General features: G+C 43.6%; 4 protein-coding genes and 2 pseudogenes across 4 annotated transcripts; 2 read left to right on the top strand and 4 right to left on the bottom strand.

The window, feature by feature from the left end:
• The first annotated feature begins 1,989 nt into the window (after positions 1–1,989).
• Positions 1,990–2,919, top strand: LOC138808821 (olfactory receptor 7A40-like). Its single transcript, XM_069995029.1, has one exon. It carries the CDS (start codon positions 1,990–1,992, stop codon positions 2,917–2,919), a length of 930 nt encoding a protein of 309 aa, XP_069851130.1.
• Positions 2,920–9,603: 6,684 nt separating this feature from the next.
• On the bottom strand, positions 9,604–10,421 carry LOC138808807 (olfactory receptor 7A10-like; annotated as a pseudogene).
• An 8,401-nt stretch (positions 10,422–18,822) lies between these two features.
• LOC138808771 (olfactory receptor 7A5-like) lies at positions 18,823–19,740 on the bottom strand. The gene has a single exon (XM_069994958.1). The coding sequence runs from the start codon at positions 19,738–19,740 to the stop codon at positions 18,823–18,825; it is 918 nt and encodes a 305-aa protein (XP_069851059.1).
• Positions 19,741–31,520: 11,780 nt separating this feature from the next.
• Positions 31,521–47,827, bottom strand: LOC138808806 (vomeronasal type-2 receptor 116-like). Its single transcript, XM_069995018.1, has 7 exons — positions 47,784–47,827; positions 47,389–47,538; positions 45,210–45,498; positions 42,771–43,583; positions 34,866–35,093; positions 33,701–33,824; positions 31,521–32,446 (listed from the first exon to the last, which is right to left on the bottom strand). The coding sequence occupies exons 1-7, from the start codon at positions 47,825–47,827 to the stop codon at positions 31,521–31,523; spliced, it is 2,574 nt and encodes an 857-aa protein (XP_069851119.1).
• A 9,617-nt stretch (positions 47,828–57,444) lies between these two features.
• Positions 57,445–70,946, top strand: LOC138808805 (vomeronasal type-2 receptor 116-like). Its single transcript, XM_069995017.1, has 7 exons — positions 57,445–57,488; positions 57,735–57,884; positions 59,788–60,076; positions 64,398–65,210; positions 66,142–66,369; positions 67,413–67,536; positions 70,018–70,946. The coding sequence occupies exons 1-7, from the start codon at positions 57,445–57,447 to the stop codon at positions 70,944–70,946; spliced, it is 2,577 nt and encodes an 858-aa protein (XP_069851118.1).
• Positions 69,330–69,736, bottom strand: LOC138808802 (cytochrome c-like; annotated as a pseudogene).
• Positions 70,947–71,926: the final 980 nt, after the last annotated feature.

The following is a 71,926-nucleotide window of genomic DNA, read 5'->3' as shown; positions in this document are numbered from 1 at the left end:
GGTTTCCAGACTGGTTCAATTTTTATTGGCACAAGGTAATTGTACAAAAGGGTTTCACTGCGATATTTACATGCACACATATAATAAACCTTGATCAAACCTTGCCTACACTACTCTTAGTTTTTAACCCTTCACTTTTCCTCATCCATTCTTTTTCATAGTTTGTAGTGACTTTTGTTATGCTATTCCCAGATAAGGGAGTGATAATTTGCTTTGATAACATTTACCTCCTGCCAGACCTACTCCTTGTTATCTCCTCTGGGAAGAGGGGATATTGGAAGATCTATCAGTCCTTCCCTTCAGCAGTGCCCATTTAACATCCACGTATCACGATGATGCTGGTGGTGGTGAGGATGGTGGTAATGGTTGATATAGATTCCATCTATGAACAAAATCACACAATATTTTGCCTTTGAGCTCAGGATGCATTTCAATTCTTTTTTTTTTTTTGGGGGGGGGGGTCCGGTCGTGGGCCTGAACTCTGGGCCTGGGCGCTGTCCCTCAGCTCTTCAGCTCAAGGCTAGCGCTCTACCACTTGAGCCACAGCGCCACTTCTGGCCTTTTTCTTTTTGCTTATGTGGTGCTGAGGAATCAAACTCAGGGCCTCAGGCATGCAAGGCAAGCACTCTACCGCTGAGCCACCTTCCCAGCCCCTCAATTCATTTTTTTCCTTACCTATTTTCACATTGCCTGAGTCAGAGATACCAGTAGTTCAGGAGTAAAGTTGCAAAGGTGAGCAAAAGGCAAGATCATTTTTCCAACCTTAACTAGATTCCCCTTGTGTAGTAAACTCTAGTGATACTTTACTGTCCCAGTACCTTTGCCTTTGAGATCTGGACTCATTTTTCTGAATTACAAAAAATTATCTTTAGTTGTACAACCTTTTAAAGGTAAAGTACTTCAGTTTTAATTCACCATATCCATATATGAGTCAATGCATCTTTGTTGTTGTTGTTGCTTGTGGGACCTGAACTCTGGGCCTGGGCGCTGTCCCTCAGCTCTTCAGCTCAAGGCTAGCGCTCTACCACTTGAGCCACAGCACCTCTTCTGGCTTTTTCTGGTTGTGTGGTGCTGAGGAATCAAACCCTGGGTCTCAGGCATGCGAGGCGAGCGCTCTACCCCTGGGCCACCTTCCCAGCCCAAGTCAATGCATCTTGATCCATAACACCCTTCCCGCGTTGTCTCTCATCATTCCCAACCTTGGGAACTAACAATAACAACAATGAAAGGGAACAATGTCTGGTCAGGGAGTGTCCGTTTGTCTTTCTGACATAGTTGAATAAGGCCCTCTCCATTATTCTGTGGGGCCGGCTCTCCTTACTCTGTACCTCGGCCAATGGCCTTGTCATGTGACTGATTGTGACTATCAAAAAGAAGCACTTTCCTCAGGGCCTTTGCACTGGCTGTTCCTGCTGCCAGGCTCACACTGCTGCAGATGACTTTGTGAGTCCCTCAAGGGGGGGGTTCCCCTGGTCACCGTCAGGTTGTTTTTGTCTGAACTCGCACCCCACACGGACATTCCCCATGTCTTGTATCCTCCCCATCTCCTTCCTCCCACCTGATAAGCTGTGACAGTCTCGCAGTTCTATAATTCTGTGTTAGTCCACATGTATTTTTAGTTTGTGCGCTTTCATTCTTACTCATTAGGTGTCAGGGACATTTGAGTGTGAGTTCTGATAAATCATGTTCCGGACGGTGCCAGTGTGTTCCACAGACGCCGTCAATTCATATCTTTGATATAGGTCCTGTTGAGGAAGGGCTGAGCGTTGATACTGAAGATCCAAACCAGCAATCGTCAGGGAGCAGATTCATTCACAAAACAGCCACCTGCTTCTTACTGTGGAATCCATGAAAGCGCTTGTTTCAGGTGAGGTTTGTGCTGACTTTGTTCTGTTTTCTCTGCCTCTGGTTCCTCCTGTCCCCATCTCTGTCTCTCTGTCTCTGTCTGTCTGTGTCTGTGTGTCTGTCTGTTTCAGGTATATAAACTACATGGAGCTGAAGAATCATACATATATCTCGGAATTTCTTCTTCTGGGAGTCTCACAGGACGCCAGATGGCAGCCCATCCTCTTTGGCCTCTTCCTGGCCATGTATCTAATCACAGTGCTCGGCAATCTGCTCATCATCCTGGCAGCCATCTCCGACCCCCGTCTGCACACGCCCATGTACTTCTTCCTCTCCAACCTGTCCCTGGTGGACGTCTGCTTCACCTCCACCACCGTCCCCAAGATGCTGGTGAACATCCAGACCCACAGCCAGGCGATAACGTATGAAGGCTGCATCATGCAGATATACTTTTTCATACTCTTTGGGGTTTTGGACAATTTCCTCCTGACCGTGATGGCCTATGACCGCTTCGTGGCCATCTGTCACCCCTTACACTACACGGTTGTCATGAATCCCCGGCTCTGTGGATTGCTACTCTTGGGGTCCTGGATCACGAGTGCCCTGAATTCCTTGTTACAGAGCTTGATGGTATTGAGGCTCTCCTTCTGTACAGACTTGGAAATCCCCCACTTCTTCTGTGAGCTTAATCAAGTGGTCCAGCTGGCCTGTTCAGACACCATGCCCAATAACCTGGTCATGTTCTTTGCAGCAGGGTTCTTGTTCTGTGGGCCCCTGGCGGGCATCCTCTACTCTTACTGTAAGATTGGATCCTCCATCCGGAAAATCTCTTCCGTGCAGGGGAAGTACAAAGCCTTTTCCACCTGTGCGTCTCACCTCTCCGTGGTGTCTCTATTCTACGGCACGTGCTTAGGGGTGTATTTCAGTTCTTCAGCCACGCAGAACTCACACTCGAGTGCCACGGCCTCGGTGATGTACAGCGTGGTCACCCCCATGCTGAACCCCTTCATCTACAGCCTGAGGAACAAGGACCTCATGGGGGCTCTGAGGAAGCTCTTCAGAGGAAATCCATGAGAGCAAGTTTTCATGGCATGCCTGTGTTCATGGGCTCTACAGCATTGAATCAAACATTGAATACTCCTCCCCTCCTCCCCACTTCCCTCCTCCTCCCCCTCCCTCTCTCCCTCCCTCTCTCACTCCCTTTTCTCCCTTCCTTCCTCCCTTCTTTCCTTCCCTCCCTCCCTCTCTCCCCCTTCCTTCCTCCCTCCCTCCCTCCCTTCCTTCCTTCCTTCCTTCCTTCCTTCCTTCCTTCCTTCCTTCCTCCCTTCTCTCCCTCCTTCCCTCCCTGCCTTCTTCCCTCCTTCCCTCCCTGCCTTCTTCCTTTCTTCCCTCCCTCCCTTCCCCTCTCCCCATCCCTCCTTCTCTCCCTTTCTTTCTCCTTCCCTCCCTTTCTTTTTCAAAAAGCTACTCACTATAAAGCATAGAACTCACCCTGGTTGGACTCCAACTTGTGATCCTGCCTGCCTCAGCCCCCAGAGAGCTAGGATTACGGGCATATGCCACTACAACTGGGTCAACTACAATTCTTTAAGCATTCCATGAAGTAGAACTTGATTTTCCTCTTCATCCTCTGGAGGGTGGATTCCTTCCAACTGGTTTAATTTAAGCAACTTCATTACTCTGTTTTCTTGTCCTTTTCTTGTGTGTTTTATGGCATATTTATTGCAAGCCCATTCCACATTCCTATTTATATCATGTTGTGATGAGTTATGCCACAATTTTCAGTTTTCCATTCATATCCTCTTTCTATATTGCTATTAAAGTTTTACTCCATTATTACAGAATGCACCAAGCCAGTAGATTTACAGTTGGTCAAGGGAGTTTGCTACACTCACAAACGCACTATTTCCTTTTTTTTTTGGTTGGTCGTGGGGCTTGAACTCTGGTCCTGGGTGCTGTCCCTCAGCTCTTCAGATCAAGGCTAGTGCTCTGTTACTTGAGCCACAGCACCACTTCCAGTTTTCTGAGTGGTTCATTGGAGATAAGAATCTCACGGACTTTCCTGCCCGGGCTGGCTTTGAATTGTGATCATCAGATTTCAGTCTCCTGAGTAGCTAGGATGACAGGTGTGACCCACCAATGCCCGGCTCTTTTTGAATTTTTAAAACTCCTTTGTAATTATTACTATATCTTTTGGCATAGAATAGGCAGGAACTATTACTATCAAATCTATATTAATTCTAGAGAGTTAATTCATGCATATTTACATGAATCTATTGACTTTATATGCTCTTAAAGTCAATGGGAATTTTGTATATACAAAAACTCTTGGTGGGCGCTGGTGGCTCATGCCTGTCATCCTTAGCTACTCAAGGAGGTTGAGATCTGAAGATCACAGTTCAAAGCCAGCCTGGGCAGGAAAGTCTGTGAGACTCTTATCTCCAATTCTACCAGAAAACTGGAAGTGGTGCTGTGACTCAAGTTGTTGAGCAGTAGCTTTTAGCTGAAGAGCTGAGGGACAGTGCCCAAGCCAGAGTTCAAGCCCCACAAATGACCAAAAAAATTCCCATCATACATTGAAGTTTCATTTTGGTGGTAGTCCTGGGGCTTGAACTCAGGGTCTGGGTTTGAACTCTGTCCCTACAATTTTGTTCAGACTACTACTTGAGCCACAGCTCCCCTTTAGGTTTTTGGTGGTTAATTAGGGATAAGAATCATACAGACTTTCCTGCCAATGCTACACTCAAACAATGATTCAGATCTCAGCCTCCTGAATAGCTGGGATACCAGGCATGAGCCACAGGTGCCTGGCTAATATCTCCCTTTTTAGTGACAAAAGTCACAAATATTAATGCTTATGTATTTACCCTATCATGTTCCTTTTGTTGTTATGGTCTGAACAGTCATCAAAGCTCATGTGCAAAGAGTGGCCCACAGAACCCCCTGTATCTTGCATAATAATACCCCTGGGAATGAGGACCTGTGCTTCAGAGGCTCAGAGTATCCTCTGTAAACATACCTTTTAGTCTCTCTTGTTTGCCAAGAATGGAAACTCAACCATGGTTACTTCTTACATTTATCTGAAATAAATGTGAACACCAGATAATAATGAAACACGATTCCAACCTCAGAACAGAGAGCAAATACAAGCATCAGCCAAACCCAGTGCAGTGGCTCATGCCTGTAATCCTAGCTGCTTAGGAAGCTGAGATCTGGAAGATTATGGTTCAATGCAGAGTTTGTAAGATCAGCATATTTGCATGCTCCTGTCCTACAGCAGGGCCCGTGGGATTCTCTTCGGTCACCTCATTCCGCTATCTCACACAGTCCTCTTCAAGCGATGGTATAAAGACTATTTCCCAGTGCTGGCCACCGTGGTTCATACCTGTAATCCAGGATGCTGAACTGTGAGGATCATGGTTTGACATCAAGCAAGGCAGGAAAGCCTGTGAGGCTTTGATTGCCAACGAACCACCAGAAAGCCAGAAGTGGAGCTGTGGCTCAAGTGGTAGAGTGCCAGCCTTGAGAAAATAAAGTTCAGGGACAGTATCTAGGCCATGAGTTTGAGTCCAGGACCAGCAAAGCGGGGGAGAGGGAAAGCCTACCTACCAGATCTCACGTCACCAGAGCTCCATTACTTCCCAAAAGTGTAACCTAAGCAGATAGGCACAGACACACGGGCCATTGGGTGACTCTCAAACCACAGTCAAAGCAGAGCAGTAACTGGCAGTAACCATCACGGTTTACTGAAACATGTGCACCTCTGGCTTTCAGAAATCATCAGGGGTTGGTGTTTTCTCATATTCATTTCTTTTCCTAGAGTCCTTGGGCAGGGAATGTCATTGGTGTCAATGGACTCTCAGAGTCAATGCCGCAACTTGACTAGCGAGTACGGGTCTAGTCAAGAGATCTTAGAACATTCAGCACAGGAACACAGAACCCCAAGGGATAGGAGGAGCTGGTCGTGGACTGTGTTAGTTTGACACCAGGCCACTGACTTCCTCGAGAAAACAACTCTGCAATGCGGGCCCTGCAGAGCATTACATAATATGAATGAAAGCAAATAGTAGGATTTCCAACAAGTTTAAAAGCTACTGCACAGAAAAGGAATCTGCATGACAAAGAGAACAGGGCTGGGAAGGTGGCTCAGTGGTAGAGTGCTTGCCTCTCATGCATGAAGCCCTGGGTTTGATTCCTCAGCACCACATCCACAGAAAGGCTAGACCTGGTGCTGCGGCTCAAGTGGCAGAGTGCTAGCCTTGAGCAAAAGAAGCTCAAGGACAGTGCCCAGGCTCAGAGTTCAAACTCCAGGACTGGCAAAAAAAAAAAGTCATAACATAAGAGAATGGGAGAAAAACCATTTATCTATTGGACACAGATTTAATATTGAGAACACAAGAAGACCTAAAAAAATCCCACCCATAAGCAGCAAAAAATAAGTAATCTAATAATAATCTAATAAATGAGCAAATGAACTGAGTAGAAACTTCACCAAAGATTGTCAGTACAGATCAGAAACTGTTCAGTATTCCCTGTAGGGGAATAAAAATCAAACCAATATTGAGCTTCAGTATCACATTTGTCTGGATGTCTACCAGAAATGTTTAAAAAATGACTACTACTGGCTGGGAGGTAGAGTTATAGAAACATTGCTGTGGTCTCCATATGTATCAGCCTGACCACTATGGAAATCAATATGAAAATCAGTATTTCCAAAAATCTAAAATCAGACCTACCATATGACCCAGACAGATCAATCCTAAGTATGTATCCAAAGGTAATGAAATAAACACACACACACACACAAATATATCTGAAAATCAACAGTTAGTGCAGCCAGCTTCACAAGAATCCCACGTGGAGTAATCACATTGAATATATATGCAGTGAAGAATGAATGAAATCTTGTCATCTGAAGGAAAACGGACAAAGCTGGGGTAAAATGTTAAGAGAAATAAGCCTAACCTAGAAAGACAAGCCCCTCATGTTCCTCCTCCTATGCAGAAACTTAAAGATACAGAAACTGGAAGCAAGCAGGAATAGCTATGCTTCTATCTAAAAACATAAAATTCAGACCCTCGTTGGCAGAAGAGATGAAGCAATGACTTTCCAATAAAAAATCCCATAAAAAGCTATGATGATGTCTTCTATATACTGTGTAGATCTATCATGTTGTTTGGATTTGTTGTGAATACTTGTCTGTTCTTTCTCTATAACGCCTAGGCTATCTTCTATCCCAGAGATATGCTCTTCTGCATGGTCTAGCCTACTATCCAGATGTTCTACTTTGGTTTTTTAAAATTTCCCTTCCTTCTAATTGGTCAGTTTTAATGGCTTCAATTTCTTTGTTGAAGCTTTGTTTTAGATCTTGTATGGATTTCTTTGCCTCCTTGGTTTGGTTTTCAGTGTTCACTCTCAAATCCCTTAGTTGAGTGGCTATGCTTTCCCTGGACTCCTTTTCCTTTTTTTGGAATTGGTTCAGCTTTCTGTTTGTGGATTTTATTGATCTTTGGTTAGATGCTCACGCATAGCCTTATTTAGGCCTCCAAGTTTTTCATTCAGCATGTTTACCAGTGGTGTGGGTAAAGCATTTTGAGAGGATTCCTCTGGATTTTTTTTTTAAATTAACTGCTCTGTTGCCTGTTTGTCCAGGGTGGGAGTTGAAATTCCTTGACATTTTTCTTGTGTTTCTGTGGCTTGTTCTGCCCATTTGGGAATGAAAGTAAATCCAGTTCCTCACTAGAACACGAGTACCAACCCAGATCCCTGCACAGATTTTGGAGGTTTACAATTAACGATGGGTGTTTTCACTCTATCTCACCTTTTTGGGAGTGAATAGACAATTACACACCAGAAAACAATTCTAAGACAAGTACCTACCCAGAGCCCTGTAGTAGCACAGACTTTGGAAGTTTACAATCAATGATGGGTGTTCTCACTCTATCTCACCTTTTTGGGAGTGAGAGTATATCCAATTACACACCAGAACACAATTCTAAGACAAGTATCTACCCAGAGCCCTGTAGTCCCACTCCTGGGCATTTATCCAAATGATCTTAAACTAGGCCACATTAAGGCTACCAGCACAACTATGTTCACTGAAGCATTATTATTATTATTATTTATTTTTTTTGCCAGTCATGGGGCCTGAACTCTGGGCCTGGGTGCTGTCCCTCAGCTCTTCAGCTCAAGGTGAGCACTCTACCACTTGAGCCACAGCACCACTTCTGGCTTTTTTTGCTTATGTGATGCTGATGAATCAAACCCAGGGCCTCATACATGTGAAGCAAGTACTCTACCACTGACCCACCTTCCCAGCCCCATTGCAGCATTATTTACCATAGCTAAGATATGAAATCAACCCAGATGCCCCTCAGTAGATGAATGGATCAAAAAAATGTGGTATATATACACAATGGAATTCTATGCTTCTATCAAAAAGAATGACACTGTCCCATTTGTTAGGAAATTGAAAGACCTGGAAAAAATCACATTAAGTGAAGTAAGCCAGACCTGAAGAAACATAGGCTCTATGGTGTCCCTCATTTGCAATAATTAGTATAAGCCTAGGTTAGTCCTGACAGAATCATAATAGCTCAAGAACTATGAACATATGAGCCTACAAAATCATGCTAATTGAAATGAACTCTAAGACATGGAAACAACAGGTGTTTTTTTTAGTTGTCAACCTTAATGTCACCAATGCATGGTATCTAGTTCTGTCTTCTTTATTTCATTTTTCTTTTTCCATTGGTATATCCCTGGCAATCTCTGTCTTTGATTCTGGTACTCTCCATCTTGTGTATCTTACTCATGTGAATGTAACCCCTCTGTACAGCACCTTCCAAGTAAAATAAAATTTAAAAAGATACAGAAAGAAAAAAAGCTATGATGATTGCAAATATGTATCAACATTTGGTTTATCCAATTTCAAAAGAGATATAAATGGATAAAAAGCTCCACATGAAAGTAATCATGAAATATTTCAACACCAATCCTCATCAGTGAATTGAAACAGACAAAAGCACCTGGGCAGGAAAGGCTGTGAGACTCTTATCTCCAATAAACCACCAGAAAACCAGAAGTGGCGCTGTGGCTCAAGTGGTAGAGCGCTTGCCGTGAGCTGAAGAGCTGAGGGACAGCAACCAGGCCCAGAGTTCAAGACCCAGGACCAACCAAAAAAAAAAAAAGAATAAGATTGTTGATTGACAAAAGAAACTTCAGAAAATAAACAAATACTTAAAGATTAAAAGTACATTTTTTTGAATGGTCAGTGGGCCATTGGAAATTAATCAGGAAGGACTTGAGCGCTGGTGGCTCACACCTGTAATTTGAGCTACTCAGGAGGCTGAGATCTGAGAATGTCGGCTCACAGCCAATTATCCAGCCAAAAAGCAGGAAGTGGATGTGGCTCAAATGGCAGAGCATTAGCCTTGAGTAAAGAAAGCTCAGGGACAGTACCTAGGTCCTGTTTTCAAGCACCAGAACTGGCACACAGATAAACACACACACACACACACACACACACACACACACACACACACACACAATTTTGTACAATCAATACACACTAAGAAAAAAGACAGGGAAAATACCTTAGGGCAGAGTAGGATGTGAATGAATCCACACATTAGTTTGGTGGAAAAGCGAGTTAGTTAAATAACATCAAGAAGAGAGTGTGAAAGGAGTAGGCATCACAGGAAGCACACAGGACTCATAGCCAGTCCTGTTTCCACAGCGTGCCCCGAAGAACCAAAGTTACTCGCTCCAAAGATTCCAGCCCGGCCTGCCATCACGGGCTCTGCTGGAATCATAACCCACCCGCACTTTAACCATCTCCTTCCCCAGAGCGCTCTCCATACCTTGGTTCCTCAGGCTGCAGATGAAGGGGCTCAGCATGGGGGTGACCACGCTGTACATCACCGAGGCCGTGGCATCGAGTGTGAGTTGTGTGTGACAGCAGAGCGGAGGTCCACCCCTGTGCACGTACCATCAAACAGGGAGAGCAGGGAGAGGAGAGACGCACAGGTGGAGAAGGCCTGGTACCTCCCCCGAGCGGAGGCCATGGCCCGGATGGAAGACATGATCTTAGCATAAGAATACAGGATGCTGGCCGGGGGACCGATGGCCAGCAGCACCGCTGCCAAATAGATGACGACGTCGTTAAGGAAAGTGTCAGAACAGGTGTGGTGGACCACGTGGTTAAGTTCACAGAAAAAGTGGGGCATCTCCAGGTGTGCACAGAAAGACAGCCGTAAGTCAGCAGGAAGTCATCTAACCCTGCAAAGAGCAACAAGATGTACATCTGGGCCATGTAGCTGATGGCCCGGCTGTGCGTCTGGAGGCTGAGAAGCATCTTGGGGACGGTGGTGGAGGTGATGCAGACGTCCACCAGGGACAGGTTGGAGAGGAAGAAGTACATGGGCGTGTGCAGACGGGGGTGGGGGGTGGGAGGTAGAGATGATGGCCAGGATGATGAGCAGATTCCCGAGCACAGTGATCAGATACATGGACAACAGCCCATAGCTAAGGGTCTGGGTCCTCAGACAGTCCCAGAAGAAGGAATTCAGAAGCATGTACTATAGGGTGGGAGTAACATCCGGGAAAGAGGGATGTCCCCTCACTAAGTTTAAAACACATATGTGAGCCAGGCCATGATGCCTGTAATCCCAGCTACTCAGAAGGCTGAGATCTGAGCATCATGGTTCAAAGCCAGGAGGGTGAGACTCTCATCTCCAATGAACTACCAAGAAGCCAGAAGCAGAGCCATGGCTGAAATAATGGAGTGCTAGTCTTGAGCATAATATTTTCGCTCAGGGTCAGCACCCAGGCCCAGAGTTCAAGCCCCAGAACTGGCAAAAAAACCCCACCAGAAATAAAAAATATATATTTAATTTAAAAAGTGCTGTTTCCACAGAGCATAATGACAAGCATGGAAGATCAAAATACTTAACTGATTCAGGGATTCCTGGGAAGATGGAAATACAGATATGTTGGTTCTGGAGGTCTTCAAACTCTGGGTTTATCTCCTTATATGAGTAGTAAGGCTGTACATGGAAGTTTTCGGGAAGAGAAAGGAGAGATCTCTGTAATGGTGTTGGGGCATCTCCCAGACACACCTTGGGCCACAAAAGGAGCAAAATTCCTAAACCCAAATCCATAAGAGAAATAAACTGAGCACCAAGTAGAGCATCTTAACAGAAGAAACAGCAAAAGGCTTCCATAAATAATATTAAAGCATGATTTCTATGAAGGGTTAAGGTCTTGAGGCAGTGGCCACTTGTTGCTTGTTTAAGATCAGCAAATTCTGTCTAGCAGAGCAACACGTGGTGGTGATCCAAACACCTGGCTGGTTGTGTGCCTTTATAAGCCCTGCAAATGTTTAGCTCGGGGCTCTCCTCCTAGGCTCTGCTGTGTCGGAGTGTAGGACGAGGCCCGAGCTGCAGCCAGTCTAAATAAAACCTTAAGACAGCTGTAAAGTCTGACTCTCGGTGGTCTTCTTGGTGGGGGTCCTGCGACCTGGGCACAACATATTAAATCACCAAAGCTGAGTCTTTAAACCATACCTGTTGCTGGGGGTCAATAGCTCATGCCTGTCATCCTAGCTACTCAGGAGGCTGAGATCTGAGGGTTGTGGTTCAAAGCCAGCCCTGGCAGAAAAGTCCCTGTGAGACTCTGATCTCCAAGGAACCACTCAAAAGCTGGAAGTGGTGCTGTAGCTCAAAGTGGTAGAGTGCTAGCCTTGAGCACAGAGAGTCTCAGGGCCAGTACCCAGGCCCTGAGTTCAAGCCCCACAACTGACCCCCCCAAAAAAGACCTTATACCTTTTTGTTCATACAAGACAGCAGAAGACACTTCCCCAAGATGATTGATCTATCCACATGTGTAACCTAATCAATGCATGGAAAAGACTGGCCTAGCCCCATTCTCTTACTGGAGATACTTTGTTTCCACGTCTCAGTGGCCAATGTTTCAAGCTCAGCTGCCCACTCCACCCACTTATTTCATCTCCCCCCCAGCCCTCGTCCTGACCCGCATCCTGACCTGCTCAAGCTCCACTTACACCCCAAACCTGAGTGTGACTTCCAACTTCACCAGAAGCCAGAGGTTCAAAACTCACACCAGTGAGACCAGAAGAGCTCGCTCTTAGGAGAGAAACACAAAGGCAAAATGACTAAGTGCCTCTTCACATTTATATAAAACAATATGCATCCTGAAATGAACGCCAACATGTGGAAGCGAGAGAGAGCTCTTCCTCCCTCCCTCCCTCCCTTCCTTCCTTCCTTCCTTCCTTCCTTCCTTCCTTCCTTCCTTCCTTTCCATTTTCCTCCCTCCCTCCCTCCCTCCCTCCCTCCCTCCCTCCCTCCCTCCCTCCCTCCCTTCTTTCTTTCTTTCTTTCTTTCTTTCTTTCTTTCTTTCTTTCTTTCTTTCTTTCTTTCTTTCTTTCTTTCTTTCTTTCTTTCTTTTCACTCTCTTTCTCTCATCCCTTCCTTCCTTCCTTCCTTCCTTCCTTCCTTCCTTCCTTCCTTCCTTCCTTCCTTCCTTCCTTCCTTCCTTCTGTCCTTTCTCTTTTGTGCTTAGTGTTTGGTAATCTGTCTTCCTTATCTTCATATGGTGTGTTCCAGTGTTCATCTTCGGAAGGGCTGTGTGTGGGGGGCGCACAGAACTTCAGGGAGAAGGATGAAGAAGTGCAGTGTGGAGGGTGCGGGCACTGTGAACGTGAACTATACACCTCGCGGGTGGAGACGGGAGGGAGGGACTGGGAGAGAGAGAGGAACAGAGGACACTGTACGGAAGGAAATGTACTCATGACCCAACTGATGCCATTGTCGCCCCTCTGTACATCACCTCTATAACAACGAGGTAAGCATGATGCCCACCTTCGGTCCTCAGCTCCACCCAGAACTGCCACCCCTCCCTCTCTCCACCCAGACCCACCTGAGTGCCCATCTCCCTCACTTCCTACCCCCCACACCCTGCCTTGTGCTTTCTCTCCAGGAGTAATATGGCTTCTCCAATAAACCTTGTGATAATCTTTCTCCTGTGCCTGCCTGCCCCTACGTGGTCCCCTGGCATGGATGGGATGGATCCTTTCATTGGTGGCCCGTACGGGGGCTCCTTTTGCCACAGTCCAAAGCCATCCCGGGCACAAAGAATCCCTCTAAAACTCCATCTCCCAGCTCAGCACAGAGCCAGACTGGAGGCACGGCTCGAGACTCGAACCTCTAAGTATCCAACTGAAGGCTGAAAGTGGCATTGTGACTCTTAAGTGGTAGAGCACTAGCCTTGAGCAGAAGTGCTCAGGGACAGTGCCCAGGCCTTGAGTCCAAACCATAAATGCCAATTGGGCATTGGATGCTGAGCTACCCACTAGGCCAGAGTCAGTTCTGACAATGGAAAACCACGGAGAAGAGTAAGAGATGACATCCTAAATGGAGTCACTCTACGCTTGCCCTTTAAAAAGAGCTGCGAGATCAAGAGAAACAGTTTTGCTTGCCCACCTAATGTCCAGACCTGACTACCTTCTAATTGGACAGAAAGTTAGAGTCTTTCTTTGTTACCTGCGATTTGTATTTATATAGCCTCTACTGGTACTCCCAACCAGTCCATTATGCTCTCCCCTACCCAGTTACTCAAAAGACCCTAAACACCCCCTTCCTGACTTCCTTGCCCCCGAGTCCAGTTATTCTCCTTCCCTGTATTGGGCTGCAACTGGGCTTATACTCCAAATGGAACTTTTATGGCCCATGGCCAATGTGTGTTCTCCTGTCATTCATGTTAACTGACCTTGTCACCTTGTCAGCTTTTTGCCTGATCTTTCCAAAAGTCTTTTTCAACAGGATAACATCCCCTGCCCAGGAGATCACCTGGGAACAAGTCAAGGCCATCCTGCTCCTATATGCAACCAGAGACATCACTTATACTGCCCTGCCTGGCCCAGCGCAGACCCTAAAAACCCCAGCTCCAGGGATTCTTTGGTGCTTCCAGGCAAGCAGGATGGAACCTAAAGGGCCTATCCTTCCATGGCATATTCCTCTCTTGGGCTTCTAACAGCAATTTTGCTTTTCATTCATTGTCTTGAATTTTAGATAACTCTTTCATGGAAAAGGAGGACCTTTACCAACCACTGTCAAGCAGCTGCTTCTTGGATGGTACTCGTCTGAGCAATAAAACAGGGACTCCTGACTACTTTGCCCCTTTACAGCAGGAAGTAGCTCCAAAAGAAATGACCTCTGCCCATACCCCTGGCCTGGTACCCCTTAATATTTATTAAACAACAGTGTGGGGAATGTAAGCATGATGCCCACCTTTGGTCCTCAGCTCCACCCAGATCTGCTGGCCCCTACCTCTCTCCACCCAGACCTACCTGAACTCCCTTCTACCTCACTTCCTACACCCTACACCCCACACCCTGCCTTGTGCTCTCTCTCCAGGAGAAATATGGCTCCTCTAATAAACCTTGTAATAATCTTTCTCCTGTGCCTGCCTGCCCCTGCGTGGTCCCCTGGCACGGATGGGATGGATCCTTTCAAACAATAAAGTAAATCAATAAGAAAAACTCACCCCTTCCCTTTTCTGAGGAGCCACACACACTAGCCTATTGGAGATTTAAAAATAAAAGTTGATAGGAAAATGTTTATCCAACTTGGCTTCTGAACCACGATCGTCAGGTCTCAGCCTCCCGGGTAGCCAGGATTACAGGCGTGAGCCACTGCCACCTGGCTGCCATGGAACATTTTAGCCAATGGATAAATTATAAATTTAATTAACCAAGCAAAAAAAATAGCTTGTCAACTTTGATCACTTATTCACTTGGGCTGGCTCTCAAGTAAACTTTCTGAGCTTCCATTCCCTGTGAACTGTCTCTTACATGAGCTTCCATTCTCTGTGAACTGTCTCTCACATGATTGGAGCTCTGAAAATTACAGGCTGGGGGATGGTGTTTGTAAGGTGTTTGAATTCTACCTTGAGTGGCTGAGAGAGACTTTCCTCAGATGGAACAGTGGGAAGAAATGAAGCAATGATCGCTCTGGTCAGAATTAGGGAACCCCTCCCCCCAAAAAAATCACCATGTTAGGTCTAGCCAAAGGTTGCACACTCTGAGAGACACCAGGCAAAGCTGATGAAAGTCCCTGCTAATTACTCATTAGGTATCTTTTCTCTTATTATTCTGGCTCTGAGCTCCTCATTTCCCTGTTGGGCGTTGGTCTGGGAAGAAAAAAAATATCCTGCTGATTCCTCCCACCCCCCATGAGCAGGTTAGAAGGAAAGCCAATTCTGTCTCTGTTACTGATTTTCCAGAAACAACATCTTGTTTTCGAGACAAATCCATAAGAAGTCTTGATTATCTGATATTTTTTGATTTACCAAGTTAGCTGCAGAAATCAGCCTTTCCAAAGATGTTTACTGATGGTTACGTTTCTATGAACATTCAGGGTGATGGTTTTGCTCATAACTTTCCAAAGTTTTATATAATTAAAGAAACAGTTATTTCTGAGTGCTTCATCTCTAAGTTGGTTTGCCTATAGCTAGCTCATATAGTTTCTTATAGCTGGGTGTCCATTGCATTATTTACTTTCACCTGGATATCTTTAGTCCCTTGCTTTTTTTTTTGGGGGGGGTTAAACTATGGTGTGTTTTTGGAGACTGATTTTAGTTTCTTTCACATAGATAGCCATGCAGATGATCTTTTATTTAACAATATAAGTTATTGAAGACCAAAAATCTAAAATACTCCTAAATCTAAATCCTTCTTGAAGATGTTCTTCTTTGTGAAGGCTGTATGATATCTCAATGTGTACGACTGCATTGTCTTTGCCCATCCATTTTCTGATGGATGCAGAAAGCACAGCATTAAACATGTTTTATCTCCCTGTATCTTTTTAAAAAATTGCAAATCTCTATTTTTCTATGTGATATATATATATATATTTAAGTGTCTTTCTGAAACTACAAACAGAAGCAAAACAGGTGGAATCTTTGCTATGGGAACTTGTAGTATTATCTGGATAATTATGGAGAAAAGGAGAATGATTGGGCTGGGAAGGTGGCTCAGTGGTAGAGCGCTTGCCTTGCATGCTTGAGGCCCTGGGTTCAATTCCTCAGCACCACATAAGCAAAAAGAAAAAATCCGGAAGTGGCGCTGTGGCTCAAGTGGTAGAGCGCTAGCCTTGAGCTGAAAGAGCTAAGGGACAGCGCCCAGGCCCAGAGTTCAGGCCCACGACGGGATCTCCCCCCCACCCCCCAAAAAAATGAAGGAGAAGGGCCTGCGCTGAGTTCAGTAAAGGTTTATAATATAGCCATCACAGAGTTCATCAAATTCTCAAAGAAGAAATAAGAGGAATGAATTTTAACTAGCGGGGTTCCTTTGGATGTCAATCGTTAGTCTGATAAGCGCAGCAGCGTCTGGGCCGAGGCTCCCCTTCCTCCCACAGTAGAATGAGGATCCTACTTCTACACAGGCTCTGTCGTTCTCCTTCTTGCTTATTCCATCCCCATGGCTTCTTTTGAGGAGCATCTGTTACATTTCATTATTATTATTACTAGTTTACGTTAGGATTTGGGTGGCACAGTCTTGGTCTTTAGAGAAATGTGGAGTCTATTGTCATTTGGCTGTATCCACCGTTCAGTATGGCGTCATACAGAACCGTCTCAATAGCCTCAGTATCTTCCGAGGGCCACCTGTTCATCTCTCCCTGCCTCCACCCACTTGGTGGAAGCTATTGATTTCTAACACTAACGTATTTTTGTCTTTTCTGGAACCTCACAATTTGGCTTTATGTTTCGGCAGAGCAAGGGAGAGGCACGCAGAGCCCTGTCGATGCTAAGCGGGTAACTAGGCCCACTGCCTGTTAGCCCAGCTCCATGACTGAGTCACAGCCCAGCCAAGCCACGCCCCCATCACAGAACCACACCCACTGCAGAGCCACGCCCCCATCACAGAACCACACCCACCGCAGAGCCACGCCCCCAATGAAGCACGCCCCTGCCACAGAGCCCTGCCCTCACCACTGAGCCACGCCCCCATCACAGAACCACATCCACTGCAGAGCCACGCCCCCATCACAGAACCACACCCACTGCAGAGCCACGCCCCTGAGGATGAACCACGCCCCTGCCACAGAGCCCCGCCCTCACCGATGAGCCACGTCCCCATCACAGAATCCTAGGGTAGAAATCAGTCAGTAGCCAGTGATAGAAATTGGCATCTTTTATTTAACAACCTTTTAATGTTCCTTCAGGTAGTTTTGAGTCTTGAATATGTATTCCTTTTTGTTTCTGTACAATAAATAATCCCTTGTAGGTATGGGCCACAGCTTGAATAGTCCTATAACTCCCGGCAGGTTTATTTTATTTTTTTAATAGACCTGGGGATTTGAAACCAGGTGCTCATACTTGACTAAACAACCTAAGCCAGACTCCAGACCCTTTTCCTTTAGTTATTTTTCAGGTAAGGCCTGTGCTTTGGCCTGGGGCTGGTCTTGGACCACAGTCCTCCTACACCTACCACTTTGCTGGAATGACAATTGTCAACTACCATGCCCTGCTTGCTGTGCGGTGTCTTGCATTGCCTGAGTTCAGCCTCAAAACATGGCCTTCCCAACTCCTCCTCCCACAGAGGAGCGATTTATTTTGGAGGTACCGGCATTTGAACTCAGGACCTTATGCTTGCTAGGTAAATGCCTGCCAGGCGAGTCATGACTGTAGTCCTTCTGGCTTTGGTTGTTTCTGAGTTAGTATCTCATATTATACCCAGGCCAGCTGGGATCACAATCCTTCTAGTGTGCTTCCCACCATAGTTAGCATGGTATGCACTTGCCCATACTCAGAACTTTCTGTCGAGATGGGAGGTCTCATGAGCTGACTTCCTAGGACAGGCCTTGAACCATGATGACTGCACATAGGTTCAGTCTTCCATAGCAACTCAATGTATGAGTGAAACTTTCACTCCTCATCAAAGCACGCTACCCCTCTGGTGTGAAGGGTATAGTATGCCACCCTTTACGCTCAAATTCACTTGTAGTGTACAATCCACTGGGAACACGGGTTTGATCAAGAATTTTTGCCTAAGTAGACTCTGAGATGAATAAGAAACCCATTGATAGCGAGCAGAGAAAAAGCCCCATGACCACCTGATAAATCTCTTGTAGGAAAAAGTCTGCTTGTCAGAAACAGGTGTGAGTACAGTGTGATAAGCAGGTTTCAAGGACAGGAAAAAGATGTGACAGTCCGTCCTCAATGACTAAGTTGTATGAACGGCCTCAGTTACCAGTGCAGTGTATACTCTAGCAGCCAAACTCATCATCCTAACAAACTCATCATCCTAAAAGGTGAGTGGAAAATTCAAATGTGTTTATGGCCTCCATACTGGGCATAACTCGAAATCAGGAAAAGGCTGAAATGGTAAACACCACTGGTTATGGGGGGAAGTATTTAAATGCAGAAATAATAGCTCAGGTGCTGGTGGCTCACACGTGTAATCCCAGTGACTCAGGAAGGTTGTGATCTAAAAAATCAAGGTCTGAGGTCAGAGGAAAGTCTGTGAGACCCATGTATCCAATTAACCACCCCAAAAAAGGCAGACATGGATCTGTGGTTCAAGTGGTAGAGGCACAAAGCTTAGGGATAGCTTCCAGTTCCTGAGTTCAAGGACTGGGATTGACTCTCTCTCTCACACACACACACACACACACACACACACACATAATGAATGCAATCTAGGTTGTGATTTCAAACCCTAGTACCTGTGTGCATGAGCACACACACACACACACACACACACACACACACACACACACACACACAAATTTCTTAAAATATACAAAATAGTTGAAGACAAATTTGAACCCCCAGATAATAAAAAGGAGTAAGTTTCACATCTGCTATCTGATCAGAGAAAGATGGATCCTAGCTCTAAGATGGAGGGCGTTGCACAGAAGGGCATCTTCTTGAAAACACCGCGTTGGTGCTGTTCCTTCAGAGATGTCTTTTCAGAGCCCTCTTGATGTCCGTGTTCCTCAGGCTGTAGATGAAGGGGTTCAGCATGGGGGTGACCACGCCGTACATCACCGAGGCGGCCCCATTGGGGTGTGAGCTGTGTGTTGTCGCAGCACTGAGGTACACGCCCAGGATTGTAGAGTAAAACAAGGAGACCACGGACAGATGCGACGCGCAGGTGGAAAACGCCTTGTACTTCCCCTGGGTTGAAGAGATGGCCCGGATGGAGGACACGATCTTCGCGTAAGAGTACAGGATGCCCGCCAGGGGCCCCCCACCCAGCAACACAGATGTGAAATACATCACCAGGTCATTGGGCAAGGTGTCAGAACAAGCCAGTCGGACCACTTGATTCAGTTCGCAGAAGAAATGAGGGATTTCCAAGTCGGAGCAGAAAGACAGTCGCAGCACCATGAGACACTGCAAGAGAGAATGCAGGACGCTCACCATCCAGGACCCCAGAACCATCAACACACACAGCCGCGGGCTCACGATGACCGTGTAGTGCAGCGGGTGACAGATGGCCACGAAGCGGTCGTAGGCCATCACCGTCAGAAGGAAGTTTTCCAGCCCGGCAAAGAGGATAAAAAAATGCATCTGGGTGATGCAGGTGTGGAAGGAGATGTGCCTTCTCTGGGTCTGTATGTTGGACAGCAGCTTGGGAATGGTGGTGGTGGTAAGGCAGACGTCAGAAAAGGAGAGATTGGAGAGGAAAAAGTACATGGGCACGTGGAGGAGAGGGTCAGAGGTGATTGCCAGGATGATGAGCAAGTTGCCAGTGACAGTGACCAGGTACATGGTGAGGAAAAGCCAGAAGATGAAGGGCTGTAAGTCAGGGTCATCTGAAAACCCAAGGAGGAGAAATTCTAAACGCTGTGTAGAATTCTCTTGGTCCATGTGGTCTATGACTGAGGAGATAAAAATGAGAGGGAGGGGTGCATTTGGAACCTTTCAGAAATACCATTTATATTTTATAAATACAAATGCCATTTTATAAATATAAATGCCATTTATATTTTATAGTCAATTCAGAGGAATGGAAGCTATGTACAATTAAAATAGGACATTTCACACATGAGGAAATGTTCATCATCCCTGGTGGTGAAGGAAATGCAAATAAAGACAACCCTGAGATACCACCTTACCCCAGTCAGAATGGCCCACATCCACAAATCAGCCAATGACAAATGCTGGAGGGGATGTGGAGAAAGAGGAACCCTATTACACTGCTGGTGGGAATGTACACTTATACAACCACTTTGGAAAGCAGTCTGGAGGGTCCTTAGAAAGCTAAAGATTGACCTCCCTTATGACCCAGTCATACCACTTCTAGGCATCTATCCTGAACAACAGGAACCAATGTACAAGGACACATGCACCTCCATGTTTATTGCAGCACTGTTCACAATAGCTAGGATATGGAAACAACCCAGATGCCCCACCACAGATGAATGGATCCAAAAATTGTGGTATCTATACACAATGGAATATTATGCAGCCATTAGAAATGACAAAATAATGGCATTTGCAGGGAAATGGATGGAGCTAGAAGGAATCATGTTGAGCGAGGTAAGCCAAGAGCAAAGAGACAAACAGTATATGGTCTCCCTGATAAGTGGATGCTAAATCCAAAATGTTAGGTGATACGACAAAACTAACAGGACTTAAGAAACAAAGAACTCCCACTCATCTGGTTGAACCACTACTAAATATCCCCATGCTGCTGATCACATGTATGGTGTATAACATGTGTACACCATTATATGTTATAGACTGTGATAGAGAATTTGCTCCAGGAAAGTTAGAATGAACTTGTGACTTTAAATGAGCATCATTATTCCACAATACTGTGAAATTCGGGAAATTATGTAATCACTTAATCACAATCAAAAAAAAAAAAAAAAGAACCTCGGGGAAGGTAGGGAGGGAAGGGCTGGTAGGGGGAAAACAATGGAGGGGGTAACAATGCTCAATAGGAAGTGTACTCATCACCTCGCTCATGTAACTGTAACCCTCTATAGTATCTTTACAATAAAAAATAAAAAATATTATAAAAAAAGGTTAAAAAAATAGTTGCTTAAAAAAAATAGTTGCTTGACATAGGCACTGCCAATTCAGAGGCAGCTGCATCTTCTAAATAGCTTTACAACTTAAGGTTCCCAGAAAAGCCACAGTTATTTAAGTTGTCTATGTATTCTTTCAGTCAACCTCATGAGACTCTCCTAGACCAATTGAGCTACATCCTGTTATGAATAAAGGGTTGTTCTTCTAAGTAAAAAAAACACAGGACATTTCAGATGCACAAGAGCAGTGCACGTAATATCTGCGTGTGGCGAGGTAGCAGCATTGCTAAGTCGTGGAGAGCTGGCCTAGCGTGCACGGATACCTTGGCGCTATCCCCGACGATCTCATTCAAGGCTGTAACACCACAAGTAAGTAGGTGAACATATATTATTCATGTTTTTAAGCTCTTGAATTTGAAAACCTGTCGTTTTGCTGGTCCTCAGACTTGAACTCAGGGCTTGGGCCCTGTCCGTGAGCTTTTTCCAGGTTGCTGTGCTACCCCTTGAGCCACAGCTCCTCGTCTGGCTTTTGGGTGGTTCACTGGAGATAAAGAGCCTCATAAGCTTTCCGGGTAGGCTGGCTTCGAACCATGATCCTCAGATCTCAGCTTCTTGAGTGACTAGGATTATAGGTGTGAGCCACCAGTGCCTGTCTTGAAACGAACATCATAATGTAAACTCACATGCTGGTCAGGCAAGGCACGCTGGTCAGATCCAGGCATGTGGCGTCTGTTCTGTGCACGGGGCGATGTTTGCTGGCCTCATGGCCCTTCATTCGCCTGCCCCGTGTCACAGCCAACACAATCTCCATTGTCTCCTGTCACAAAACGTACTTTTCTGAGAACCTGGTTCTAACTGAACAATCTCCCCTGAATCTCTGCCAAACCATTGAAAATCGGATAATATGATGAACACTTGAATCAGGCAAATACACAAGATGGTCTAAATTGTAAGCAGGAAGCCATAGCAGGAGACATTACACACTGAAACGATTAAACCTGACGTGATCGGAAAGAGGAACTTCCCTAAGGAACTACAGCGAGAAGATGAAGTAGAAGCAAATCAGGTAATGAGACTGCACTAGCCATGAACGGTGCTGTGCAGAGGAAACTCTGAACGCATTTGTACAAAAAGGTGTGTGTGTGTGTGTGTGTGTGTGTGTGTGTGTGTGTGTGTGTGTGTTTGGGTGCCATGCCTCATGCCTGTAACCCCAGCTGCTCAGTAAGCTGAGACTTGAGGATTGTAGTTCAAAGCCAACCTGGTTAGGAGAGTCCATGAGACTCTTACCTCTAATTAACCAACAAAAATCCAGGCATGGAGGTGTGATTCAAGAGAACCAGTGCCAGTCTTGAGCAAAAGAAGCTAAGGGTAGGAGCTGGTGGATCAGGAGACTGAGATATGAAGATTGTGGTTAGAAGACAGCCTGGGTAGGAAAGTCTGAGACTCTTTAAAAAAAACTACTCAGAAAAAGCCAGATGTAGTGCTGTGGCAGAAGTGACCTTGAGCAAAAGAGACACAGAGACAGCACCTGCCCCAGGATCTCCAAAGGAAAAAAAAAAAGTGGAAAAAGCTAAGGGACAACTCTCAGGCCTTGAGTTCAAGCCCCAAGATTCACACACACACACACACACACACACACACACACACACACACACACACACACACACACACACACACACACACACACTTGACACTGCCATTTTTAACTTCATAAATTAAAATTTTGTTTTGTTAATGAATTCATTAATCAAATGTGCAAACAGCTTTGCAAACTACACTTTCTCCGGATGGGGCTTGTGGGCTGGTTGGCTCTGAGGGGAACGCAGGCCCCACATACCTGGTTGCCTTGTTGAAGTCTTTCCTGCAGGACCTGCTAGACTGTCAGGCTCACCTGAATAGAGGTCTCCAATAGAAAGTGCTTTGTGTGACAGTCTGAATTAGTCACTTGAAGATAAAGGACTAAATTGTGTTCTCCAACCAGGAATGAATAAAGAATTAGCCTCTGAGCTGGAATTAGGTCTCCAAGACAAAATTCCTTGTCCTAATGAGCCCAAGATGAACAAGTGTGAGGTGAAGACGCCACAGCCCAAGGGACAATAGTCCAGGTGATGTATATAAACAGGGATGGATGGAAAGTCCTCTTAAACCTGCTCATTACACAGATATGTCTGTTACTGTAAGCCCTGGGTGCCATGTTCCCGGCGGGGCGTTGTTTTGGGACATCAAGCCATTTTCTCCTGCAGATTTTCATTTCCCAAGAGATCAACTTAGAATCTAGGCGATAGATCTTCATTAGCCCTTCGACATAAACTATTGTGACTTCCAGAGAGCTCTTCTCTCTAAGATCTTATCCCACCCCAACGCCGTGTTTAACAACAAATGACTGCACATAGCCAGGTCCCGTGGATCTCCATATTCTTGACTCATGTTGAGGACACAGCCCCTGGGATCCTCTAAAAACCCACGAATGCTTCCCTTTAACAGGACGGATTCTATGTTGTTGTCCTTACAAAGTGAAGGGTGCCAGGTTGTTCCTGATGCTCTGTCCCCAAACAATTCAAGAATCCATATTTAGCGCACTGTGTGGAGCTCACAGTTTTGAATTTGGGGGAATTATAAGTGGTAGATTCAAGTCTTTTTATCCTTTCTTTTTTTTAAAAAATGGTTATTATAGCCAGGCACCAGTAGCTCACACCTGTAATCCTAGGGAGGCTGAGATCTGAGGATCATGGTTCAAAGCCAGCCCAGGCAGGAAAGCCCATGAGACTCTTCTCTCCAATGAAGCACTAGAAAACTGGAAGTGGCGCTGTGGCTCAAGTGGTAGAGCGCTTGCCTTGAGCTGAAGAGCTGAGAGACAGTGCCCAGGCCAAGTTCAAGCCACACACACACACACACACACACACACACACACACACACACACACACACACACAGGTTATAACAGGTGACATGCAGAGGAGTTACTGGTTCATAAGTTGGGTAGTGAGTATATTTCTTTTTGGACAATGTCACCCTTTTTCTTTCTCTCTCCCAGTTTAAGTCTTTAAATTAAGTCTTCTTTTAGGCATTGCTCTAAGCACATTGATTTTACAAATTATATATATATATACATATATATGCATAAATATATATATATATATATATATATATATATATATATATATATATAATGCACTAGGAATTGGTGGCTCATGCTTGTAATCCTAGCTATGCAGAAAGCTGAGATCTGAGGACTGTGGTTCAAAACTAACCCAGGTAGGAAAGGCTGTGAGACTCTTATCTCCAATTAATGAGCAAAACGCTGCAAATGGAGGTGTGGCTCAAGTGGTAGAACACCAGTTTGGAGTGAAGAATCTCAAGGACAGTGCCCAGGCCCTGAGTTCAAGGCCAGGACACACACACACACAAACACACACACACACACACACACACACACACACACACACACACACACAATTGTGGAGAAAATGTATCATACCTTTTTTTCCAAGTGTGACTAGGGAACTTTCACATAGCAGGAAGTAAATTGACAGAGTTGATGTTGAAAGGAGATTCTACTAGGCAACCATAATGTCCTGCATGAGTTTGCTTCATTTTCATTGTTCCAACCAGGATCCATGTAAAAATCCTAAACTTCATTGTTAATTGAAACAAAGAGATAAAAATCTATAGCATCGTGTTGTATAGCCAAAATAAAAATTAATATGGAAGTATTGATGGCTCATTTGCTGATTGAAAAGTTGGGAAACTGAGTTATTTAACACAACAGCATCTGTCTCTTTAGCTAAATTTGAAATTTGAATCATGATAGGATGCCAATGGCTGCCAGAATAGGAAATATGTTTTCCTTAAAATGAGCAGACTCCGTGTTCAGAACAGCTCTGGTTTGAGAGAACAGTTGAGCAGAAACTACAGAAAGTCACAGCAAAGCCAGAGCTCCTGAACCGCCGTTTCTCTTTTCTATACATCTTGCAATGTGTGGTACCTGAGTCCACACCAGCGCATCATTACCAACTAACACCCATCACGTGGCATACGTTTTTCCATTGCACATTGAACGATTTGGGGCAGACATACAGCAGCACGAGCCCCCAAACAAAAGAGAAGTGTAGAATTTTTCATTGCTCTGAAACATCTGTGAGCTCTAAGGGCCAAAGTGATCTCATGTGTTTTGTGCCCAACATATGTTGAGTGATAAGGCCCCCCCCCCACTGTCTTACGTTTCCAAGGACAGACAAGGATTTCTTATGTTGCTTCATGTTCTCACAAAGTAAGAACTGGACTAGAAACTGCCTTGGGTCAAACCTATAACTTAGTGCCTTCCCTTGATCCTGGGTGCATGATGTTGCCCCCTTGCAGCCTTGGCTGAGGAGGACATGATGCCCGTTAGCTTAGGGTGGGCATACTGCCTTTAGGCCATGTCTTTACTTTTGCTTTGAAAATAGGCTTTATTCATTTTATTTAGATACATCTGAAGCTATTTCTTTTAAAAAGAAAATTAGGAAACACACTGGGTGTTGCACAAGTGTACGCAAGGGAATTAACTGAAATATGGCAGATTCAAGGGAGAATTCCTTAGAAAGCAAAGTCAGTTTAACAAAACACTAGGATACAGGCATACCAAAGGTGTGGAGGGGGATCAAAGAGAGAGGGGTAGACCAATGAAGAGGAGAAGAGTGGGAGAATGTAATTAAGAATACAATGCACGACCTATAAAATTAAGAAGAGTGAAGGAAAGAATTGGTTGGGAGGGATGGGTGAGAATGTTGAAAGGGGTGACATTGATCCAGATGCAATGTATTCATAAATTGCTCTGTTTAATGGCAACTCCTTTGTACTACTACCTAAAGATAATTTTAGAAAGATAATAAACACAAACAAATGCCCATTGCTGGTGGTTCACAATTGTAATCCTAGATATTCAGGAGGCTGAGATTGAGGATTGCAGTTAGAATCCTGCCTGTACAGGAAAGTTTGTAAGACTTATTTCGACTTAAAAAAATAAACTATCAGCTGGGAAGGTGGCTCAGTGGTAGAGTGCTTGCCTTGCATGCAGGAGGCCCTCGGTTTGATTCCTCAGCACCACATAAGCAGAAAAAACCGGAAGTGGGGCTGAGACTCAAGTGGTAGAGCGCCCGTCTACAGCTGAAGAGCTGGGGGACAGCACCCAGGCTCAGAGTTCAGGCCCCACGACCAAAAAAAAAATAAACTATCAAAAAAGCCAGAAGTGGAGCTGTGGCTCAAATGGTAGAAAAAAAAAAGTTCAGGGACAGTGCCCAGGCCCCAAGTTCATGCTGCAGAACTGGCACCAAAAAATAATTAATAAAACAAAAATAAAGAAGCATATACAGTTTGCCAGATAGTGAGCCATAACTCTGTTTCATATGTTTCCTTAGGAAAAAATTATTTCCCCAAATATCTAGCTAAAAACAAGAACAGAATAAGCTAAAACAAAACTAAGTAAACACTCCATGTATACATTTATAATTTTGTTATTTTTTCTGCTAATTACACATTGTTTCACACTCCTTTTTTGCCAGTTCTGGGGCTTGAACTCAGGGCCTGGGTGCTGTCCCTGAGCTTCTTTTGCTCAAGACTAGTGCTCTACCACTTGAGCCACAGTGCAACTTCTGCATTTTCTGTGTATGTGGTACTAGGAAATTGAAACCAGGGCTCATGCATTCTAGGCAAGCACTCTACCATTAAGACACATTCCCAGCCAAGAAGGTGAATGACAGGAAAGGAATTGATAAACACTTCTTAGTCCCAACTCACTATTAATTGACTTAATGCTCCAATTAAATGACATAGATTGACTAGTTGGATCAAAAAGCAAGACTCATCCATCCATTGTCTTCAAGGGACACAACTTTTGAAAAAAAACAAACATATTTTGAAGGTGAAGGGCTAGAGTAAAATCTTTCAAGCAAATAGCTCTCAAAAACAGGCCAGAGTAGCAATACTAATATCAGATAAAATAGACTTGAAGTTAAAATTAGTGAGATGAGACAAAGGAGAACATTACATACTAATAAAGGGATCCCTCCTACAGGAGGATATAACAATTCTAAATATCTATTTACCAAATGCTGGAGCACCCAACAACATCAACCAAATACTACCTAACCTAAAAACAAACAGATCCAAGCACACTGATTATTGCTGACTTTAGCACATCAGTGTTGCCTCTGGAGAGATCATCCCAGCAAAAAACTCAACAGACAAACCTCAGAACACAATAACTGCATTGACTTACAGACATCTACAGAATATTTCATCTGGTAATATCAGAATTTACATTCATATCAGAAGCTCATGGAACATTTTCCAAAATAGATAATATTTTAAGTCACAAAGCATACCTGTGCAAATTCAGAAATATTGAACTTATTCCCTGCATTTTGTCAGAGCATCACAGAATAAAATAAGAGCTCAACACAAAAAGCTATTACAGAGGGCTGGGAAGGTGGTTCAGTGGTAGAGCGCTTGCCTTGCATGCCAGAGGCCCTGGGTTCAATTCTTCCACCACATAAGCAAAAAGAAAAAATCTGGAAGTGGCGTTGTGGCTCAAATGGTAGAGTGCTAGCCTTGAGCTGAAGAGCTGAGGGACAGTGCCCAGGCCCAGAGTTCAGGCCCCATGACCGGACCCCCCCCAAAAAAAAAAGCTATCACAGAAAATTCTCTAACTCATGGACACTGAACAACATATTATTGAATACCAGTGGATCATTGAAGAGATCAGAACAGAAATTTAAACATGTATAGAATTTAACAAAAATGAACACACAAAATGCCAGCTCCTCGGGGATACAGCAAAGGCAGTACTAAGGAAAATTTATGGTTATGAGTGCCTACATCAACAAATTGGAGAAATCTCAAGTCAACAATTTAATGTTGCACCTTAGGCTTCTTGAGAAAGAGGAGAAAGCCAAACAAATAATCAAATAGTCAAGCCAAATAATCAAAATGAATGCAATAATGAATTAGACACTAAAAAACCATAGAAAAACAACAAAACAAAGAATTGGTTTTTTGAAAAAAAATTAACAAAGTTGACAGACCCTTAGCAAATCTGACAGAAAAAGAACACACCCAAATAAATAAAATTAGAGACAAAACTGGGAACATCACAACACAACAAGCAAGATTCAGAACATTATAAGGTGATACTTTGCAAACCTTTAAGCTAACAATTTGGACAATCTGGAAGAAATGAAGTAATTCATAGCCAAGAAGATTTAAACTAAACAGACCCATAAGAAGTAATGAAATAGAAAATCCCAGGACCAAATGGATTCACAGCCAAATTCTATAAGGCCTTCAAGGAGAATTCATTAAAATACTCCTCAAATTCTTCAATGAAATTGAAAGGGAAAGATCCCTATCAAACTCATTCTATGAAGCTAGCATAACCATCATGCCCAAACCAGAGAGGGACCCATCAAAGAAAGAAACTATACACTCATCTATTTGATGAACATCAAAAACTTGTCAATAAAATCCTGGACAACTGAATTCAACAATTAACCTAAAAGTCACACACTATGACCAATTGGGATTCATTCCAGGGATGCAAAGCTGGTTCAATATGCACGTCAATTGACTTGTAATTCAACACAACAGGTACAAGCACAAGAACCACATGATCATCTCAATAGATGAATAAAAAGTATTTGATAAGTCCAACACTCTTTTTTCTTTTTTCTTTTTTTTTGGGTCCGGTCATGGGGCCTGAACTCTGGGCCTGGGTGCTGTCCCTCAGCTCTTCAGCTCAAGGCTAGCGCTCTAGCACTTGCGTCACAGCGCCACTTCCGGCTTTTTTCTTTTTGCTTATGTGGTGCTGAGGAATCAAACCCAGGGCCTCATGCATGCAAGGCAAGCGCTCTACCACTGAGCCACTTTCCCAGCCCCAAGTCCAACACTCTTTTATGATAAAAGCTCTGGAGAAGCTAGGAATCCATAGAACATTCCTCAATATAATAAAGGCTGTATTTGACAAAGCTGCAGTCAACATTATACTTTATAGTAAAAAGTTAAAATCACTTCCTCTAAAATCAGGAATGAGACAAGAATGTCCACTCTCTCCACTCCTTTTCAATATAGTACTAGGATTCCTACCTAGAGTAATAAGGCCAGAGACAAACATAAAGGGAAGCCAAATAGAGAAAGAAGAAGCAAAACTCTCCCTCTTTGCAGATGCATGATTCTGTATTTAGAGAACACCATAGCTTCCTCTTCCAAGTAATTGAGCTGATCTGAAACCTTGCAAAGTAGTGTGGTAAAAAATTAATCCACAAAAATGTGTAGCATTTCTGTATGCCAACAATGAGAAGAGCAAGATTGAAATCAGGAAAGGAACTCCATTTGGAATAGCCTCAAAAACATCATGAAATACCTAGGAATTAACCAAAGATGTGAAGGACCTCTATGATGTAAAATATAAAAACTTGAAAAAGGAAATTAAAAATTTAAGGAAATGGAAAAATGTTCTAGGCTCATGGATTGGAAGGATTAACATCTTGAACATAGAAATACTTCCCAAGCCACCTACAAATTCAATACAATATCCAGCAAAATCCCAACAAAATTCTTCAGTGATATAGAGGAAAGAATCCAAAATTTCTTATGGAATAATAGAAGACCCTGAATAGCAAAAACAATCCTTAGGAGGAAATACAGTGCTGGAGGAATAGCAATTCCAAACTTCAAACTCTATTACTACAAAGCCTTAGTAATAAAAACAGCCTGCTAATGGCACAAGAATTGGCTTGAGGACCAATGGAATGGAACAGAAGACCCAGAAATGAACCCATAGACCTGTAGCCACCTAATATTGATAAGGGAGCAAAAACACATGCTGAAAGTAAGACAGCCTCTTCAACAAATGGTGCTGCCAGAATTGGCTATACATGTACAGAAAACCAAAGATGAATCTTTTTACATATCACCCTGCACCAGAATCAACTACAAATGTATAAAAGACCTCTGTGTAAGACAAGATATCCTAATAATATTACATGAAGGGCTAGGGCTCGTAGGCACAGTTAAAAACTTCCTCAGTAAAGATCCAGCATCACAACAAATCAAAGAAAGCCTGGGTAATGGGATTGTATCAAATTGAAGAATTTCTGCATGTCAAAGGACATAGCTAGCAAGATAAATAGAAGGCTCACAAAATGAGAGAGGATCTTTACTAGCTATCCATCATACAAGGGCCTCATATCTAAATTGCACGTAGAGCTAAAAAAATTAAACCTCCAAGACCAAATCCTCAAAAAACCCAACAACCTAATTAATAATAAATGGGCTAAAGAATTAAAGAGTGACTTCTCTGAAGAAAATATAAGAACAGCCAATAGACACATGAGGAGATATTCAATATTTTTGGGCCATAAAAGAAATGCAAATCAAAGCAACATTGAGATTCCACTTCACTCCAGTTAGAATGGCCATTGTCAAGAAAATGACCAATAAAAACGCTGGTGGGCATGCAGCCAAAAGGGAATGCTACTACACTGTTGGTGGGAATGTAAACCTGTTCAGTCACTCTGGAAAGTATGGAAGTTTCCTGAAAGACTAAACATAGAGCTTCTTTATGTCCCAGTAATCCCATTCCTGGGCATTTATTCAATAGACCAGAAACCAGGTTACACTAAAGCTGCCAGCACAACCATGTTCATTGTAACATTGTTTACCATAGCCAAGATATGGAATCAACCCACGTGCTCCTCAGTAGATGAATGGATCAAGTAAATGTGGTGTATACACACAATGGGATTCTTCTATTACATAGAATGATGTTGCACCATTTGCAAGGAAATGAAAAGACTCAGAAACCATAATATTAAGTGAAGTAATCCAGACCTAAAGAAACATAGGTTGATGGTTTCCTTCATTTTGGGAGTGGGAATGTGCCTATAAACCCACAAGAAAGCCCAATGGATACTAAAAGACAAAGAAATTACACTTGGGCATGATAAACTGAACCAGGCTGTAAACATTCACATGCTGAGAGCAAAGGAAGATATTCCTAGGACAGGAACACAAGCACTCAATAGCTATGTGCATAGGATCATATAAAATGACGCTTATTGAAATGAGCTCCAAGAAATGGAAACAAGAGTTTTTTTTATTTTAGTCTTTGTGGTTTTCTCCCAGTTATTAACAAATCCTCAAAATATTTAGGAAAAAATGACATAAAAATGTATTACTTTTATCCACATCTTATAAGAACTTATATTAATAAAGCATGATTAAACAATTGTAGATAGCTATTTCCCACCATGAATAAGAAACCTATCATGCAAGTATTTATGCTTCTAATTCATGCATGTGCTAACTCTTCTGAAGGATTAATTCATAAATTCAAAATGCTACCATATAAAATGCAGACTTTTTTTTAGCATAACCCCAACCAATCCTAGAATTGGAAATGCCATGTAACAGATATACTGAACCAAAAATAAAACAAAACCAAACTACAGTCATAGGACAATTTGAAACACTGCATGTGTGGGAACAGAAATCCATGTGCATGAAAAGATACAAACATAGGGTGGAAGATAGGACAGATTCACATCAGAAATGAGTGTCCAAGGGGACATATACATTTATCTTAAGATTTATCTTTATTTCTCCCAGAGTGGGATCTGTCCCTGAGTCCTTGCAGAGAATTTCTGTGTGGCCTCAACAAGATGATGTAGCACTTAGGGGCAAAGATGCAGCCCAGGAGGCCCGCACTGGAGGCCAGGATGGAGGAGACCTCCAGGGCCACCACGGCCTTCCCCTTGGCACTGTGGTGGACAGGCAGGAAGCTGAGCCACACGCTGCAGAACAGCAGCATGCTGAAGCTGAGGAACTTGGCCTCGTTGAAGGTGTCAGGCAGGTTCCTGGCCAGGAAAGCCACGGTGAAGCTGGCCAGGGCCAGGCCGCCCAGGTATCCCAGCAAGCAGTAGAAGGCGGGGAGGGAGCCCTTGTTGCACAGGATGATGACGTGGCCGTGTTCAGAGTGTGCGTCTGTGTCCACGAAGGGAGGAGACGTCCCCAGCCAGAGGCCACACAGGGTCACCTGGACCAGGGTGCAGATGGGGATGAGGAGGTTGGGAGCCCGGGACACCAGCCACTGCCGGGAGCTTCTGCCCGGAGCCGTGAGCGCGAAGGCCAGAACCACAGTGAGGGTCTTGGCCAGGACCGTGGACACAGCCACGGTGAAGACCACTGCGAATGTGCTGTGCTGCAGGAGGCAGGAGGCTGTGTGGGGACGGCCCAGGAAGAGCAAGGAGCAGAGGAAGCAGCAGGTGAGGGAGACGAGCAGGAGGTAGCTGAGGGCCCGGTTATTGGCCCTGACAATGGGGGTGTCTTGGTGCTTGACAAACACCCCCAGCACAGCAGCTGTGAGTGCAGAGCCGCAGAGAGCGCTGCAGGCCAGAGCCGCGCCCAAGGGCTCTTCATAAGCCAGGAAGCTCTCGGCTTTGAGCAGGCAGCGGATGCTGTCGGGGCTGGCGTACTGATGCTCTGCACACCTCACACACTGCGCCAGGTCTGGGAGGAGTGAGAATCACTGTTAGTCTCTGCTCAGCATTTATGTGTGTTACCAACACTTCCTCCATTAAAGATTACCCCAATTGTATTGTTTACTGCCTTTCCGAACCAAATAGAAGAATGCATTTAATCACAATTCTCTACTAATACTGCCCATATTTAAGATGTCAGGTTTGTCATGGATCAGGTCCTCATAGATTACACCTCTCTATGATCTTGTGTGTGATATTTAGTCAAACCTGTAGTCTTCCTAAGGACCAAAATACACATGTCTTATGTAGGAGGCAACTAGATCAGTTGTAGGATATGGAGATGATCAATAACCCTCTTATCCCTGTTATCCTGCCAGCCTAACACTCGGAGCAAATATTCCTTGAAGTCCTAAGTCCGAGGCTGGATCTGTGCTCTTGTACCTTGTCTGTCCTATGCACCTGTCAAATAGCAGACAACAGACAATAAAGCCACGCACAGAACCTTCAGAGCACTCTGCACAGCACACGCATCCCCAGTTAAACAGCACAGCCCTAGGATCAGACACTCTGCTCTGAGAATAATGAGAGACAGTAAGAGAGGGTAACGTTGTGAGGTCTGGCTTCTCAGCATGAGCTAAATGCAGCTGAGCTGGTGAAAGCTTTGTTCATTGATTGTAATTTGTGTTTTGTTCCTTGTTAAAATTTAAATATAGAGTAGGGAGCATTTTTTTTTCCTCAAACAATAATGCTCCTAATGAACTGGAAGCCTAAGTTGCATGTTTAAGGACGATTGCTTCCTTTTTGTCTGTATCTCTTTCTTCCTTTGTCTTTTTTCTTTCTCCCTCCATCTGTCTCTCTCCCTTCCTTGCTTCTGTTCTGCTTTCTCTTTCTTTTTTCACAGTTCTTGAGTTTATACTCAATGCCTTAGTGCTGTCTCTGAGCTTTTGTACACGGGGTGATGTTCTACCACTCGAGCCACAGCTGGACTTCTGGTTTTCTTGCTGATCACCTGGAGAACAAAATCTCAGACTTTCCTTCCCTGGGCTGATGGAATCCTGATCCTCAGCCTCAGCCTTCATCCTCGCTGGGATGATAGGAGTGGCCAACAGCGCCTGGCTTGGCTGAACTGTTTCAAGAACCCGGATGATCAATTATAAGAATGACACTCTCAGTTGAGGGGAGGCTGTGTTTCTGCAGCACTGTTTCAGGTTTCTGCATCATCCTGCACGGGCTGGGAAGCAGTGGGCAGAGGTGGACAGTTCTCCCTCAGCCAGGGCCTCACCTGTGCCATTGGAAATCTCGTTCTCTGGGCAAGGAGCGCAATCAAAGCAGCAGGATGCCTTTCCCTCCCGAGGGGATTTCCTGAATCCAGGGCCACAGCTCTCAGTGCACACAGACTGAGGGGTCTGGAAAAATCAGAGATGTGCTGTTAATTTGTTAGGTGTTTGGCAACCATCCAAAGTTCCAGCAATATGTGAAGTCATGAAGAATCACGTGTTCTAATTCCAATCAATTTATTGGTTGCTATTAGAGCTTGATTCTTATTTGACTCTTATTTTTCTTGGTTGTGGGGCCTGAACTCTGGGCCTGGGCGCTGTCCCTCAGCTCTTCAGCTCAAGGTGAGCGCTCTATCACTTGAGCCACAGCACCACTTCTGGCTTTTTTTCTTTTTGCTTATGTGCTGCTGAGGAATCGAATCCAGGGCCTCATACATGAAAGGCAAGCCCTCTACCACTGAGCAACCTTCTCATCCCTTATTTGACTCTTAGATCCAATGAGTTAGTCTTATTCCTAAGGCCCAGGTGCTGCTGGGAATGTAGGGAATCTTTCAGCAGTGAGATTTTTGTTTTGCTTTGCTGATAGTCCTTGGGCTTGAACTGAGAACCTCACTGGCGAACCTGAGGTTTTTCTTTTCTCTCAAAGCTAGTGCTCTACACCTTTTACCACAATGCTACTTTCAGCCTTGGAGATGGAAGCTGATGGACTTTTCTGCCTGGGCTGGCTTTGAGCTACAGTCCTCAGATCTCAGCCCCTGGAGTAGCTGGGATTAGAGGCGTGAGCCAGCCGTGCCTGGCAGCAGTGCAGAGGCTTAATATGCATCAATAGAAACCACCCCAGACACAAGAGCAGCAGCCAGACCACCACGCACGGCCCCTCCCAAGATGTTCAGCACACCAGTATAGATAACTGATACATTGAGCCCCTCAGATCGTCTGTCATCATGAGCGACAAGCAAGCACCGCATCTGTCTCCTGCACTTTTAGACTCACAGCCAAGGATGGTTTAGAAACCAGGTTAAGGAAATGGGCTCGGTGGCAATCCACCAATTATTTCTCAAGAAAATATCCTTAAATGAAAAATATGTCAACATGTCTATTGTGGGGCATCAGCAAAGATGAGGGAACAGAAATTCCAGGGTGAGAATGTGGCCTGTGTCTGTGACTCACCTCTGCCAGGCCTGTGTGCCAGGCCACCATCGCATCGGCTATGGACAGCTGTTGACCACGTGGCTCAGAGGGAGCAAACGTTCCCACTTTCACTTTATTTTCCAAACCGCTGGGGAAATCCTGAATGTTCACAATGTCATACTCAGCCTCCAACCTCCTTTCCTCATCCAAAGTCACTCGATCCCCAGATGGGGTCTCAAAGTGGAGGTGCCTCAGAAAGGGGTGCAGCTAAAAGGAGATGCAGCATCGCTGGTGAGGGTGACCCCGAATGAAGGCAGGAAACCTGAACTGGCAAAGCCGCTCAGTGCTTCATCCCCCACCACACAACTCAACCCTGCCACTGGTCTCAACTGAAGTTTGGTTGCTGGCTTAATGTTTCTAAGTCCCTGTCTCTCAGCACAGAATCCAAAGCTTCAACATCAAGAGAAAATACCCAGTGGTAGCCATTTGATTACCCAAAGATCAAACAACTAGCCAAAACTAGTCAGAGATGATTGTTTTATAGATGTACCCAGAGTGACAGTTCACAAAATACGTTAAATCAAAGCACTAACATAACAGTTGTGTACATTTTGAATGATTGTGAGCAACAGCTCTTGGACATATCAGCATGAAGTCATTCTGGGCGTAAGATTTAATGGGTCACACTGATTGCAACAATCCAGCGGGAGCCGCCGGGGTCCCAGTGACACAGGGGGCTGCCTGCAGATCACTGGCGCAGAAGCTGCCTGAGCGTGGACACTGTGGACCCAACAGCTTCGACAGAGGCAGAGACAGAAGAGAATCACACAGAGCCACCACCGCCCAGCCCAGCCCGCAACCACCCCAACTGAACTCGTATTGCAACAGCAACTGACGACCTACATCTCACAGAAACAACTAGCTCCAGGATGAGTACCCCACAGGGGACAGTGTATCCCTCAAGGGAGACCAGAGCTGGAGGGTATCCCCAGACCCTGATCCAGACTCCCTACCCCAACACCCGGACCACAGGACCCACTAAAACTGGGAACTGTTTGAGAGCTCCACCAGCCCGTGGAGCACACTCCATTGGCCAGCCTAGAGCAAGAACGCCCCTGGAAGGGAGCTTAAATGCCCAAGCCAGGAACAGCGCCCCTGGGTCAAGACAACCAACAGTAGAAGAAATTTGAACTGTGTACCCCAGGCTGCGCAACCTAGGTGGTATACACAGCAGCACAGGCCCAACGAGCGCGCTCCAGGCGGGTGCCGGAACCAGGCCCAGGGATCCGGTGCCTGAACAACACAACCAACTCCTCCCAACTGAAGTCAAAAGCTGAGCATACGCCTCAGCAGAGGGGAGAAAAACAGGGAACTGCACCCCCTGGGAAGCACGCCTGTGACAACAAAAGACCTGGAGGCTCAGGACAAGAGAAGCCCAAACCCCACCAAAACTCCACCCATATACCATAGGCTGGGAATTGGGCAACACAGGCTGCCAGCACCTGATAGTAAGCAGGAGCTCAGGCTGATAAGGCAGCTCAGCAGTAGAGTGATAGTCTTGGATGCATGAGGCCCTGGATCTGATACCTCAGCATCACAAAAGCAAAAAGGGTCAGAAGTGGTGTTGTGGCTCAAATGGTAGGGTGCCAGCCTTGAGCTGAAGAGCTGAGGGACAGCACCCAAACCTAGAGTTCAAGCCCACAACCAGCCCAAAACAAACAAACAAAAACACATCAGGAGCCCATAGCAGACTCCAGCATCTGGGAGAGTGCATCCAGAGCATCTGATCTTTCCAAGAGAACCCGTAGGAGCAAACACAAGCAGTCTAGGCTGCTCAACCCTTCCAAAGGCGGGAATTGCCAGTGATCTACAGCATAGAGCCGAGAATCCTAAGTAGGTCAGACCAGCAGCTGGAAGTAGGCTCCCAACAGAACCCAGATCAGGCACAGACTCTCTCTACCAATACAGAATCAGCAACCAAGCAAAGACAGACACACCAAAACAAAATTGCAGAGCAGTCTCCTGAACCCCCATGCGAAAATCACAGAGAAAAATCACAAGGTTTACCACCACCCAGGACAGCAAGCTCACCTCAAAAGCCAGCAGCCACTCAGGGGAGAGCCCCAGTGGGAGCAAAGCAGGAATGGAAGACAAAAGCTACATCCAAGGGTTGCTGGAGGCAATGACTCAAGAAATAAAGTGAGAAATAGATCAGAAATGGAAAGAGCACAAGGATGAACTATCAAAAGAGATACAGGATATCAAACAAGAGATGCATGCAAAAATAGAAGCTGCACAAACCTCAGTAAGAAGTGAGATAAATGCCAAATTAGAGGTAATGCATACTGATCTCACCTCATTAAGAGGTGAGATCAGTACTTTGAGAACCAACATCGAATCCATAAAGGAATCCATTTCCTCCATGCAAACCACAATAGAAGCCACAGTCAACAGAGTGAATGAAAATGGAAGGTAGAGTGTCAGATACAGAAGACAGAATATACCAACTGGACCAAAAAGTGAAAAATCTCTCAAATTAAACCAAAGGGAAATTCAAGAGCAAGCAGATAATGTCAAGAAATTTAACCTTCGTATAATTGGAGTGGACGAAGGTGAGGAATTTCAGAGCAAGATAATGCAACACCTATTCAACAAGATAATAGGTGAAAATTTTCCCCACCTCAAAAAAGAACATCTTACCTATATAACAGAAGCATATAGAACACCCAACAAGCCAGATCCCAGGAGAAACACTTCTAGACACATTATAGTAAAAATGATAGATCTGAATAATAAGGAAACAATCTTGCATGCAGCAAAAATGAAGAAGGAGCTATACTACAATGGGAAAAAAATTAGAATCACTGCAGATCTCTCCACACAAACAATGAACACAAGAAAGGCCTGGGAAAGCATCATACGAGCCCTGAGAGCCAACAACTGCCAACCCAGACTGATATATCCGGCAAAGCTAGCATTCACATTTGGTGGAGAACTGAAAATTTTTAATAGCAAAGAAAAACTAAATGAATACATAAACATTAAGCCAGTATTACAAAGAATTCTAAGAGGGGGAACACAACCTGAAGAAAGCAACCAGGAACTGGGACCTGCCCCAGACAGGCATTACTCAAAGTCTAACTGAGCAAGTACAGGAGGAAAGGAAAGAAGAAAAACTTAGGAAAACAGAATGACAGGGACAACAATGCATCTCTCTATACTTTCTCTTAATATTAATGGGCTTAATTCTCCAATCAAAAGAAAAAGAACTGCAGACTGGATCAGAAAACAAGACCCATCCATCTGTTGCCTTCAGAAGACCCACCTCTCAGCCAAACATAAAAACAAATTCAGAGTAAAGGGTTGGAAAAGGATCTACCAATCAAATGCCCCCAGTAAGAAAGCAGGTGTAGCTATCCTGATATCTGACAAAATAAACTTTTCATTAAAATCAATACAGAAAGACAAGGACGGACACTACATATTAATACAGGGAACAATCCAAGAGGAGGATATTACCATTATCAACTTATATGCCCCAAATATTGGTGCACCCAGATATGTTAAACAAACTCTCTCAAACTTACAGAATTAAATAGATCCCAATATGATAATACTAGGAGACTTTAACACACCACTCTCACCAAAGGACAGGTCTACCAACCAGAGGATTGGCAAAGAAGCTACCGAATTAAGTGAGGCCATACTTCAAGCGGAATTAACTGACATCTACCGAGTATTTCACCCTAAAACAACACAGTACACACTCTTCTCAGCAGCTCATGGAACTTTCTCCAAAATAGACCATATCATAGTTCATGCAAGGAACTGAAGCAAATACAAAGGGATCTACATAATCCCCTGTATCCTATCTGACCACAGTGGAATCAAGCTAGTTCTCAATAACAAAGCATACCACAGAAATTTCTCTAATACATGGAAATTGAACAACAGACTCCTTAGCAATGCCTGGGTAATGGAAGAGATCAGAGAAGAAATAAAACATTTCCTACAACTCAATGAAAATGAAAACACCTCACAAAGAAACTTGTGGGACACAGGAAAAGCAGTCCTGAGGGGCAAATTTATTGCCCTCAGTGCCTACATCAAGAGAATGGAGACCAACCAAGTAAATAATCTCATGTTGCAATTAAAACAGCTAGAAAAACAAGAAAAAATGGAACCTAAAGTTACTAGACAAAGCCAGATACCCAAATTAAGAGCAGAGATTAACCAATTAGAAAATCAGAAAATTATAGCCAAAATAAACCAAAGAAAAAGCTGGTTCTTTGAAAAAATAAACAAAATTGATGGCCCGTTGGCAAGATTAATTTAAAAAAGAAGAGAGGAAACCCGTATTAACAGGATTAGGGATGCCACGGGAAAAATCACAACACGTACCCAAGATATCCAAACAATTCTAACGGACTACTTTCAAAAGTTATACTCTCTAAAGGAAGAAAATCTGGCAGAAATGGATGCATTTTTAGAGAAATACAAGTTGCCCAAACTGAGCAAAGAAGAAGTAAACCAATTAAATAAGCCAATATCCTACAATGAGATACAGGAAGCTATATAAAAAAAAAAAGCCCAGGACCAGATGGATTCACAGCAGAATTCTATAAGACCTTTAAAGAAGAACTAATACCCATACTTCTCAAGCTCTTCAGAGAAACAGAGAAGGAGGGAGCTATCCCAAACTCATTCTACGAAGCCAATATCACACTCATCCCCAAACCAGGCAAAGACCCAACCAAAAAGGAGAATTACAGGCCAATTTCCTTGATGAACACAGATGCAAAGATCCTTAACAAGATTCTAGCTAACAGAATCCAGAAACACTTTAAAAAACATCATACGCTACATCCCAGAGATGCAGGGATGGTTTAACATATGAAAGTTAATAAATGTAATACAACACATCAACAGAGCCAAGGTCAAGAATCACATGATTATCGCTACAGATGCAGAAAAGGCCTTTGATAAAATTCAACATTCATTCATGCTCTGGAGAAAATAAAAGCTCTGGAGAAAATAGGAATAGAAGGAACATTTCTAAAAACAATAAAAGCCATTTATGACAGACCAATAGCCAATATTATACTTAATGGGGAAAAGCTACAACCAATTTTCCTAAAATCAGGAACAAGGCAAGGATGCCCACTGTCTCCACTGCTCTTCAGTATAGTCCTGGAACCCTTAGCAGGGCAATAAGGCAAGAAAAAGACATTAAAGGGATCCGCATAGGGAAAGAAGAAGTTAAACTATTCCTTTTTGCAGATGACATGATACTATACGTTCACGATCCCAAAAACTCCATCCCCAAACTCTTAGAAATCATAAATCACTTCGGGAAAGTAGCAGGATACAAAATAAACCCACAAAAATCAGTTGCCTTCCTGTACACTGACAATGTACAAGAAGAGAGGGAAATAAAGGGAGCAACCCCATTCACAATAACCTCCCCCAAAATAAAATATTTAGGAATTAACTAACCAAAGATGTAAAAAAAACTATTTAACGAGAACTATAAAAAGTTAAAGAAAGAAATTGCAGAAGACACTAGGAAATGGAAAGACCTCCCATGCTCTTGGATAGGCCAACTTAATATAGTAAAGATGGTAATACTTCCAAAATTAATATACAAATTCAATGCAATTCCTAGTAAAATCCCAATGATGTACATCATTGAAATACAGAAAACAGTCAAAAATTCATATGGAACAACAAAAGACCTAGAATAGCCAAAACAATTCTAGGGGATAAAGACAATATGGGAGGGGTATCCATGCTGAACTTCAAACTCTACTACAGAGCTATAATAACAAAGACAGCATGGTACTGGCACAAAAACAGACCCGAAGACCAATGGAACAGAATAGAAGATCCAGAAATAAATCCACAGGCCTACAGCCAGCTGATATTCGACAAAGGAGCCAAAGACATACAATGGAAGAAACACAGCCTGTTCAACCACTGGTGCTGGGAAAACTGGGCTGCCACATGCAGAAAACTAATAGTGGACCCCAGCCTATCACCATGCACCAACATCAACTCAAAATGGATTAAAGACCTTAACATTAAACCTGAATCTCTGAAACTACTGCAGGACAGAGTAGGAGAGACACTTGAACTAATAGGCACAGGAAGGAACTTCCTGAACAGAGTCCCAGGGTCACAACAAATTGGAGAGAGACTCGACAAATGGGACTACCTTAAAATAAAAAGCTTCTGCACAGCTAAATCTATCGCAACCAAGCTAGAAACATAACAACTAATTGGGAAAAATATTTACCAGCAATATATCAGACAAGGGGTTAACATCCTGTATATACAGGGAACTCAAGAAACTAATCCCTCTAAACCTAACAAACCAATTACTAAATGGGCAAGGGAACTAAAGAGGGACTTCTCAAATGAAGAAATAAAAATGGCAAAGAAACACATGAGGAAATGTTCATCATCCCTGGTGGTGAAGGAAATGCAAATAAAGACAACCCTGAGATACCACCTTACCCCAGTCAGAATGTCCCACATCCACAAATCAGCCAACGGCAAATGCTGGAGGGGATGTGGAGAAAGAGGAACCCTATTACACTGCTGGTGGGAATGTACACTCATACAACCACTTTGGAAAGCAGTCTGGAGGGTCCTTAGAAAGCTAAAGATTGACCTCCCTTATGACCCAGTCATACCACTTCTAGGCATCTACCCTGAACAACAGGAACCAATATACAAGGACACGTGCACCTCCATGTTTATTGCAGCACTGTTCACAATAGCTAGTATATGGAAAAAACCCAGATGCCCCACCACAGATGAATGGATCCAAAAATTGTGGTATCTATAAACAATGGAATATTATGCAGCCATTAGAAAGGACAAAATAATGGCATTTGCAGGGAAATGGATGGAGCTAGAAGGAATCATGTTGAGCAAGGTAAGCCAAGAGCAAAGAGACAAATGGTACATGGTCTCCCTGATGAGTGGATGCTAAATCCAAAATGTTAGGTGATACGACAAAACTAACAGGACCTAAGAAACAACGAACTCCCACTCATCTGGTGGAACCACTACTAAATATCCCCATGCTGCTGATCACATGTATGGTGTATAACATGTGAACACCGTTATATGTTATAGACTGTGATAGACAATTTGCTCCAGGAAAGTTAGAATGAACTTGTGACTTTAAATGAGCATCATTATTCCACAAGACTGTGAAATTTGGGAAATTATGTAATCACTGAATCACAATTAAAAAAAAAAGAATCTCGGGGAAGGTAGGGAGGGAAGGGCTGGTAGGGGGAAAACAATGGAGGGGGTAACAATGCTCAATAGGAAGTGTACTCATTACCTTGCTCATGTAACTGTAACCCTCTGTATAGTATCTTTACAATAAAAAAAAGAAAAAAAAGATTTAATGGGTCAAACTCAACACCTGCGTACATAATATCAAGTGATGATATGTGAGGATAGTGGTTTGTTTTTAAAAATCAAAGCAATAAATGAAGCAGAAAGCAAAAGTCCTGTTGCCAATGGAGTTTTCTTTTTAAAAATATTTACCTAGGTGTAGAAATGTCTCCTCGCCAGTCATAAAAGAAGAGCTTTCTCTTTTACCTTTAGAAAAATATGCTAAGCACACATCCTTATTCTGAGTGCCTATGCTGAAGTTCAACTAGTGGCCTGGGCGCTGTCCCTGAGCTTTTCTCTCTGAAATCTAGCACACTAATACTTGACCACAGCTCCACTGCCTGTTTGTGTGGTCATTTGGAGATAAGAGAATTACTGCTGTTCTGCTCAGGCTGATTTGGAAACTGAATCCTCTAAAATCAGCCCCTGAGTAGCTCAGATACAGGTATGAACCACGAATGTTTGGCTAAACAGTTCAACTTTAGGATTTCTCAGTTGATGGTGAGTGCTCACCAATGGAATCTTTATTACCTGTGAAGGGGAAATTATCAATTTTTCCTCCCGTCCCTTGGGCTGACCTTCTGTGTGATGAAGGAACAACGCTTGGAGAGCCTGGGCCACAGCATGCACGGCGTTGTAGACATGGTGACTCTTTTCTGACATGGTCATGTCCAAAAAGTGTGCAGGCAGCCATTCAAAGGAGGCATTGTGTGGACAGTTCTGCCAAGTCACACAGTCAGACTTGGACAAGGAGCAATTAAAAGCCATGACCCACAGCCTAGCGAGGAGATAGTCTTCTGGATACTTGGAAGGGTAAATTGTCTGGATAAAAGTTGTGAATGCAGGAACGTCTCCATAGTGATGTATAAAAAGGAGGCGGGAGTGGAAGTGTGCAGCCATGTGATGTCTCCCTCTGAGGATCGCCAGGCTGAGTGAGTTCATGAGCCAAACTTTTCCTGCCAGGAAAGAGTTGTCCAAAGTTTCTGCATTCACTACAGTTTTCAGGAAACCACTGTTACCATAGACAACAATTACATTTGTCGTTGACTTTCTAATTTCATACAAGAATAATAAAGACTTGGACATCGATCTTATTGAGTTGACTGCCAACACCATTTCAAAACCGCTACAGATTCCATTTCTGTCCATCTCTTCTCTCAGCGCTGCGAGCATCCACAATCCATTCTCATCTGCTGAGATGACCAGCCCCACCCAGGTCCAGAGGAAGTGAAGCATCAGGGAGACCATGCCCAGGGCCAGGGATGTGTCCTTGGGGGCCATCTGATAGACTGAAGGAAACCGGCCATGGTCACTGAGGATCAGATCAAAAGGTCCAAAAGTAAGCTGAAGGGAAAGAAAAGCAGGAGCATCATGAGGAAGGGGGTGTCATTAACTACAGGCTCAGCCTGACTTATGTTAGGTAAGACCTGGACGTGGGTACAATGAAGGGTTGTTTTTGCTCTCATCAGTAGAAGCTACATGAAAACCCAAGTGCAGAAATTGGATACAGGTCACTCATGTCTGTCATCTAAGCCACTCAGGAGGCTGAGACCTGAGGATCATGCTTTATAGCCAGCCTGGGGAGGAAAAACCATGAGACTCTTGTCTCCAAATAACTAGTAGTTAACTATTAGCTAGAAAATCGTACTGTGGATGAAAGTGTTAGAGGTCTAGCCCTGAGCACCAAAGTTCAGGGACAGTCTCCTGGCCCTGAAGGAAAGACTCTAGAACGGCACTCCTCCTCTCCCCCAACACCTCCATGCCCAAACATGATTTTCATGCAAAAACACACAGATATATAGACCAAAGTTTAGCTGTGGCTCAAGGGGGGAGAGCGCTAGCTTTTAGTTGAAGTGTTGAAGGACAGTGCCATGGCCCAGCGTTGAAGCTCCATGCCCTAAAAAAAAAGTTGGCATGTTTAAGGGGTAATCCACAGGCCTAACTCCTCTGAGCACCTAACGGTCTGCTGACACAGTCGAATGCAGGCAATCACAACCTGTTTATGGGAGAAGGGCAATCGGCAGAAGTGTGACCAGATGCAGTTGTTATATTGATTGTCCATTAGATAAAAATGAACCCTATAACTGGAGCGATGGCATGGGAGAGAAAAGATCAGGCAGAAGTATAGAAGGGATGGCATTGTTCAATATGTCTTGTGGTCATAATCTGAGGTATAGAATTGTACCCTCTGTACAACCCAGGCATGATCACCATCTTCATCATCATCACTATCATTATCAAAGTAATGTATTTCTCATTTTTTATTTATGACTTTTATTATCTATTTATGTATTTATTTTTTGGGTTTTCAGTATCCTTACAAACTTGTAGAAATGGTCGTTACTAACCTGTGAGTTTGTGAGAACAATACATCCTGACACATGTCCTCCATTCCATCCTTCTTCCCCCTCTCAACCCCACTCAGTCCCCTCAGAATGCCTCATGTCCTCGTCACACAGGAGTGTGGAATATCCTGACTGACCGTGTCCACCCAGGGTCTCTGCGTTCTGCTACCCGCCATCCTCCACCTCATTCCCCCCAACCACACATACTCCACCTTCCTGGTGCTCATGTTGTTAAACTGTTAGTTCTTCAAAAGAGTTCAGCTACTAGACCCTCTCCTCACAAGATCTTACTTTGCTTAACATGTTTGTGTATCTATCTTTATGATCACACACCCACATATATATATATATATATATATATATATATATGTACATATATGCTTCACCTCCTATGTCTGCTTATGAGTGAAAACAAGCACTCTTTCTCTCTCTTAGCCTGACTTACTTCACTTGACATAATTTCTTTCTGTGCTGGTCTGGGAATGAACTTGGGCTCTAGGCTCTGTCTATGAGCATCTTTCCTTTCACACTGGTGTTCTACAAGTATGCCTTATCTCCATTTCTGGCTTGTAGTGGTTCATCAGAGCAACATCAGTTCCCAGCTTCCCACCCGCCCTTCCCTCACCTGAGGAAGGCTGTAGAGTTGCAGCAGTGTCCCCACGGTGGCAGACATTGCGCCCGTGTCTCCTGTCAGGGCTACTTCCAACTTGCTCTCGCTAACACAGTTGTAGTTGGGTGTGGCCAGCTTCCCATAGAGCCAGGCACATGCAGAGGACAGTATCCGCTGGTCTCTGGTGTCAATAGAATAGACACTAAATCCCAGAGTCACATTAGACAAAAGATGGGGGTTCTTGTTGATCTGCTCAACAGCAAAAGCCAAGGCCAGAATCACCTGGTAGTTCTTGTAGAGAGAGCTGCACATAAGACACGGAAATTTTGAGGAGGGCAAAAGAAAATAACCCCACACATACATGCAAAAAGCCAAGCCACGGATGCTCTTCAAATCCCAAACTATAACCAGATGAATGGAAGGCTAGTTTAGATACAGTATTAACATGTTCACCTGCTACCTCTTGGTTATCCCAAAGAACCTTGCCTTTCCTCTCTACTGAATATGGACACACCACAAAGCTGGATGTCCATGGAAAATTAGAAATATTCTCAAAATCATCAAGGTATTTGGCGCTTCCAAGATGGTCTACTCCATTATCTCAGTGATTGAGGGTGACAGAGGTAAAAATTATTCAGTCACCTTACCTTCCTTTTATAAAGAGGAACTAAATCCAGAACTAAGCTTTCGGTGACATCTGAGGCAACTCTATCCTTTTACCTGACATCACCGGCTGCCTGACCTGAGCTGACCTGACTGCCATGAATTAATTTCTAGTTTGTGTCTTTCAGGTTGTCTATTCCATGTCCGTTGTAAGCAAACCTGAGTTGGAATTTGTCGTAGCTGATGACATCTGATATTAGAGCAGCCCCATCCTATAGTTACCTGAGAGGAGGTGTGATCACACTGAGCGACTTGGACAACAACACTGTGAAATCAATTTAGTGCAAATATTCTAGGAGTTCCTGCACAGTAATTTTGCCTCCACTGCATCCTATGCTGATCCTTGAACTGGAAGTGGTTCATTTTGGCCGTGCTCTCCTGAGGGTGACCCCAGTCTTTCTTTGAACCCATGGCCAAACCTCACCACACGGGTCCAAAAGTCGACAGGTACTTGGTTGCCAGAAGAATATAACTGGCCATCTGCTACAAATGGCAGAGAGAACTTACCATCTAGGAGGAGACTGAGACCAGGCATGACACCATCCCCCAATGAGGAGTCTGGATGTCTGATGGTAGTTAGGAAGCCAGCATCTGAAGAGCCCACAGCAATGAAGGTATTTGCAGGAGCATATTGGAAACATTGTAAGTGAGGAGGGAAAATTCAGGAGAAGCATCAAGCAGGGAGACATGGACATGGTTGGTCCACATGGAAGACAGGTAGATGAGCATCCATGAATAAGTCACAGAAAGGGACAGACATCTCCTCCCGCAGGAAGAGTGTGCAGTTGCTAATGATTCACACAGGTGGCAAAACAGCTCTTCCTGACAATGGGAGAGGAATGGCAGCCATGGATGCTTGCAAAGGCATGTTACATTCTAATAGAAGGAACATTACATTTCCTGAGTTTTGCCTAAGCTTAATTAATTCCATCCTCTGCTGCAGACAGCCCAGAAAAGTATAGAAATCCCGAGGATGTGAGCATCCCAATGACCCAGAATTGAATAGGGGAGTTACATTCTTACACAGGGCACCCGTTGTTCTGGCCCACTGTATAGCTCCCTAATTCATGGAGTTCCAGTAATATAAAATCACAACCTGAGTATCCGCATCTCTAAAATGAGGTAATTTCTCTGACAGGTGAGCGTAAGTATAACCCTTCTCTCAAGGGCTGTTAGCAGTCCTCATTACTAAAATAAATGCCATCAGCCTGTTGACCTATGGAAAAGACAATTTTGCATGGCCTCTTAGGTCAGACTGCATGCCAGGGCTCCTGGCTGAGTTTGAAGTCATAGTGTGTGACTTGGGGAGAGTGACAGCCATGCAGAAGCCCTGGTAAGGAAGCTACAGAAAAGCCAAACCCGGAAGCTCTGTTCTCCTGTGATGGAGGAGAAAAGCTCCAGGGTAGAAGAGGAACCAATGGAGAGCTACGGCTAGCAGAACAGGCATGTTAGGGAAGAGGAGAGGAGGGAGGGAAGAGCACTACCCTGACAGGCAAAATGAAGGTGTAAACAACATAGAGAGACAACTTACTAGAAATCTTCAGAAGAACGACTGGTCTCATGACTGCTGTCCACCTGCAAATGAAAATGGGGCAGCAACATAGCAATCATCACATCGCCATCCACATGTGCACTTTTGTCTTTTCCTGCAAAGCAGGATAGATTCTGTTCCTCACCAGACCTGGGAGAAAAGAGAATGTGGAGAATAAGGCCAGAAAACATGAAAGAGAACATGACAGAATTATTTGCAAAGCATGAATTCTGCATGGAGGAGGCATGGGAAGGGACAGGAGGTAAGGAATATATGATGGTTACATGTTTGCCTCTCCCTGCCTTTCATGTACATTCCCAGCCCCCTTGTGGGTTCGTCCAGCTTGCTCTAGGTCCTTAGAGGAACGAGGACACGCTGGGCCCTGGAGCTCTCACCTGAGCTCCTCCATCCAGGTGCAAAACACCAGATGGACAAACATGTTTGTCAGTCCTCCTCTCCACTCCCAAGTGCTGTGATTTCATCCCAGGCCCCAGAGTCTAGGGCCATAGGGATGAACTTCTTCTGGGTTGATGAGGCCCTGAACTTTTGTCCAGGAACTTTTTGCACAGAAACCCCTTGGGATGAGGCAAAAGATTTCATGAGAGGATACCAAAGAAAACTTCAGGACTCAGTTCAGAAAGTGAATTTGTGACTGATAGTTATTATGGAAAGAGAGGAACAGAAAAGTGAGGAGTTAGGAAAGATATTTCATCAAATTTAGGCAGAGGTCTTCCCAAATATCCTAACATAAAGGCCGATTCTGATACAAGTACCCTTTATCAAACTCAGCAGATCAGAACAGAAAAGTACACCCCACGTCACATTATAATCAGCACAGGATCAATAGAGAACAGGGAAAGGATTTTTAAGCTGTCACAGAAAAACAACTGAGTGTATATATGAAGGAAAATGAACCAGACTAATTACAGGTTTCTCAGCTGAGTTCATTAAAGCAAGAAGGGCCTGGATTGATGTATTCCAAACCATAAAATCAAAGAGTTATCAACCCAGAATACTGCACACAGCAAAGTTCTCCTACAGAACTGAAGGACAAATTAACATATTTCTAACAGAAAAATTGAAGCAATGTATCTTCAGCAAACCAGCACTGCAGAAGATACTTCAACAGGTCCTTCATAGGAACACTGGAGGAGGCACAGCCTGCAGGAATGTAGACAGCTCTCCCTCTTTGCAGATGACGTGATCTTGTATTTAAAGAATCCCATGGACTCCACTTCCAAATTACTCAAGCTGATTCAAAACTTTGGCAAAGTAGCAGGTATAAAATTAACCCTCAAAAATCAATGGCTTTTCTGTATGCCAACAATGAGAAAAGTGTGGCTGAAAGTAGGAAAGCACCTCCATTTGTAATAGCCCCGCAAAAAACAAAATACCTAGGAATTAATGTAACCAAAGAAGTGAAGGTCCTCTATGATGAAAACTTTAAAAACTTGAAAAAGGAAATCAAACAGAACTTAGAATGTGGCAAAAACTCCCATGCTCCTGGATTGGAAATATCAACATCATGAAAATGGCAATACTTCCCAAGGCTATCTACAAATTCAATGCGATATCTATCAAAATTCCAACCTCATTCTTCAAGGAAATAGAAGAGGTAATCCAAAAATTCATATGGAACAATAAAAGACCGCGAATAGCAAAAACGATCCTCAACTAAAGAACAATGCTGGAGGAATATCAATACCAAATTTCAAACTCTACTATAAAGCCATAGTAATCAAAACAGCTTGGTACTGGCACAAGAACAGACCTCAGGACCAATGGAATAGAATTGAAAACCCAGAAATGAACCTACAGACCTATAGCCATCTAATCTTCGATACGGGAGCTAAAAAAATAGAATGGAAGAAAGACAGCCTCTTCAGTAAATGGTGCTGGCAAAATTGGTTAACTACTTGTAGAAAACTAAAGCTAGATTCTTATATATCGCCCTGCACCAGAATCGACTCCAAATGGATCAAAGACCTCAGAGTCAAAGCAGACACTGAAAACATTACAGGATGGAATAGGAGAAACTCTAGGTCTCCTTTGCTCAGGCCGAAATTTTCTTAATAGAGACCCAGAAACACAACAAATCAAAGAAAGGTTGGACAAATGAGATTGCATGAAATTGCAGAGCTTCTGCATGGCAAAGGACATAGCTAGCAAGATCAATAGAAAGCCCATGGATTGGGAGAAGATCTTCACTAGCCATACAATGGACAAGAGTCTCATATCTAAAATATACTTGGAACTCAAAAAATTAAATCCCCCAACAACAAATCCTCAAAGAAACAACTGCCCAATAAATAAGTGGGCTAAAGACTTAAAGAGAAACTTCTCTGAAGAGGAAAGAAGGATGGCCAATAGACACATGAAGAAATGCTCAACCTCCCTAGCCATAAAAGAAATGCAAATCAAAACAACATTGAGATACCACCTCACTCCTGTTAGAATGGCTAAAATCAAAAACTCTAATAACAACAGATGCCGGAGGGGATGTGGACAGAAGGGATTGTTGGTGGGAGTGTAAACTCGTTCAACCACTTTGGAAAGTAGTATGGAGGTTCCTCAGAAGACTCCACATAGAGCTCCCCTATGACCCAGCAATCCCACTTTTGGGCATTTACCCAAATGTTTACAAACAAGACCACACTAAAGCTACCAGCATGACTATGTTTATTGCAGCATTATTTACTATAGGTAAGATGTGGAACCAACCCAGATGCCCCTGAGCAGATGAATGGATCAAGAAAATGTGGTATATATGCACAATGGAATTCTATGCCTCCATCAGAAAGAATGACATTGCCCCATTTGTTAGGAAATGGAAATACTTGTAAAAAATTATATTAAGTGAAGTAAGCCAGGTCCAAAGAAACATAGGTCCCATGGTTTCCCTTATTTGCAATATCTAGTATATGTCTGAGTCAAGCAGAAAAGGTCAGATAAGGTGATGTTAGGGAAATGAACCCTAAGATATGTATTCAAATGTTTTCTTCTTTCATGAGATTGTTTCTAACACATTTATAAGATTATTTCTTTATTGCTTTGTATGTCCCTCCCCGCAGTATAACCTGTGCTTTCACTGTATTTGATGTCGGTATAATTTGTGGAGGGGAAGGGGAAAAACCAATCATTTAAATAGGGATACAGGTGGACCCATTACAACAATGAGATGTACAAGTCGTTACGTTGAAAACGAACTTTACAACTTCCGTGCTGGGGGGGGGGCAGGGAGGATTGTGTGCAGGGGTGGGGGGAGGATGGGAAGGGATGGGAAGGGGAAACAAATGAGGAGGCTACAATGCTTCATAAGAAATGTACTCATTATCTTGCCCATGTAATTGTAACTCTTCTGTACAGTATTTTCACAATAAAAAATAAAATAAATAAAAATAAAAAGAATGTAGACAGCATGGCAGGTGTTACCAGACACTTGTCAGTGGTCACTCTCAATATCAATATTGCTTTGTATGTCCCTCCCCGCAGTATAACCTGTGCTTTCACTGTATTTGATGTCGGTATAATTTGTGGAGGGGAAGGGGAAAAACCAATCATTTAAATAGGGATACAGGTGGACCCATTACAACAATTAAAAGACATATAGTAAGATGATGGATCAAAAAGCAAAATTCTCCATGAGTTGTTTACAAGAGACACATTTTGCTGAGAAAAGCAGGCACCTTCTCAATGTAAAAGGTTGGGATAAAATCTTTCAATCAAATAGCCCCAATAAACAGACCAGGGTAGCAATCTTAATATCAGGTCATATAGACTTCAAGTTAAAATTAGTATAGAGACAAAGAAATCATTACATACCAATAAAGGGTGTTCTCTGGCAGGATATGCCAGTTCTAAATATCTATGCAATAAATGCTGGATCACCCAACTTTTTCAATCACATTCTATTTGACATAAAAGCACATAGCTCAAACCTACTGATTGCTTCCAACTTCAACACATCATTGACCCCTCTGGATAGGTCATCCAGGGAAACACTTAACAAAGAAACCTCAAGCCTCAATCATTACATTGACCAACAGGACTTAACAGACAACGCCACAAAATATCACCCAATACCAAAAATGTATACATTCTCTCAACACTCAGGGCACATCCACCAAATTAGACTATGTTTTAGGCTATATATCAAAGAAAATCTGTGCAAATTAAAAAACATTGGAATTATTCTTTGCATTCTGTCAGAGCACAATGGAATAAAATTAGAGCTCAGCAAAAACCCATCTCAGCACACTCTCTAACTCATCGAGACTGAACAATACATTGCTGATTGATCAGTTTGTTCATTGGGGAAATTAAAAGAGAAATTCAAACATGATGGCATTTAATAAAAATGAACACAGAAAATTCTAGCTTCTCTGGAAACAAGCAAGGTCAATACTCAGAATAAAATATGTAGCTCTGAATACCTACATCAATAATTGGAAGAACTTGCAAATCAATACTTTATTGACGTACCTCAGGTTCCTTGAAAAAGAAGAACAACCCAAACCCATACCAGTTGACAGAAACAAATAATAGAAATTAAAGCAAAAATAAATGAAATAGAGATAAAAAGCCCTAAAAGACCTAACAAAACTAAGTGATGGTGCTTTGAAAAAATTAACAGAATTGGCAGAGCCTTATCAAATTTGACTAAAAAGAACACACAAATTAACAAAATTAGAGACAAATATGTGAACATCACAATAGAAATATGCAAGATTCACACTATTATTAGGGAATACTGTAGGAACCTTGATGGTGACAAATTTAGAGACTCTGGGAGAAATGGAAGCACTCCTAGAGAATATTGACATACCCCCAAAGTGAACTGAGAAGAATTATCCCAACTAAGTAGATCCATAACAAGTAATGAACTTCAAATGGCAATAAAGGAACTCTTTTCCAAGCAAAGCTCAGCACTAGATGAATTCACAGCCAAATTCTATAAGGCCTTCCAAGGAAAACTCACTCCCATACTACTCAAACTGTTCAATGAGACAGAAGGGGAAAGATCACTACCAAACTCATTCTATGACATCAGCATAACCCTCATCCCCAAACCAGAGAGGGCCCAAAGAACTATAAACCACTCTCTTTGATGAACACTGATGGAAAACTTGTCAATAAAATTCAGGTCATCAAGAAACCAAAAAAAACCCATACACTATGATCAAACAGGATTCATTCCAGGGGCACAAAGCTGGTCCAGTATACACAAGTCAATTCATGTAATTCAGCACATCAATAGAAGCAAGAACAGGAACTGCATGATCATCTCTGAGATGCAGAAAAAGCATTTGACAAAATTCAATACACATTTGTTATAAAAGCTCTAGAGAAGGACCATTCCCCAAAATAATAAAGCCTATCTATACAAACTACAGCCAGCATTATGCTTTATGGTGAAAAGTCAAACCCATTCCTTCTAAAATCAGGAATCATACTATAAATTGCTCACCTAAGCTTCTTGAGTTGATCTGAAATTTGGCAAAACAGCAGGGTATAAAATCAACACAGAAAAATCAGCAGCTTTTCTGATTGCCAACAATGAATAGAGCAAGACTGAAATCAGGAAGGTAACTCTCTTTGTAATACCTTCAAAAACACTAAAAACCTAGGAAGTAATTTACCCAAAGATGTGAAGGACTTCTCTGAGGAAAACTAGAAATACCTTAAAGAGGAAATTAAAGCCACCAGCACAACCATGTTAATTATACCATTATTTCCCATAGCCAAATATGGAATCAACCCAGATGTTCGTTGGTGGACAAATGACTCAAGATAATATAGTGTGTTTGTGTGTGTATACATACTTACATACAATGGAATTTTACACATCCATTAGAAATAATATTATATCATTCATAAGGAAATGAAAGAACCGGGAAAAATTGTATTTAGTGAGGTAAGCCAGACCAAAAGAAAACAAGTGTCCATGGTTTTCCTCATTTGTAATAACTAGAATGTACCTATAGATGTGTAAGTGAACAGAATGAGGTGGTATGCAAGCCATTACAACTGAATTACCTGAAGTATAACAGAATCTATGGAGAATTCAAATAGTATAATTCTTTAGAAAGATGAGAACAAAACCCAACAAATAAACTCCAGAAAATGGATTGTTGCTAGAAGGGGCCTCAAGGGGAGAGTGGTAGTAGAATGGAATGGGAAATGGAATCATGCAGTCAAGAATTCATTCTATATATGAAAACATAAAGAAGAGTATTGAAAGGGATGGGCCAAGGAGAGAAAGTATTGAGGCAGGTGATAGAGAGAAAATGTATTGTATTCATTAACTGCTTTGTTAAATGTCAAAAAATTCATCAAATATCCTACAAAATTAAGAGAATAAAGGAAGGGGTATGTTGGGAGGGGTGTGTGTCAATTGACTCAGGTCACTGTATTTATAAGTTACTTTGTTAAGGGACAGCTCCTTTGTACAAGTACTTAATAGAATGATTGTGAAAACATGTTGGAGACAGAACACATGTGAAGGCCTGATCCTGGAGAATGGAGATGTTTCAGACATACACAGATGGATAGATGATAGATAGATAGAAGACAGACAGACAGACAGACACAGACAGGTAGATAGATAGATAGATAGATAGATAGATAGATAGATAGATAGATAGATAGATAGATAGATAGATAGATAGATAGATAGATAGATATGTGCTATAAGTTTGCTCATCACAGTACCATTGTACTGGAAAATAAAGTCATCTGTAATTCAGAGACTTTCCTAGCTAGTCCTATCTTGGGCCATGTGGCTCACAGTGCAAGACGTTCCTCAGAGGGGAACCAGACCAGGTGTGTGTGGCCTTGACTTCAAGAGTCACTTTCTGTCGTTTCCACTCAGCTTTCTGCAAGCCTAGTACTGCGCTGAGAACAGAATGTGCTTATTTGAAGAAAACCTGACTTGGTACTCAGGAAGCCTCTGCTTTCAAGCACTGGTGAGCATCTCAAACATTGTTAGAGAGGAAGGGTGCAGAGCAACACGTGGAAGTTAGACCTCAAGGTGGACATATATGCAAATGCATACAGAGTCATGGGATAGAGAAAAACATCATCAGACCAACTCCAGCATGGGTCCCCCACCAGTGGGTTCCCATGGTGTAAACCCTTCGCGAACTCAACAGACAGCAAATAGATACTACAAGTCCCAACCAGGATTAGTCTGAAGAGAGTGGGTGTTCAGGTACGGGGGCAGATGAATGGAGAGAGAAATGGTGAGCAAATACAGCTCAAACACTCGAGCTACCTGCAGGAAAATGGAAGCCAGAGGCTGAAGTACTGGATTGGGGTTGGTTTAGATGACAGGGACCAGGAGCCACAGGAGAGGTGACGCTGATCAACACAAACTGCACTCAGGGTAAACTGAAATCTCTTCGTAAAACTTTATCACTAGAGTACAATGACTATTATACTTATAAATTTGTATACGACAAAGGCATAAATTGTATAGGGTATTTTACCAGCTGAATCCATATCAAAAGCAATCACCAGGAAATGGGTACTTGCAAGAGGGTTGGTCAAAGGAGGAGGGGAGACAAGGTAATTTGGGAAGCGGGGAGAATGTGGTCAAGAATTCATTGTGTGTACTACACAATTAAGGCAAGGGAGGGAATCTGGTGGAGGGAATGTGGAAGGGGCTGACACAATCAACGTGCATTTTATTCTTACATTTCTTTGATAGATGGCAAAACCAATTCAATACATATCCCACGAGTTTATAAGAAAAGTGAAGGAAGGGGAAGATGGTTCACAATCTGAGGGATCTTAGGCACTACTGCCCATGAAAGAGGAAAGACATTCTCAGATTTCTGTCCTTGTGTCCATGAGGTATAAATTCTTTCTGGATTTTGCAATTGTGTGCCTGCCTGTGGTTTCTTTTTGTCATTCTCTTGAGGTAAAAATGTGTGCTAGGACCTAAACCTCCCTTTGATCTGACGATTGGGGGGTTCCCGGTTGTGACTCAGCCATCTTCCTCTCCTCACCCTAACTCTTTTTCAAAACCTGCTTTGTAGACTGTCACTCTGGGTGCATCTACAAAATAATAGTCTCTGGTTATGTCTGGCTTCACAGTGGACATTTATTTGACCCACGCTTGTTCCTGTGCTTGTCATGGGGTACTGTCTCTGCAAGTTGAAACTTTGAATTCTGTGTTGAGAGGCAGAGGTGAATGGACAGAAATAAGCAAAGTTCTCATTCTGAAATGTATCCTCATGGGTGCGCCACAAACGTGCGGTTTTAGAAATCTTCCCATTGGAGGACATTTGCCTGGGAAAGGAGCCTGCTCACTTCACAGGGTTTCTAAATCCTGTGGGACATATCACAAAATGCAAAGGACATGTGAGGTGGTTCTATCATGGTTACAGAATAGAGCGTTCCTATGTGAAGTCAACATATTTATAAGCTCAAGCGGTGGGAAGCTTTAGTCTAGAGCCACTGGCCTGTTGTCTCTGTGTCTGTGGTGCTACCTAATATCCTATGTGAAGAGTAGCAGTGCTAGCAGAAGATCGAGTGGCAGGCTAAAGGCAGGGCAATCCTAGTGCTCAGTCAGAGATATCAAGCTGTCACGTGGAAATTCAGCTCCAGATTGGATGCTAAACATATAGACAGTGCCCAGGATACCACAATCCCTGTGTATTGTATATAGGTTTTGGAAATTAGGGAAGGGGCACCAAAATAATGGTGAGACAAAGGACAAAGTGGGGAAGCCATGCCATGGTGTAGTCACAAGACCATATGTTGGAAAGGATCTGTACCACGTGGGGAGGGCAAAGGGAAAGGGAAGTGGGAGAAAAGGAGGGAAGGGGTAGCAAGTTTGACAAGAAATGCACTTGCTGCCGCACTTACGTAAGCCCTGTATATATGGTCTTCACAATAAAAGTGAAATTTAAATGTTAAAAAATGGTTGGGTGCTCAGGAAGAGCAAGCAGTCAGAGCCTGGCACGAATCAAGAAACGTCAAAACTTATACCTCAGAAAGAGGAGAAAAATCCATCAAAATACCAACAAGTCCGTGTGCACAGGCCCAATCACAGCTAGCCAGGGCAAAACTCACCACACCACAGGCCCGAAGTGATCCACCCTGGGCTCTCGGCATTCAGCAGGTGGAGGATTCCGTCCAGGTTGGCGTGAGGATGATCTGCACACCTCACACCCTGCGCCATGTCTGGGAGGGGTGAGAATCACTGTGAGTCTCTGTTCTTTATTTCCTTTGTCACTAGCTTGTTTCCTTAAAGCAGTTAATATTGCTAGATTAGCACAATTGTTTTCCTGGTGCTTATATTTGGAGGCTTTGACTGAGTCTTTCAGGAAACTAATACCCAATTGGAGCTTTCAGTACAGTCTGTTTAACATCAGTTAATTCATTTGCCACTGCTTGGATACCACCAAGTATGTTTAATTCTAGATTCATAGGCGCGTTGTTGCCACCACCAATGAGGGAATCCATGTTTCCCTAGCTCTGCCTGACTTCATTTAATACATTTTTTTCCAAGTTTCTCCATTTCCTTATGAGGGGGACAGTATCATGCTGTCGAATGAATGACTCAAATTCCAATGTAACTATATCCCAGACTCTCTTGGCCCATTTGCCCGTTGAAAGGGATCTGGGCTGATTCCATATCTGAGCTTTGGTGAAGAGTGTGGCAGTGAACTTGGCATCCAACGTATTTTAGTGACAGGAAACACAGGGTTTCTTAGGTTTCAGGGGGAAAAGGACGTCTCCCATGTTCTTAGAGCAGATTAGGCATGAACACTCACATGAGTCACACCACCATTGATTTATGGCCACATTTGACCATCAATGCCCAGTGAGTTTGGCTGAACCCATGCTGCCATCAGCCTTTCTGCTCAGTTTTCCTTGGCATCCTCTCAGGCAATCCTTTGCCTCATCCCAAGGGGTTTCTGTGCAAAAAGTTCCTGGACAAAAGTTCAGGGCCTCATCAACCCAGAAGAAGTTCATCCCTATGGCCCTAGACTCTGGGGCCTGGGATGAAATCACAGCACTTGGGAGTGGAGAGGAGGACTGACAAACATGTTTGTCCATCTGGTGTTTTGCACCTGGATGGAGGAGCTCAGGTGAGAGCTCCAGGGCCCAGCGTGTCCTCGTTCCTCTAGGGACCCAGAGCAAGCTGGACGAACCCACAGGGGGCTGAGAATGCCCAGGAGAGACACGGAGAGGCCAGCACGTGACCACCTTAGATTCCTTACCCATCTATTTCCTTCCCATGCCTTCTCCATGCAGAATTCATGCTTTGCAAATAATTCTGTCATGTTCTCGTTCATGTTTTCTGGCCTTATTCTCCACGTTCTCTTTTCTCCCAGGTCTGGTGAGGAACAGAATCTATCCTGTTTTGCAGGAAAAGACAAAAGTGCACATGTGGATGGCGATGTGATGATTGCTATGTTGCTGCCCCTTTATCATTTGCAGGTGGACAGCAGTCATGAGACCAGTCGTTCTTCTGAAGATTTCTAGTAAGTTGCCTCTCAATGTTGTTTACACCTTCATTTTGCCTGTCAGGGTGGGGCCCTTCCCTCCCTCCTCTCCTCTTCCCTCCATGCCTGTTCTGCTAGCCGTAGCTCTCCATTGGTTCCTCTCCCCACCTGGAGCTTTTCTCCTCCATCACAGGAGACGAGAGCTTCCGGGTTTGGCTTTTCTGTAGCTTCCTTCCCAGGGCTTCTGCATGGCTGTCACTCTCCCCAAGTCACACACTGTGACTTCAAACTCAGCCAGGAGCCCTGGCATGCAGTCTGACCTAAGAGGCCATGCAAAATTGTCTTTTCCATAGGTCAACAGGCTGATGGCATTTATTTTAGTAATGAGGACTGCTAACAGCCCTTGAGAGAAGGGCTATACTTACGCTCACCTGTCAGAGAAATTACCTCATTTTAGAGATGTGGATACTCAGGTTGTGATTTTATATTACTGGAGCTCCATGAATTAGGGAGCTACACAGTGGGCCAGAACAACGGGTGCCCTGTGTAAGAATGTAACTCCCCTGTTCAATTCTGGGTCATTGGGACACTCACATCCTCAGGATTTCTGTATTTTTCTGGGCTCTCTGCAGCAGAGGATGGAATTAATTAAGCTTAGGCAAAACTCAGGAAATGTAATGTTCCTTCTATTAGAATGTAATATGCCTTTGCAAGCATCCATGGCTGCCATTCCTCTCCCATTGTCAGGAAGAGCTGTTTTGCCACCTGTGTGAATCATTAGCAACTACACACTCTTCCTGCGGGAGGAGACCTCTGTCCCTTTCTGTGACTTATTCATGGATGCTCATCTACCTGTCTTCCATGTGGACCAACCATGTCCATGTCTCCCTGCTTGATGATTCTCCTGAATTTTCCCTCCGCACCTACAATGTTTCCAATATGCTCATGAAAATACCTTCATTGCTGCGGGCACTACAGAGTCTGGCTTCCTAACTACCATCAGACATCCAGACTCCTCATTGGGGGATGGTGTCATGCCTGGTCTCAGTCTCCTCCTAGATGATAAGTTCTCTCTGCCATTTGTAGCAGATGGTCAGTTATATTCTTCTGGTAACCAAGTACCTGTCTACTTTTGGACCCGTGCGGTGAGTTGACTATGGGTTCAAAGCAAGACTGGGGTCACCCTCAGGAGAGCACGGCCAAAATGAACCACTTCCAGTTCAAGGATCAGCATAGGATGCAGTGGAGGCAAAATTACTGTGCAGGAACTGTGCAGAAACTCCTAGAATATTTGCTCTAAATTGATTTCACAGTGTTGTTGTCCAAGTCACTCAGTGTGATCACACCTCCTCTCAGGTAACTATAGGATGGGGCTGCTCTAATATCAGATGTCATCAGCTACGACAAATTCCAACTCAGGTTTGCTTACAACGGACATGGAATAGACAACCTGAGAGACACAGAACTAGAAATTAATTTATGGCAGTCAGGTCAGCTCAGGTCAGGCAGCCAGTGTTGTCAGGTAAAAGGATAGATTTGCCTCAGATGTCACCGAAAGCTTAGTTCTGGATTGAATTCCTCTTTATAAAAGGAAGGTAAGGTGACTGAATAATTTTTACCTCTGTCACTGTCAATCACCGACGGAGATAATGGAGTAGACCATCTTCGAAGCGCCAAATACCTTGATGATTTTGAGAATATTTCTAATTTTCCATAGACCTCCAGCTTTGTGGTGTGTCCATATTCAGTAGAGAGGAAAGGCAAGGTTCTTTGGGATAACCAAGAGGTAGCAGGTGAACATGTTAATACTGTATCTAAACTAGCCTTCCATTCATCTGGTTATAGTTTGGGATTTGAAGAGCATCCGTGGCTTGGCTTTTTGCATGTATGTGTGGGGTTATTTTCTTTTGCCCTCCTCAAAATTCCCGTGTCTTATGTGCAGCTCTCTCTACAAGAACTACCAGGTGATTCTGGCCTTGGCTTTTGCTGTTGAGCAGATCAACAAGAACCCCCATCTTTTGTCTAATGTGACTCTGGGATTTAGTGTCTATTCTATTGACACCAGAGACCAGCGGATACTGTCCTCTGCATGTGCCTGGCTCTATGGGAAGCTGGCCACACCCAACTACAACTGTGTTAGCGAGAGCAAGTTGGAAGTAGCCCTGACAGGAGACACGGGCGCAACGTCTGCCACCGTGGGGCCACTGCTGCAACTCTACGGCCTTCCTCAGGTGAGGGAAGGGCGGGTGGGAAGCCGGGAGCTGATGTCCGCTCTGATGCTAAACTCAGATGTGTGGTGAGGCTGGGAGGAAGATAGGCTCTTCAAGAACACCTCAAAATGTTGATCTTTCCAATCCAGGAGCATGGGAGTTTTTGCCATTTTCTAAGTTCTGTTTTGATATCCTTTTTCAAGTTTTTAAAGTTTTCATCATAAAGGCCCTACACTCGTTTGGTTAAGTTAATTCCTAGGTATTTTATTTTTTTGTGGGGCTATTACAAATGGAGTTGCTTTCCTAATTTCAGCCACACTGTTCTCATTGTTGGCATACAGAAAAGTCATTGATTTTGGGGGGTTAATTTTCTGCCCTGCTACTTTGCCAAAGTTTTGAATCAGCTTGAGTAATTTGGGAGTGGAGGCTATGGGATTCTTTAAATACAAGATCATGGCATCTTCAAAGAGGGAGAGTTTTATTTCTTCTTTCCCTATTTGGATCCTTTTATGTTTGCATCTTGTTTTATTGCTGTAGCTAGGCATTCTAATACTAGATTGAAGAGAAGTGGAGAGAGTGGACATCCTTGTCTTGTTCCTGATTTAAGAGGAAATGGCTTTAGTTTTTCACCATTAAGTATAATGCTGGCTGTAGGTTGGTCATATACAGCCTTTATTGTATTGAGGAATGTTCCATGGATTCCTAATTTTTCCAAAACCTTCATCCTAAAGGGGTGTTGGATCTTGTCAAATGCTTTTTCTGCATCTACTGAGGTAACCATGTGATTCTTATCCTTGCTTCTGTTGATGTGATGAATTACATTAATTGATTTGGGTATATTGAACCAGCTTTGCATCCCTGAAATGAATCCTGTTTGATCGTGGTGTATGATTTTTTGGATGAATCGTTGAAGTCGATTGGCCAAAATTTTGTTGAGACGTTTTGCATCAATGTTCATCAAAGAAATGGGTCTATAGTTCTCTTTCTTTGATGAGTCCCTGCCTGGTTTTGGGTGAGGGTTATGATGGCTTCATAGAATGTGTTCAGTAGTGAACTTTCTCTTTCAATTTCATTGAAGAGTTGGAAGAGTATTGGTGTGAGCTCTGCTTTGAAGGCCTTGTAGAATTCTGCTGTAAAATCATCTGGTCCTGGACTTTTCTTAGATGGGAGGTCTCTTATTGCTGTTTCTATTTCAATGCTTGATATGGGCCTGTTAAGATGGTTTAACTCATCTTGGTTTATTTTTGGCATGTCAATATTTACTAGGAAAAGGTCCATTTCTGCCAAGTTCTCAAACTTATTAGCATAAAGTTTTGAGAAGTATTCCCTTATAATGTTCTGAATCTTGGTTGTTTCTGTGGTGATGTTTCCATTCTCATCTCTGAGTTTATTTATTTGGGTGTGTTCTCTTCTTTTTCTGATAAGATTTGTTAAGGGTCTGTCAATTTTGTTAATTTTTTCGAAGAACCAACTCTTTGTTTTGTTGATTCTTTCTATAGTGTTTTGGATTCTAATTCATTTAATTCTGATTTAATTTTAATTATTTCTTTCCATCTACTGGATTGGGGTTTATCTGGCTGCTCTTTTTCAGATGTCTCATTAACTTGTTGGTTTCAGATCTCTCCAATTTGTTGATGTAAGAACTCAGAGCTATAAACTTGCCCCTGAGTACTGCCTTTGCTGTATTCCAGAGGAACTGGTGATTTGTGTGCTCATTTTTGTTGAATATCATGAACATTTGAATTTCCTTTCTAATCTCTTCCATGACCCACTCCTGATTCAGCAGTGTGCTACAAGCACAACTATGTTTATTGCAGCATTATGTACTATAGCTAAGATATGGAGCCAACCCAGAAGCCCCTCAGCAGATGAATGGATCAAGAAAATGTGGTATATATACACAATGGAATTCTATGCTTCCATCAGAAAGAATAGCATTGCCCCATTTGTTAGGAAATGGAAAGGCTTGGAAAAAAATTATATTAAGTGAAGTAAGCCAAGCCCAAAGAAATATAGGTCCCATGGTTTCCCTTATTTGCAATATCTAGTATATGTCTGAGTCAAGCAGAAAAGTTCAGATAAGGTGATGTTAGGGAAATGAACCCTAAGATATGTATTCAAATGTTTTTTTTCTTTTATACGATTGTTTCTAACACATTTATAAGATTATTTCTTTGTTGCTTTGTATGTCCCTCCCCCACAGTATAACCCCTCCTTTCACTGTATTTGATGTTGGTATAATTTGTGGAGGGGAAAGGGAAAAACAAGTTATTTAAATAAGGATACAGGTGGACCCGTTGCAACAATGAGAAGTACAAGTTGTTATGTCAAAAATGAACTTTACAACTTTGGTGGGCGGGGGGCAGGGAGTACTGGGGGACGGGGGGAGGATGGGAAGGGATGGGAAGGGGAAACAAAGGAGGAGGCTACAATGCTTGATAAGAAATGTACTCATTATCTTGCTCATGTAATTGTAACCCCTCTGTACAGTATTTTCACAATAAAAAATAAATTTAAAAAAATTTTTAAAAGAATACCTCAAAATGTATGACCTCAAAGGGAAAGGCCTCTACAATGGCTGGTTTGGTCACATTCTCTTTATTAGTGAAGGCTGGAGGAAATGGTGGACTTCCCGCACCTCTGAGCCAAGTAACACACTCCTATAAAGTGATAGAAAAGCAGATGGCCATAAAAGACACCAGGTCAATTGCAGATAAATGGGCAGACTTAGAAAAACTCACTGAAGTGGCCAGATGCCAGTGGCTTACACTGGGAAACCTGTCTGCTTAGGAGGCTGAGACTTGAAGATCATGGTTCAAAGCCAGCCCAAGCAGGAAAGTCTGTGAGACTCTGATCTTCAAAGAACCACTACAAGCCAGAAATGGAGATAAGGCCTACTTGTAGAGCACCAGCTTGAAAGGAAAGACCCTCATAGACAGAGCCTAGAGCCCAAGTTCATTCCCCAGACCAGCACAGAAAGAAATTATGTCAAGTGAAGTAAGTCAGGCTAAGAGAGAGAAAGAGTGCTTGTTTTCACTCATAGGCAGACATAGGAGGTGCAGCATATATGTACATATATATATGTGGGTGTGTGATCATAAAGATAGATACACAAACATGTTAAGCAAAGTAAGATCTTGTGAGGAGAGGGTCTAGTAGCTGAACTCTTTTGAAGAACTAACAGTTTAACAACATGAGCACCAGGAAGGTGGAGTATGTGTGGTTGGGGGGAATGAGGTGGAGGATGGTGGGTAGCAGAATGCAGAGACCCTGGGTGGACACGGTCAGTCAGGATATTCCACACTCCTGTGTGACGAGGACATGAGGCATTCTGAGGGGACTGAGTGGGGTTAAGAGAGGGAAGAAGGATGGAATGGAGGACATGTGTCAGGATGTATTGTTCTCACAATCTCACAGGTTAGTAACGACCATTTCTACAAGTTTGTAAGGATACTGAAAACCCAAAAAATAAATACATAAATGAATAATAAAAGTCATAAATAAAAAATGAGAATTGCAACGGTGGCATTATGATGATAATGATAGTGATGATGATGAAGATGGTGATCATGCCTGGGTTGTACAGAGGGTACAATTCTATACCTCAGATTATGACCACAAGACATCTTGAACAATGCCATCCCTTCTATACTTCTGCCTGATCTTTTCTCTCCCATGCCATCGCTCCAGTTATAGGGTTCATTTTTATCTAATGGACAATCAATATAACAACTGCATCTGGTCACACTTCTGCCGATTGCCCTTCTCCCACAAGCAGGTTGTGATTGCCTGCATTTGACTGTGTCAGCAGACCGTTAGGTGCTCAGAGGAGTTAGGCCTGTGGATTACCCCTTAAACCTGCCACCCTCCAGTCTCTCTATCTGTGTGTTTTGCATGAGAGGTCCTGAACATCTAATGGTGTTTGGGCGTGGACGTGTTGGGGGAGAGGAGGAGTGCCGTTCTAGAGCCTTTCCTTCAGGGCCAGGAGACTGTCCCTGAGCTTTGGTGCTCGGGGCTGGACCTCTAACACCTTCAGCCACAGTACGATTTCTAGCTCCTAAACTACTAGTTATTTGGAGACAAGAGTCTCATGGTTTTTCCTCCCCAGGCTGGCTATAAAGCATGATCCTCAGGTCTCAGCCTCCTGAGTGGCTTAGATGACAGACATGAGTGACCTGTATCCAATTTCTGCACTTGGGTTTTACATGTAGCTTCTACTGATGAGAGCAAAAACAACCCTTCATTGTACCCACGTCCAGGTCTTACCTAACATAAGTCAGGCTGAGCCTGTAGTTAATGACACCCCCTTCCTCATGATGCTCCTGCTTTTCTTTCCCTTCAGCTTACCTTTGGATCTTTTGATCTGATCCTCAGTGACCATGGCCGGTTTCCTTCGGTCTATCAGATGGCCCCCAAGGACACATTCCTGGCCCTGGGCATGGTTTCCCTGATGCTTCACTTCCGCTGGACCTGGGTGGGGCTGGTCATCTCAGCAGATGAGAATGGATTGTGGATGCTCGCAGCGCTGAGAGAAGAGATGGACAGAAATGGAATCTGTAGCGGTTTTGAAATGGTGTTGGCAGTCAACTCCATGCGATCGATGTCCAAGTCTTTACTACTCCTGTATGAAATTACAAAATCATCGACAAATGTAATTGTTGTCTATGGTAACAGTGGTTTCCTGGAAACTGTAGTGAATGCAGAAACTTTGGACAACTCTTTCCTGGCAGGAAAAGTTTGGCTCATGAACTCACTCAGCCTGGCGATCCTCAGAGGGAGATATCACATGGCTGCACACTTCCACTCCCGCCTCCTTTTTATACATCACTATGGAGACGTTCCTGCATTCACAACTTTTATCCAGACAATTTACCCTTCCAAGTATCCAGAAGACTATCTCCTCGCTAGGCTGTGGGTCATGGCTTTTAATTGCTCCTTGTCCAAGTCTGACTGTGTGACTTGGCAGAACTGTCCACACAATGCCTCCTTTGAATGGCTGCCTGCACACTTTTTGGACGTGACCATGTCAGAAAAGAGTCACCATGTCTACAACGCCGTGCATGCTGTGGCCCAGGCTCTCCAAGCGTTGTTCCTTCATCACACAGAAGGTCAGCCCAAGGGACGGGAGGAAAAATTGATAATTTCCCCTTCACAGGTAATAAAGATTCCATTGGCGAGCACACGCCATCAACTGAGAAATCCTAAAGTTGAACTGTTTAGCCAAACACTCGTGGTTCATACCTGTATCTGAGCTACTCAGGGGCTGATTTAAGAGGATTCAGTTTCCAAATCAGCCTGAGCAGAACAGCAGTAATACTCTTATCTCCAAATGACCACACAAACAGGCAGTGGAGCTGTGGTCAAGTATTAGTGTGCTAGATTTCAGAGAGAAAAGCTCAGGGACAGCGCCCAGGCCACTAGTTGAACTTCAGCACAGGCACTCAGAATAAGGGTATGTGTTTAGCATAGTTTTATAAAGGTAAAAGAGAAAGCTCTTGTATTATAACTGGTGAGGAGACAGAGCTACACCTAGGTAGTTATTTTTGAAAAGAAAACTGCATTGGCAACATGACATTTACTTTCTGCTTTATTTGATGCTTTGATTTTTAAAAGCAAACCACCATCCTCACAGATCATCACTTGATATTATGTATACAGGTGTTGAGTTTGACCCATTAAATCTTACGCCCAGAATGACTTCAGGCTGATATGTCCAAGAGCTGTTGCTCACAATCATTCAAAATGTACACAATTGTTATGTTAGTGCTTTGATTTAACGTATTTTGTAAACTGTCCCTCTGGATACATCTATATAACAATCATATCTGGCTACTTTTGGCTAGTTGTTTGATCTTTGGGTATTCAAATGGCTACCACTGGGTATTTTCTCTTGATGTTGAAGCTTTGGATTCTGTGGTGAGGGACAGGGACTTGGAAACATTATGCCAGCAACCAACCTTCAGTTGAGACCAGTGGCAGGGTTGAGTTGTGTGGTAGGGGGGGACGCGCGGAGCGGCTTTGCCAGTTCGGGGTTTCCTGCCTTCATTCGGGGTCACCCTCACCAGCGATGCTGCATCTCCTTTTAGCTGCACCCCTTTCTGAAGCACCTCCACTTTGAGACCCCATCTGGGGATCGAGTGACTTTGGATGAGGAAAGGAGGTTGGAGGCTGAGTATGACATTGTGAACATTCAGGATTTCCCCAGCGGTTTGGAAAATAAAGTGAAAGTGGGAACGTTTGCTCCCTCTGAGCCACGTGGTCAACAGCTGTCCATAGCCGATGCGATGGTGGCCTGGCACACAGGCCTGGCAGAGGTGAGTCATAGACACAGGCCACATTCTCACCCTGGAATTTCTGTTCCCTCATCTTCACTGATTCCCCACAATAGACATGGTGACATATTTTTCATTTAAGGATATTTTCTTGAGAAATAATTGGTGGATTGCCACCGAGCCCATTTCCTTAACCTGGTTTCTAAACCATCCTTGGCTATGAATCTAAAAGTGCAGGAGACAGATGCGGTGCTTGCTTGTCACTCATGATGACACAGGACCTGAGGGGCTCAATGTATCAGTTATCTATATTGGTGTGCTGAAAATCTTGGGAGGGGCCGTGCGTGGTGGTCTGGCTGCTGCTCTTGTTTCTGGGGTGGTTTCTATTGATGCATATTAAGCCTCTGCACTGCTGCCAGGCACGGCTGGCTCACTCCTCTAATCCCAGCTACTCCAGGGGCTGAGATCTGAGGACTGTAGCTCTGCCAAGGCAGAAAAGTCCATCAGCTTCCATCTCCATTACACACCAAGGCTGAAAGTGGCATTGTGGCAAAAGTTGTAGAGCACTAGCTTTGAGAGAAAAGAAAAACCTCAGGTTCGCCAGTGAGGTTCTCAGTTCAAGCCCGAGGACGATGATCAAAGCAAAACAAAAGTCTCACTGCTGAAAGATTCCCTACATTCCCAGCAGCACCTGGGCCTTAGGAATAAGACTAACCCATTGGAGTCTAAGAGTCAAATAAGGGACTGGGAAGGTGGCTCAGTGGTAGAGTGCTTGCCTCACATGCATGAGGTCCTTTTTTCCATTCCTCAGCACCACATATGCAGAAAAAGCCAGAAGTGGTGCTGTGGCTCAAGTGGTAAAACACTTGCCTTGAGCTGAAGAGCTGAGGGACAGCGCCCCGGCCCAGAGTTCAAGCCTCACGACCAAGAAAGAAAAAAGAGTCAAATAAGAACCAAGCTTTAATAGCAACCAATAAATTGACTGGAAGTAGAACACATGATTCTTCATGACTTCACATATTGCTGGAACTTTGGATGGCTGCTGAACATCTAACGAATTAACAGCACACCTCTGATTTTTCCAGACCCCTCAGTCTATGTGCACTGAGAGCTGTGGCCCTGGATTCAGGAAATCCCCTCGGGAGGGAAAGGCGTCCTGCTGCTTTGATTGCGCCCCTTGCCCAGAGAACGAGATTTCCAATGGCACAGGTGAGGCTCTGGCTGAGGGAGAACTGTCCACCTCTGCCCACTGCTTCCCAGCCCGTGCAGGATGATGCAGAAACCTGAAACAGTGCTGCAGAAACACAGCCTCCCCTCAACTGAGAGTGTCATTCTTATAATTGATCATCCGGGTTCTTGAAACAGCTCAGCTGAGCCAGGCGCTGTTGGCCACTCCTATCATCCCAGCGAGGATGAAGGCTGAGGCTGAGGATCAGGATTCCATCAGCCCAGGGAAGGAAAGTCTGAGATTTTGCTCTCCAGGTGATCAGCAAGAAAACCAGAAGTCCAGCTGTGGCTCAAGTGGTAGAACATCACCCCGTGTACAAAAGCTTAGAGACAGCACTAAGGCATTGAGTATAAACTCAAGAACTGTGAAAAAAGAAAGAGAAAGCAGAACAGAAGCAAGGAAGGGAGAGAGACAGATGGAGGGAGAAAGAAAAAAGACAAAGGAAGAAAGAGATACAGACAAAAAGGAAGCAATGGTCCTTAAACATGCAATTCACACTTCACGTTCATTAAGAGCTTTATTCTTTGAACAAAAAAAACCCTCAACATTGTATATTTAAATTTTAACAAGGAACAAAACACAAATTGCAATCAATGAGCAAAGCTTTCACCAGCTCAGCTGCATTTAGCTCATGCTGAGAAGCCAGACCTCACAACGTTACCCTCTCTTACTGTCTCTCATTATTCTCAGAGCAGAGTGTCTGATCCTAGGGCTGTGCTGTTTAACTGGGGATGCGTGTGCTGTGCAGAGTGCTCTGAAGGTTCTGTGTGTGGCTTTATTATCTGTTGTCTGCTATTTGACAGGTGCATAGGACAGACAAGGTACAAGAGCACAGATCCAGCCTCGGACTTAGGACTTCAAGGAATATTTGCTCAGAGTGTTAGGCTGGCAGGATAACAGGGATAAGAGGGTTATTGATCATCTCCATATCCTACAACTGATCTAGTTGCCTCCTACATAAGACATGAGGATTTTTTTCATGTAATGTTTATCTTTAATTACCTTGTCTTATGGCCACATAATTTACAAATTATCTCCTCTACCTGAAACCTTTTCTCTAAGAAGTTGGCAAAAAGCACCACTATCAATCACACATACACAGTAGTTCCACAATTTTGCATTTCTGAACAGCTGCATTAAGAAAATCCAGAATTATAACTTGGTCTGTCTTAGTAAAGAATTCAAAAATAAAGTCTGTGTTGTATCTTATCAGTCACTTTTAAAACTATAAAATGTGACAAGTGTTAAATATTCTTTATTTGACATTTATACATAAGCCACACTAAAATGCCTTTCAATAAAGCAAAAGGCAGATTTCAGAGAAAGGGCATTCTAATTAAATTGGTGTAGTCAGGACCAAAAATATAGACATTGCTCCTCATCTTCAGCCATTACCTTTAACAGGTTAGTTTTGCTTGATTCTGAGACAGTAAAGGGATTTCCTCAGTATTTAATGACGTTCTCATAATTAGCCCTATAAATCTGAATATAAAACCAATCTTTAACCGATTTGGAGATGGTATTATTCCCTACCTTGCTGAAAAATTGAGCATTAGTAAGTCCAATCATATGACAGAAGGGGGGAGAAAGTGACAGTATTTTTTAAAGATCATATTCACTTAGCCACAAGCCAGTTTTACTTAAATCAGGACTGTCCAAAAATATTCTGCCAGCCATTCATGATCTGAAATCTGATATTAGAGATCAATTGAATTATGGTACACATGAAAAAGCCATGAGACATTTGTTTAGCAGTAAATAACTAAGGCAGTGGCTATTCCTCATTTGTAGCTTTTCTGTGATAAGCCATCAAATCTGCCTGCCCGTTCTCCCTTCTTCTCAATGCCAGCGAAGATCATTTTTGTTCCAGGGATGTACTTTTTGGGATTCTCCAAATACTCCATTAGTGTATCCTCTCCCCAGGTGATGCCTTTATTCTTGCTGGCATCTGTGTATGAGAATCCAGCTGCTTGACCCGTCTTCCCACCAAACAGACCATGGAGATTAAGCCCAGTCTTGTGCTTGCCTCCCTTTTCAACAGTGTGGCACTGAGCACACTTCTGAACAAAAATCTTCTTGTCTTTCTCAACATCACCCATTTTCAATTCGCTCTTTCCTCGTTATCACAGCAAGGATAACAGCTCCGCAGGCAGACATCCCGCGCTCCAGCCCAAGGACACGCCGGCCCAGACATGTGTATTTTGGTCCTTAGGAAAACTACAGGTTTGACTAAATATCACACACAAGATCATAGAGAGGTGTAATCTATGAGGACCTGATCCATGACAAACCTGACATCTTAAATATGGGCAGTATTAGTAGAGAATTGTGATTAAATGCATTCTTCTATTTGGTTCGGAAAGGCAGTAAACAATACAATTGGGGTAATCTTTAGTGGAGGAAGTGTTGGTAACACACATAAATGCTGAGCAGAGACTAACAGTGATTCTCTCTCCTCCCAGACCTGGCGCAGTGTGTGAGGTGTGCAGAGCATCAGTACGCCAGCCCCGACAGCATCCGCTGCCTGCTCAAAGCCGAGAGCTTCCTGGCTTATAAAGAGCCCTTGGGCGCGGCTCTGGCCTGCAGCGCTCTCTGCGGCTCTGCACTCACAGCTGCTGTGCTGGGGGTGTTTGTCAAGCACCAAGACACCCCCATTGTCAGGGCCAATAACCGGGCCCTCAGCTACCTCCTGCTCGTCTCCCTCACCTGCTGCTTCCTCTGCTCCTTGCTCTTCCTGGGCCGTCCCCACACCGCCTCCTGCCTCCTGCAGCACAGCACATTCGCAGTGGTCTTCACCGTGGCTGTGTCCACGGTCCTGGCCAAGACCCTCACTGTGGTTCTGGCCTTTGCGCTCACGGCTCCGGGCAGAAGCTCCCGGCAGTGGCTGGTGTCCCGGGCTCCCAACCTCCTCATCCCCATCTGCACCCTGGTCCAGGTGACCCTGTGTGGCCTCTGGCTGGGGGCGTCTCCTCCCTTCGTGGACACAGACGCACACTCTGAACACGGCCACGTCATCATCCTGTGCAACAAGGGCTCCCTCCCCGCCTTCTACTGCGTGCTGGGATACCTGGGCGGCCTGGCCCTGGCCAGCTTCACCGTGGCTTTCCTGGCCCGGAACTTGCCTGACACCTTCAACGAGGCCAAGTTCCTCAGCTTCAGCATGCTGCTGTTCTGCAGCGTGTGGCTCAGCTTCCTGCCTGTCCACCACAGTGCCAAGGGGAAGGCCGTGGTGGCCCTGGAGGTCTCCTCCATCCTGGCCTCCAGTGCGGGCCTCCTGGGCTGCATCTTTGCCCCTAAGTGCTACATCATCTTGTTGAGGCCACACAGAAATTCTCTGCAAGGACTCAGGGACAGATCCCACTCTGGGAGAGAGAAACTCTCATCAGGTTAACGTCTGTGATCGCTCCTACACATACGAAATTTGGGGCCAAATCCATCCTATTTTTACAGCCATGTTGCCCTTTCAAATTGGGAAAGATTTTTGAAGTGAAAATGATTCCTACTTGTTTTCCTCGGTTTGTGAATGGGGCTAAGTGTTGTAAGCAGGCCCTTTGCCACTTTGATTTTCTGTGACATTTTCTCTGGTTTCATTTATTTAATCTCCACAGAGTTACATCATTTCTACCCTCAAGGACTTTGAATGCTGTCTTATCATTTCCTTTACTTGCTCCGTTTACTTTTCGCCCTTTATATTTTCCCATTTCCAGGGCAGACATCAATGGGCTCTTTCTTCTAATATAGTTCTGTAATCCTGTGCCCCTTGAAACAGTTCTGTGCTCTGATTACATCAATTACTCTATAGCTTTTCACCTCCTTGCTTTTTCCTTTTCACACTATACCGTATGGATTTTTGGTCAGATATCATCTGTCATCTGTCATTCAGAATTATAGCGTCATCTTGGTTTATGCTAAACAAAAGCATTGTTTCATTTTGTGCAGAAATGTTTTGAATGTGTGAATATTTTAGAAGAGCTAGCACGTGGATGGTAGAGTTCACATCCATGGTCTCACAAATATTACCATCTTCTAATGTTTAATCCTCATTAATATATTTCTTATAAAATCGAGAGCAAAGTCACACAATTTCATGTATTTTATGAATATTTTTTGGTTTTGTTAATAACTAGAAAGTATTCATCCATGTACCATCAATGTATTCATGTGTTACAAGGAAAATATTAACTCTGGGATCAAAATAAACCATTTCTTCTTTTCTCTAGTGGTGTCATCAGACTCTCTTGAAATTGCAGCCCTTTCTGCTCTCCTCTATTGTTTGTTTTTATTTATTGTCTGTAAATTCTTTTGCAAATACGATGCTTGATTACATACATGAACACGATCTTTTTTATATTCTCTTATTTTTAATTTTAA

This window comes from Dipodomys merriami, unplaced genomic scaffold (assembly GCF_024711535.1).
Source record: "Dipodomys merriami isolate MVZ:Mamm:240054 unplaced genomic scaffold, mDipMer1.0.p SCAF_477, whole genome shotgun sequence".
In the NCBI taxonomy this organism is placed as follows: Eukaryota; Metazoa; Chordata; class Mammalia; order Rodentia; family Heteromyidae; genus Dipodomys; species Dipodomys merriami.
Note: the sequence above shows the minus strand (reverse complement) of the source record. Positions and strands in the feature narration are given on the sequence as shown.

Coding starts and splice junctions, on each gene's coding strand:
- LOC138808806 (XM_069995018.1), bottom strand. CDS start 47,827: ATGTTTGTCCATCTGGTGTTTTGCACCTGGATGGAGGAGCTCAG. Junction 33,825..34,865: donor GGCACACAGGCCTGGCAGAG/GTGAGTCACAGA, acceptor TGATTTTTCCAG/ACCCCTCAGTCTGTGTGCAC. Junction 32,447..33,700: donor CGAGATTTCCAATGGCACAG/GTGAGGCCCTGG, acceptor CACTCCTCCCAG/ACCTGGCGCAGTGTGTGAGG.
- LOC138808821 (XM_069995029.1), top strand. CDS start 1,990: ATGGAGCTGAAGAATCATACATATATCTCGGAATTTCTTCTTCTGGGA.
- LOC138808805 (XM_069995017.1), top strand. CDS start 57,445: ATGTTTGTCCATCTGGTGTTTTGCACCTGGATGGAGGAGCTCAG. Junction 57,885..59,787: donor CGTTCTTCTGAAGATTTCTA/GTAAGTTGCCTC, acceptor TCTTATGTGCAG/CTCTCTCTACAAGAACTACC. Junction 60,077..64,397: donor AACTCTACGGCCTTCCTCAG/GTGAGGGAAGGG, acceptor CTTTCCCTTCAG/CTTACCTTTGGATCTTTTGA.
- LOC138808771 (XM_069994958.1), bottom strand. CDS start 19,740: ATGGACCAAGAGAATTCTACACAGCGTTTAGAATTTCTCCTCCTTGGG.